The 57,611-nt window shown below is 36.8% G+C and overlaps 4 protein-coding genes across 4 annotated transcripts; 1 reads left to right on the top strand and 3 right to left on the bottom strand.

Annotated features, from left to right (window-relative positions):
- Positions 1-4,363: 4,363 nt before the first annotated feature.
- Positions 4,364-23,990, bottom strand: LOC101551087 (olfactory receptor 5D13-like). The gene is made up of 2 exons (XM_055143738.1): positions 23,857-23,990; positions 4,364-5,339 (listed from the first exon to the last, which is right to left on the bottom strand). Exons 1-2 carry the CDS (start codon positions 23,988-23,990, stop codon positions 4,364-4,366), a joined length of 1,110 nt encoding a protein of 369 aa, XP_054999713.1.
- Positions 23,991-33,096: 9,106 nt separating this feature from the next.
- LOC101550817 (olfactory receptor 4P4-like) lies at positions 33,097-34,029 on the top strand. The gene has a single exon (XM_004621633.2). The coding sequence runs from the start codon at positions 33,097-33,099 to the stop codon at positions 34,027-34,029; it is 933 nt and encodes a 310-aa protein (XP_004621690.2).
- A 4,398-nt stretch (positions 34,030-38,427) lies between these two features.
- Positions 38,428-39,357, bottom strand: LOC101550556 (olfactory receptor 4P4-like). The gene has a single exon (XM_004621632.2). The coding sequence runs from the start codon at positions 39,355-39,357 to the stop codon at positions 38,428-38,430; it is 930 nt and encodes a 309-aa protein (XP_004621689.2).
- A 15,663-nt stretch (positions 39,358-55,020) lies between these two features.
- On the bottom strand, positions 55,021-55,950 carry LOC101550294 (olfactory receptor 4P4). Its single transcript, XM_004621631.2, has one exon. The coding sequence runs from the start codon at positions 55,948-55,950 to the stop codon at positions 55,021-55,023; it is 930 nt and encodes a 309-aa protein (XP_004621688.2).
- Positions 55,951-57,611: the final 1,661 nt, after the last annotated feature.

Genomic DNA, 57,611 nt, shown 5'->3' with positions numbered 1-57,611 from the left:
ATTTATTCAGAAAACTGAATAAATGCATACTTAAATTTTCAGTTTCTATATCAACTTTATTTAGGGACTGGAGTGATAGCACCGTGGGTAGGGCATTTGCCTTGCACATGGTCGACCCGGGTTCGATTTCTCCATCCCTGTCGGAGAGCCCAGGCAAGCTACCGAGAGTATTCCGACTACATGGGAGAGCTTGTCAAGCTACTAGTGGCATATTCTATAAGCTAAAAACAGTAACAAGTCTCACAATGGAGATGTTACTGGTGCCCGTTTGAGCAAATTGATGAGCAACGGGATGATAATGCTACAGACAGTGTATATCAACTTTTTAAAAGTTTTTACATTGAAACATCAAACATGTCATACCATATAATCTTTAAGTATCTTATAACAGGTATCAGCAAACTTTCGTGCAATAAAAAAAGTTATACTGTGCTTCTCTCAGGCTCTATAGATCAGATAACCTCAGTCTGAACCAACACATTTTGTAGAGAGAAAATGAAAGCCATCACTAGAAATACATAAGTTAGTAGGCCTGACTCTATTCAAGTAAAGTTTTATTTATATAGCATTGGAGAGACAGTACAGGAGTAAAGGCTTTGATCTTGTGTGTGATTGACCTTGGTTCAATCCCTTACACCATATATGTTTCTCAGAGGACTTCCATGAGTGATCCCTGAGCACAAAGCCAGGAGTAAACCCTGAGCAATATTGGGTATGCTATCCCAACCCAGCAAATAAAGATAAAGAAAGTAAGTGTAATTTGGGTTGTGCGTAATAAATTGAGAGCATATAATACATAAATATTTTAATTATGTGAGGTTCAAAATTTTTATAGATTTTGGGCAAATACTAGTTTCTTCCATAATGTGGCTTCCAATAATTATTGTCATTAAATATATGAGGAAAAACAAAAAATATTTAAAAATGCAAAATACATTTCTCAGCATCATTACTATGAGCAAGCTTGTTATATTTTCTTTTGCTCTTTATGGATACGTTGACTGCCTTAAAGTGTCCTTTTCAATACATGAGATAAAATAGTAATGCTTAAGATATACTCTAAAAAATAGCATAATAGAAACAAAAACATTTTATTTTTGTACAATGTATAGGAATTTAAAAAGAAAGAAAACAAGAGTCTTTTATGCAAAGATAGTCTATATCATGGCATAGTTAAATGTATAGTGCATGCAGGTAGTTGAACAAGAAATATATGGTTTATGTAGTAGTTTAATAAGAGAAACTTGTGAGACGACAAAAGTTAAACTATGTAAATAATGTAGGCAGGGTCATTGTGAAGTAGTAAACCTGGTAAGAGGTGTCAAAGATATTTACTCATTTTTCTTAATTCTGTGCAATTCATACTTGCGTTGTTTGTTAATAAGGAAAACATCCAATGGATTTCATGGGTTCTAGGGCCACTCCTGGTAGCAGTGTAGACCTAAAATGTGTGTTTGGCCAGGTACCACTTCTAATATAGTGCTTGAGTCTATTGGTAGTTGGGGATCACGAGTATCAGGCCTACAGCTGTAATACTAAATTGTCACTGTCACTGTCACTCCACTGTCATCTGTTGTTCTTTGATTTGCTTGAGTGTGCACCAGTAACGTCTCCATTGTGAGACTTGCTTTAACTTTTTGGCATATCAAATACTCCACGGGTAGCTTGCCAGGCTCTGCCGTGCAGGCGGGATACTCTTAGTAGCTTGCCAGGCTCTCTAAGAGGGATGTAGAAATTGAATCTGGGTCAACAGCATGCAAGGCAAACACCCTACCCACTGTGCTATTGCTCCTGTCCTTATGTAATACTAATTATATAGTCATATTATGATGTAACTGATTGATTAGTATATTGATTAATATAATGTATTAATATATTATATATTTCATATGACCACATTCAATATTCTCAAGTATATGATTTCACAAAAATCACCACTATCTTGCTACAGGAGTACAATTAGGAATTCTGCCTCCCATGGCTCTAAGTTTTCAGTGAATCGAAAGTCATTTCTTTAAATCCACCCTATTCTTTTAGACCATCTTATTTCCATTTGACTCACCCACTCATGGCCAGACTTATGATATTATCAAGCTGTCAAAAGTGTCAATTTCACTCAGTAGTAACAATATATATTTTTTCTATTAAATCTCCCTATATTGTCTTTTCCCTATTAATAAATAATTTCTGAGAGCAAGATGCAATAGAATACAATATATAGAATAAATGCTAAGGTATAACATACTAAGAGAATAAATGCTCAGTAACATTTTCTGGATAAATAAATATGTGAGCATGATATTGTGATGATATGGGAACCATTGTTTGGTCAATTGTTTGCCCCAAAATCTTTAAAATTATTTGAAGGAGAAAGAAAACCAAAATGATATTGTCTGTATGTTTATGATGTGATTTTGGAAACCATCGGTGAATGAACTGATCCTGGAAATTGATTTCTGTCACACCAGGAAGAATAGAGAGAGAGAGAGAGAGAGAGAGATAAAGACAGCGACAGACAGACAGATTGACAGACAGAGAAAGAGAGAGAGAGGGAGAAAGAGAGAGGAAGGAAATACATGTTGAATCAACGGACTAGAGTCAACAATTTTATTCTGTATGCCATAAAATCCCAAATGATGTGATTTGGAGACTTCTCTGTTGGTAAATATGAAGAAATGAAAGGGGAAAGTTGTCATCTGTTTTAGGTGTAGGAACTCTGAAAAACTTTCTTCCTGATTGTTTATTTTTATGATAATTGACTTCTTTGGAGGTATATCCCCTAATAATAAGAGTACACAGAGTAAAACTTGAGTTCTCTTATGCACTAAGAATTTAATTGGCACCAAATTGGGGCTTAAGAACCTCTGACCTGTGATCAGTTTTTGCAGTTTGAGTAACAGCATGGACTTGCAACTGGCTGGTGAAGTAGTGATGGAGGATGCAGAGTCCTATAGGTCTGAGATGTAAACCTATGGAATCTAAATACAGTTTAAAGTAGCATAATTTTGAAACTATTATAATCTTTAGTAGATTTTGAGTTAATTTCCTCACATCAATGTATACCAAAGACAGTTAATTTCAAAGTCTAATATTCTGTAAGATGGAGAAAACATTCACATTTGGAATTCAGGTTAAACTCAATGTGATTTGATTCTCAAATACTAGCATATGAGACATAAAAATGATGTAAAATATGTTAGAGATTTTGGATATATTTTTCTGTGGCTTAACATTCAACATAGTATTAGACAAATAATTCAAAGAAGATGACACACAGATGAACTTACATATAAAGATTAACTGACATAGCATGATCCATGATCTTGAATCTGAAGTTACCAGTTGGTGTCAGAATAAATAAAGAAAAAGTATAACAATCAAAAGGGCATTTTTATGTGTATTATTTGAGTTAATATTTGATTTCAAATAATGCCTGTGTTTTGTATCTTTGTCTATATATTTATTGTTATATTATAGTGTACTAAAAATGCTAGGCAAAAAGTATTGGGAAAATATGCTATAATTAAAATAAAATGAATAAAAAATTCTCAATATTTCTAGTGTACAGCATAATTAGGTTACAAATGATAAGTCCAACTCGGTTTTAAAATAAGAAGCTGACATGCCAAAAATGAATTATAATATGTGCTAGTATATATGATGAAAATATTTTTATTGAAAAAGCTAATGATAATAAATTTTCTGTATTATATTCTGATACTTATCAGAGAACTAAGTGAGATTTTCCTGTGTGGCTATTGGCACTTAGTCTTTGATTTATTCAGTATAAAATATGTAAGGTGGTTCTTTTAGAATTTAACCTAATTTTGTGAAATTTACAATATTACATTCAAACTTTTTACATTTTATGTTTTTATATTAATGAGTAAAATTCTTCATTATAAGAATCATTGTTTATATTTTATATAAAATACATATATATTTTTATTTCAAATATATTTAAGAAAAATTTGACCACATACCACATGGACATAGATATTAATAGAGAAATTTTTGTTACAAATTTTCATTTAGATCTTAGTTTTATAACCATGAGCTTTATCACTACTCATATAAATAATGTTATTTTATTAAATAAAAATAGTTCTATAGAGAACATATTAGGAGAATACAAGAGGGGCAAATGGGAAACATATAGAGCAAAATAAAATATTGCACACACTAAGTTGAAATGTGGATGATTCCAGAACTTGAATGAAAACAAAAATTTTTAAACTTACATTACTAGACATTAAAGTGGACATGTATCAGAATATCACCTAAATAATTGCAATATTCAAGTCAATTTTGATATCTAATAACTATAACAAATATTTTTAGAAAAAGTATTGCATATTTTGCATTATATTTTATCACTGCATAATTTCATACAAAAAAATTTCCTAACTGTTTCTTTCACATCTTTGTTTCTAAGACTGTAGATCAGTGGGTTGAGCATGGGGATAACCACTGTGTAAAAGACGCAGCCCACCTTGACCATCAGCCATGAATTTTTGGAGTTAGGAACACAGTAGAGAAAGAGGAGGGTCCCATGGAAGACAGTAATAGCAGTGAGATGGGAGGCACAAGTGGAGAAGACTTTCTTCCTCCCCCCTGTAGAAGGCATCTTCATGACTGTGATAAAAATGAAAGCATACGATGTAAGAACGATGATCAGGGTGCTTACTTCATTGGAGGTAGCAAGGACATTGAGGAGCAAGTGATTGATGTAGGGGTCAGAATAAGAGACAGAGGTAATGGAAGAATGTTCACAAAGAAAGTTGTTTATGACATTCCTTCCTCTGTATGATGAATTCATTAGAAAGTAGCAGAGAGTGGAGGAACAAACTACACCCCAAGAGTATGATGCACCCACCAACATGGCACAAAGCTTATGGGACATCACAGTTGTGTACTGTAGAGGTTTACAAACGGCCACAAACCGGTCATAGGCCATCACAGCCAGCAAGAACACTTCTGTCACCACAAGGGTACAGTGAAAGAAGAATTGAGTCAGACAATCTGCAAACTTGATGGTTCTGTCTTCCACAACCAAGTTTTCTAGCAGTTTGGGTGTAACGACTGTACAGTAACAGAAATCGACAAAGGATAAGTGGCTGAGGAAATAGTACATTGGAATATGGAGTTTGGGATTGATCTTGATCACCAAGATCATACCCAGGTTCCCTACTACAGTGATGATGTAAATTATTAAGAATAACAGGAACAGAGGTGTCTGGAGAACAGGATATTCTGAAAATCCCAGGAGAATGAAGGTGGCTTCAACACTCTGGTTTTCTGGGATCCTGTACACAACAGAACCAAGTTTATTCAGAAAACTGAAACATAACAACATCCAGAATACATAAGTTTAACATAAGGAAAGATTGGTGAGTAGTGATTTAAAGATATCTGTGTTCAGTGAATATCTTGCCTAAAACTCTATAACCTACTACAATCACAATTGCAAAGTACCAGGGGACTTTCTATAAAAAGATCAATTAAAAAAATTTTGAGGGGCTGGAGCAATAGCACAACGGGTAGGGCGTTTGCCTTGTACGCGGCCTACCCGGGTTTGATTCCCAGCATCCCATATGGTCCCCTGAGCACTGCCAGGGGTAATTCCTGAGTGCAGAGCCAGGAGTAACCCTTGTGCATCTGCAGGTGTGATCCAAAAAGAAAAAAAAATTGAGTAAAGAGCACAGGTAGATCTTATCAACAATATTTATTTTATTTATTTATTTTTTTTTGCTTTTTGGGTCACACCTGGTGATGCACAGGGGTTACTCCTGGCTCTGCACTCAGGAATTACCCCTGGCCGTGCTCAGGGAACCATATGGATGCTGGGATTTGAACCCGGGTCGGCCGTGTGCAAGGCAAACGCCCTACCCTCTGTGCTATCTCTCCAGCCCCGATTATCAACAATATTTAAAATGATCCACCACAGGATTTTCAGAGGCACTTGTTTTACCAGTAACAAACAATCAAAATTTTTGTATCTGTGTGTGGTAAAAATCTTGAATTGAAGATAAGGCATACACTTTTGACAATTTTCGTGCAGCCTCATAGATTTAACTATGATTATTTACACTTGAAAATTAAACATGGAACAAAGTTTAAATCTGTTTTTTAAGAGCTCACATATCTATATCTAAATTTACTTTCCTAAAAGAGCCATAGGCTGTTTCTTTTTTTTTTATATTTTTTGCTCAGAAGCACTCTTTTTAGAATGATAACTTTTAAGTTAATAATAAAATTACAAACAATCACTAATAGAGTGTTCGCCTTTCATGAGGCCAATTCGTGTTTGATTCCTCCACTCCTCATGGAGAGCCCGGCAAGCTACTGATAGTATTGCGCCTGCAGGGCAAAGCCTGGCAAACTACCCATGGCATATTGGATATGCCAAACACAGTAACAATAAGTCTCCCAATGAGAGACATTACTGGTACCTGCTCAAATAAATCAATGAGCAATGGGATTACTTTGACAGTGACAAACAATGCTCTATCAATGTATAAACAGTTTATATATACATATATCATATATAGAGTACAGTATTATAATGATACGTATAAAAAGCATTTATATATAGTATATGAACAGTATTATATATGTGATATTGTTTATGTATTATAAATAAGCTGAATTATTATATGACTAATATTTAATTTGCTGGAGACTAGTACCATTGCACCATTAAATGTTCAACATAGCTACTCTAACTTAATTACAGTGGGGGACAGATTCCTGAGGTATTTATTATGATTTTTAAAAATTATCAATTATTTTTTGTTTTGCTTTGCAGAGTATATTTTAAACAAACACATTTACATATGACTTTCATTTCATATATTGCTTCTTTCTTTATTGCTTCATTCATATTACCTTTGCATGACTCATTTCATGAGGTCATGATTCTTTATTAATTATAACACTATCAATGAGTATGTTCTCACCAATATGGCATTTTCATCCACAGCAACAACAATACCTATTACACTTATTTGTTCTCATTTACAATGCTAGCGTTGTGTTTTCTTCTGCAAAGTTCAATTAAAAAGCGAAGGTATGCTAGTATATAGTGAGTGTTCAATGATCAAAATATCTATTCAATACATAAATATGAATGTAACTTACACTACACAATAAATATATCTCTGAATTTATCTTCATTATTCATAAAGACTGTGGTTCCCCTAAATGGTAAGCACTACGAAGAATAGTTCAAGTTTGTTGAGTGACTTTGAAAGCTACCAAGGGAACCGGCACTCAGATCAGAGGATCAGAATTTTCAGTGGAAACTCGTTCTCCCTTTAAAAAGAAACGAAGGTAGACTACGTACTTCAAGTTTAATGATTAATCTTCTATGTGTACAAAAGAAAACTTCATAGTATACAACAAGGATGATTAGGAGAGTATTCTCCAAGGTAGTAAGACTATGTGGAAATTCTGAATCCTTTTTAACTCCTATCTGATCATTTCTACATCATGTTTGTAAGTTAAAAACTATACTCCATCAAAAAGGAATGCCCTGCCACAGAGGCGGGGTGAGAGGGGATGGGATTGGGAGGTGGGAGGGATACTGGGTTCACTGGTGGTGGAGAATGAACACTGGTAGAGGGAGGGGTGCCTGAACATTGTATGAGGGAAACACAAGTATAAAAATGCGTAAATCTGTTTCTGTACCCCCATGGTGATTCACTAATTAAAAAATTAAAATAAAAAAACCCCCTATACTCCAGAATGCAAAGTGCTTCTTGAGTTTTGACTACAGTCTAGCAAACCAATATTGATCCAAATTTCTTCTCTATAGCTAGTTTAACAAATGTACAGAAAAAAAACTATGCTCTTTCAATTGGTACTTGAAATGGGGATATATTTGGCTCGAGAGAGTAGTCTAATGGATCTGAGAAGTTAATGAATAAATTCCTATAAAACGTCCATATAAAATGAGTCAGAATCAAGTAGAACTCTATGATTCTTGCTGTCATCAAAGAGCTTCACTATTAAAGGAAGTCTTCCACCTGACATATTGAAATTGGATGAAAGCCCCAAAAGAAAGAGTATGTGAATGAGTGAATTTTAGTTTTATGTTAGAGTGAAAATGATCATAAAGTATCTAGATGAACTTGTTAAGTCAGAAGACATTATAAATACACTTTTAGACAGACAAAACCAATAATAATCCTGAAATCTCTTGGGACTGGGAACCCTGAATTACCCTAAAACAATGTCTCTAGGGTAAAACATAATGATCAATACTCTAATTTGTAAATTCCCTGTGTTTCTGTCTAAAAGTCTCAAGTGCATTTTTCTACCATTATACACAATTATTCTCTAAGCTACTTCTTGATTTGTTACTGAAATCTTAATGCACTAATAAGAAGAGGAAGATCAATGCACATACAATATTATAAAAATTATTGGCTTTATTAGTAGTTTTGAATAAGCACCTGTAGTTTCCACTCATTTATGACTTTTTCCCAAAACAATGCAAAGCTACTATGGTTTTGACTCATAAACATAACTGCACCATCAATATATACCTACCCTTTATTTTGATTGCTGTTTTTTAATTCTCTTACTTGGTAGTTTCATGTATTCTTCTATCACAAGTATTATATAACTTTTAGTGTATTCACAAATGCACCCAAAACTTTTGGAATGAAATTTTTATCAATATATGTAGCACTTTTATATTTTTCAAACTGTCTACTTGATTCTGTAGGACTATTGTGGCAATGTCTGAGTAGTCGTGGACTGAGAGGAAAATCATTGGCTTAAGGATAAATATAATTGTTGGAATCTGTTCAAGTACGCTGACCTGCGCTTCCCTTACACAGGCATATCTGTTCTTTCACTCATCTCCTGAAAAATGACATAACTCTGGTATAAATACAGAAGGTCAGGTCAATGTTCACAGTTTTTTATTGAGCTTCAAGGAGTTGATAACTGTGTTCACTTATATGAGATTATAAATTTCTATGAACACCTTTCTTAGATTCCCAGTGACACCTGTCATATTATTTTCTTTTCATATATACCATGTACCCCCAGAATCATGAGTCATTTGAGAAACCATCATTTGTAAAGTACATTTTTATCATCAATGATGTTTTTTCTATAATTATTATGGGGAACATTATGCATAACAGCAAATAGTATAGCATAATTTTTGTCCACAGACATTTTAGCATAATGTGATCAAAAAAAAAGCTGAAAGCATCCAGTTATATTCAAAACCCATAGAATTTATGAAAAAATCAAGATAAATCCGAAGATCTATTTATTATATTGTGAAAGTCACATTCACATACTTATGTATTGAATAGGTGTTTTGGTCACTGAACACTCACTCTATCCTAGTATACCATTTTCTTGTGAATTAGACTTTGTAGAAAATAATTCAGAGACTAAATATCAACATGTTGTAAGATCAGAAACCAAATATTTCCAGTAAACTGAATTAAGTAGGCATGAGGGAGTTAGATAATAGTCATTTGTGTTTTGCAAAATTTCTTGGAACATGGGAATGATTATGATATCCTTCTTAAGTGAGTACAGTAAAATTGAATTTACTTACCTAGCTTCAGAAAAACTTGATTTATTCATTTATGGAAAAGTCTTTGCTAAAATTATTGACTGGTAATTTTTGCTGATCATTTACCTTCTTTGTGAGATAATAGTAAACTTTAAAATATTTTTAGGAAATTATATATTAAGTATATGGGCTGGAGCAATAGCACAGAGGATAGAGCATTTGCCTTGCATGCAGCTGACCAGGGTTCAATTCCTTCACCCCTCTCAGAGAGCCCGGGAAGCTACCCAGAGTCTCCAACCCGCAGCAGAGCCTGGCAAGCTACCCATGGTGCATTCGATATGCCAAAAACAGCAACAATAATTCTCACAATGGAGACATTACTGGTACCCGCTTGAGACAATAGATGAGCAACAGGATGACAGTGATACAGTTGCAGTGATATTAAAATATATATAAAGGAAAATGAATTTGCCTTTAACTGTTTAATAGATAATCACAGAGATGTTCACAGAAGAAGGAAATCTAAAAGTTGAGTCTAACATCACACTGTGTTATATTTCTGTTCAAATAAGGCCTTGGGGATGTTCACTCTGGAGAATATTATTGAAGTAGTGTTGCCCATGATTACAAATAGACCATTAGATGAAACAAGGTCCTCCCTGATCTTTTAATTATCTTGAGCATACACTAATGATCAGGCATAATTTCATCATAAAAGTTAAACCATTAAACTTTTGTTTTCAAATGCCTGTTTCAAAAGCAGAAACATATGAAAGAAAATTCAACCTACTGGGCATGATCTCTAATTTATTAAAAAACTGAACAATTAATTGCATACTATAAATTTCAGTTCCTATATCAACTTTTTAAAAATTTTTACATTAAAAATCAACCACCAACACAGAATTTATAAATATCTTACAAATGGAGCCAGCAATCTTTTGTGCAATAAAAAATTAATAATGTGCTTCTTTCAGGTTATTTAGATCAGAAACCTCAGTCTGAACCACTAAATTTTGTAAGGAGAAAATTAAAACCACCATTAGAAATACATAAATTAATAGACCTGACTATTCACATCAGGTTTTATTTATAAAAAGAAAGTATAGAGCTAAAAAGAGAGAGTACAGAGAAAATGGTCTTGACCATGCGTGTGACTGACCTTGGTTCAATCCCTGACACCGAATATGTTATTCAGAGAACTCTTCTAGGAGTGATCCCTGAGCACAGAGCCTGGAGTAAGACCTGAGCACTACTGGGTATGCTACTTCCACTCAGAAAAGAAATATTAAAAAAGGTAAATATGCTTTGGGTTGTGCATAACATTTTGATAACATACAAAATCATACAAAATATAAGTTTATTAGTATGTAAGATTCAAAATTTTTATAGTGTATTGGGTGAACATTAGTTTATTCTGTAATGTAACTTACAATAACTATTGTGTATTTAAATATGTGAGGAAAAACAATATTTTTATTTTGTTTATTTAAATTTTTATTTTATAAGTAGTTTGCAATATTTGATTACATTTAATATTCAAACACCAATCTCACCATCATGACACCTTCCCACCACCATTTTTTAGAAGTTTACATACTGAACTACAACTCCTACCCCAAAGCAGAACCAAAATAATACATTTTGTATTGTTTGTTATAAAAAAACACCGAAAATGCTACAAAAAAATGTTTCTTAGAGGAAAGACTGTGAAGAAACGTTGTGTTTTACCCAGGGACCATAAGAGATCACTAACATGAAGTTGTAATTAAAGGTTGAGGTTTGTATGCTTTTATAATTATATATATACATATATATGTGTGCGTGTGTGTATGTATTTATATATGTACATATATATGTAAACATAAAAATATTTCCCTCTAAGATTGTTTGCCTCCTACTTTGAACCCCATCAAATAAATGTGTTCTGGTACTCTTGAAGTATGGGTGGTGCATAGTATGAAGTGTTCCGCGGTCACATTTGTAGCCACACAGTGCAGAAATAGCTTCACTTGTGGGTGAGGCTCGGCCTGAGAATGTGGAGAGTGGCTGTGAGCAGGGCAGCCTTTGAGTTCTGGAGTGTTCTGTCTGCTGGGCTGGGCCCCTTGGGGAAGGGAGGGGTCTCACCTACCCCCCTCCAGAGCGCTTCAAATGAAACAACCTAGCGTGGGTTCCGGAGACATGGTTATGGCAAAAGTCATGTTATGCTCCCGTCTGGGAGAGAAGGACATGCGACCGAAACAAAAATTTTATTTTAAAATGTAAATACAATTCTCGATACTATTACTATGTACAAGCTTGCTACATTTTCTTTTGTCCTTTATGATATGTTGAGTGCCTTAAGAATCCTTTTCAGAAGATGTTATAAAATAGTCATGCCTGATATATATTCAAGTAATAACAATATAATAGAAACGAAACTTTTTATAGTAGTATAATGTGTCACTGTCACTGTATCACTGTCATCTTGTTGTTCATAGATTTACTCAAGCAGGCACCAGTAATGTCTCCATTTGTCTTAGCCCTGAGAGTTTAGCAGGCTCTCCTTACTTGTCTTTCCCAACAATTGGAGGCTCTTTCAGGGAAATGAGACCCGTTACTGTTACTGTTTTTGGCATATCGAATATGCCGTGGGGAGCTTGCCAGGCTCTCCAGGCTCTGCTGTGCAAGCGGGATACTCTCGGTAGCTTGCCAGGTTCTCTGAGAGGTATGTATATATATATGTATATATATATATATATATTTCCCTGTATTATTTTATGGAAAATTGGTAGGGAGTGTCTTATCTGAGTATAATGTACAGGAACTTAAAAAGAAAGAAAACAAGAGCTTTGTGTGCAAAGATAGTCTATCATAGTATAGTTGAATGTGTAGTGTAGATTAGTTCAACAAAATGTAGAGTTTATGCAGGATAAAATTTATACCGAGTTAACAAGACAAAATTGAGAGATCAGAAGATTCAAACTACAAAACTGATGTAGGCAGGCGAGTGTGAAGTAGTAAGCCTGGTAATTAAGCTCTATGTCAATGGGACAAGTGAAGCGTACTGAAAAGTTTGTAATTATAAAAAATGTTATTAATGTGAATGAAGTTCATTCAGTTCTAATTTTAGTTCTAATATGATAGTCATTATCATTAAGTTAGTTCCTTTAGTAGTTTAAGTAAATAGAAAGATGTAAATCCCATTACATGTTAACTTGAAAGGGAAAATCTTTGAAAGTGAATTATTCCAAATTATCTTTTGAATGTTACATTGGTTTACATGGTTTTATATGATGTATGGGTATGTGTAATCACACACAATGCAATATCAAACTACTAATACACCTTTATAATCATTTACTGGATTCTTTTTTCTGTTGCCTACTTCCACCACATAATTCTGGGGTAAGAGTCCAAGAGTTTGATTTGGTTTTTATTTTTCTATGCCTTGGCTTTGTTCCTTATTATTTCACATAAGGGAGAGACTATTCATGGGAGTATCAGTGTTTATCCTTTAGACTAAACTTGCTAATGTCACCTTGTCCAGTTCCATCTATGTTGTAGCAAAAAGCAGAATGTTGTTCTTCTTATTACTTGAGTAGTGTCTGAATGGGTGTAAAGGCAACTTCCATTTTTTATTGTAGGAGTTATTTCCATATCATGGCTGGAAAGTAGAGCTGCAACAGTAAGAGGCATATAATTTTCCTCATTAGTAATTTCATATTCAGTGGCTAATATCTAAGAGTAAAATTGCTCAGTCATGCAATAGATCTATCTATCCATTTATCTGTCACTGTCACTGTCATCCGTTGCTCATTGATTTGCTCGAGCGGGCACCAGTAATGTCTCCATTGTGAGACTTGTTTGTTACTCTTTTTGGCATATCAAATATGCCACGGGTAGCTTGCCAGGCTCTGCTGTGCTGGTGAGATACTCTCAGTAGCTTGCTGGGCTCTCTAAGAGAGGTGGAGGAATTAAACCTGGTTCAGCCATGTGCAAGGCAAACGCCCTTCCGCTGTGTTATCGCTCCAGCCAGTCTATCTATCTATCTATCTATCTATCTATCTATCTATCTATCTATCTATCTATCTATCTATCTATCTATCTATCCATCTATCTATCTATTTGTATTTTTTGAGAAATATTCATATTGATTCTACTAATCCTGGACCAATTTGCATTTCATTCCCACCAACACTGACTGTGAGAATCTTTCACGCCACATCCATGTCAACACTTGTGTTTCTGACCCCTTAAATATAGGACATTCTTAAAGGTGTGAGGTAACATCTCATTGTATTGTGACTCCTATTTTCCTTATGATTAGTGATGAAACAATTTTTCATGTTCCTCAATAGGATGATCTACCCTGGTGTCAAGGTTGATTTTGCCATTCAAGCTATTCTGTTCCTATAAACAAATTTTGGTCACATTCAGTATATTTCCTAAGATAACGACATTGGGATTCTTTTCTGTTTGTTTATTTTGAAACATTCTGGTGTAGCTCAAAGGAGGACTCCCTTCTCAGTGCTGACAGGTAACTTCAAGTGGTGTTTAGGGAATTCTGTTCCTGGTCCTTGAACCCAAGCTTCATGCATAAACTTCAGTCTTTTGAACTATCTTCCCGTTTCTCATCTAGATTCTCATAAGAATCTGTATTGATTTTTTTTTATCAATATGGTTTACTGTTTTAATATTTTTTATCAATATTGTTTCTTGTATTGATATTTAAAACAATATTCACTATTCTACAAAAAAGTGATCATTGATGTAAAGAGAGGGGTTCTGCAGGGTGATACCATTTTACTGAAACTCTTCAGTGCCAACCTCAAGAACATCATGTGACAACTGGAATGGGAAGGAATGGGAGTGAAGATAGATGGTCGGCAACTATACCACTTCCACTTCACTGATGACATCATTCTTATAACACCAAACATTAGCCCTTTGGATCCGGCTGCGGAGCGAGCATGATGGAAGAGCCCAAGGGAGCGCCCTTGGACTCCAGGCAGACCACTGAACTAATTCCGGCATGGGACCAGAGACCCCACGGTGCGCTGAAACAGTGGGAACCGGGCATCCCCCAATTCTTTTAACCTGTCTCTCTCTCTCAACTCCTCCCTCCTGAACACAGCGCAGGACTTCTCCATCTTATGAGCACCATAAAAGGGTAAAAGTTTGTAGTGATGTTATTTCTGGTTGTACTTTCCCTGGACTTTATACAGAAACCCAAAACCGCGTGGCCGCTGCTGCGGCCGCGCGACCTAATGTCATCTTAGCATCAGCAATATGTAATGGTTCGCTTTTAATGGGTCGGACTTTTGTGGGAGATCCTAACAAGAATAGTAAGTCTGTTGCTGAAATATTGAAGGCAATCAAAACGGTAGCCATCTCTGTAGACTAAACTAAGCTATATCCCCACGCCAGCTGAGAAGAAATTTTCTTCTTTCTCGGGAAGAAACACGGCGTGTCGTCAACTACAGTGTAATGTCCATTAAGCAAACAGACCTGGTGGCGTGGGAATGGGATATAAGGGGAAAAATTATGTACATGGAACAGTGGGACGCTGGTGGAATCTCGAGCCGGAGCCAATACCAGAGCAAGACCTTCGGTTCCAGAAACTGCTTGCAGACACTCTACTAGTCTATCAACAAAGCCAGAGCCCCACGTCTGCTGATGACGGGAAATAACCATCCTTTTCGTTTTCTTTTTCCCTTGTCAGGCAGTGTGGCGATTACTAAACAGGCGTGAACTCGGTGGCGCGGGGCAAGGGGGAAAAAGAAAAGTTATGTAACAAACAGCGGGACTTAATATCTCTATATTCTTAGTAGTGGAGAACTATCAAATGCCTCCTTGGAAATAGGACTGCTTTTCTTTTTTGGGGGAAACCCCAACAACGGTAGTGAGTTGTGTGTTGAAACATGGAATGTAATCGAGATAAGGCATAAACGAAGTGAAACTTATCAAGTACAAGGGTGGGGACTGGGGAGGTGGGAGGGGGCGGCAGGTATACTGGGGGGGTTGGTGATGGAGGATGGGCACTGGTGAAGGGAAGGGTGTTTGAGAATTGTATAACCGACATAATCCTGAGAACTATGTAACCCTCCACATGGTGATTCAATAAAATTAAAAAAAAAAAAACACCAAACATTAGCCAAATGGCACAAATGCTGGCCAACTTGAACTGCAAGTGTGGAAAGGTCGGACTGCAGCTGAATCTCAACAAAAAGATGTTCATGAAAAATGAACTAGTCCCTGATCTCCATTTGCTCTCACTGGAACAAACATCTCTGAATGCAGCAACTATGTGTACCTGGGTCGTGAAGTCAACATGAGGAACAACTTGGCGCCAGAACTGCACAGGAGGAAGAGAGCAGCGTGGAATGCCTTCAAGAGCATCGAAGAAGTGGATAAGAGGACAAAGAAACTCCAGCTTCAGGCACATTTTTTTTCGACTCCACCGTTCTTCCTCGGAGACCTGGACCCTACTCGAACAGGATAGAATGCTATTCGGGTATCCCAAGGAGGAATGGAAAAAGCTATGTTAGGAGTATCACATTTCACTTAAGTGAGAGAAGGAATCCGGAGTTCCAACCTCCATCGATGGACAAGAATCAGGGACACTGTCTCCTTTGCCAAGGCATTGACAATCAGAGGGGCCGGACACGCAATGCGATTCAGAGATGACCACTGGACTAGCGCTGTTACTGACTGATTCCACGGGATATCAAAAGACCACATGGCTGCCCACCAACAAGATGGTCAGACTTCTTTGTCAAAACCCTGATTGAACGATTTGAGGCTCTTACCATTCCTGGAGCGAGCAGATATCATTCATTGGGCTACACTAGCACTTGACATGGACGAATGGAGACATTACTTGCGTCCGCTCGAGCAAATCGAGGATCAAATCGAGGATTAGCGGGATGACAAGTGATATAAGTGATTGATATTGTTTTTACCATTTTAGTGAGCTGTTTAGGGTTTTCTATGTATGTCTTGCCACCTGCAAATCTTGATAGTTTTAGTTCATTTTTCAAGTTGAATTCCTTTCATTTTCTTTATTTGCCTTATTGTGATGTGTCTTCCAGTGTGAAGTTGAATGATAGTAATGAGAGTGTACATCCCGATTTCTGCCTGATCTTATAAGAAAAGCTTTCAGATTTTTGCTAACCTTTCAGTGTTCAAACAACGAGAAACAGAGCACATGAACAGTTGAATTGTTAAAAAGGAAATTGAAAAGACAATTAAAAATCTCTCTGAAAGCAAACACCAAATCCAGTTGGGTTCACTAGTTAGATTTTCCAAAAATTTAAGGAAGATTTACTCCCAATCATCTTTCTTAACATCTTGTATTGTTTCTTGCATTTTCATTCAAATGTTGTTTTTTAAATTTTTTTTTATTTCATCCTAAAATTGACTTTAGATCTTAGTTGTTTTTAGTTCTTTTAGTAAGGTAAATATTTAGTCTATTAAATATGTATATAACTTGTAATTCCAAGAAATTGTATGCATGTCAATGCATACATAAATATATTAATATGTGTGAAACAAAACATACGTGTGACCATACATATAATAAAAACATAAATATATTAATGTTTTTGTTTTGTTTACATAGTTTGAATGTGAAAAAGAAATCACTGTCACTGTCATCACTGTCACTGTCATCCTGTTGCTCATCGATTTCCTCTAGTGGGCACCAGTAACATCTCCACTGTAAGACTTGGTACTGTTTTTGGCATACCGAATACGCCATGGGTAACTTGTCAGGGTCTGCTGTGAGGGCAGGATACTTTCAGTAGTTTGCTGGGCTCTTTGAGAGGGGCGGAGGAATCGAACCGGGGTTGGCTGCATGCAAGGCAAACGCCCTACCCGCTGTGCTATGGCTCCAGCCCATGTGAAAAAAAAAATGTTGGGTTTAATTTTATCCAATATTACCAAATTGGATAACCTTATATTGTAATATCATTTTCATATTTAGTATATTTTTATTTCATCAAGTTCAGCAGCGGGGGTAAACAATTCTTTTTCAAATAGAAGTAGATTACTAGTCTTTGTACCTTGCAACTGATACTAATAGAATAGCCACTAGATGGCAGGTGAATACCATAATTTAAATCAAGACAGTTCAGTCTCAACATCTAGTCTTAAAGAGGATAGTATTTTGAATGTTTCCATCCCAAGCTCCACCCCCTGCGCCAAAGCAGAACTGAAATAATATATTTTGTGTTGTTTGTTATAAAAAATGCTGAAAATGCTACAGAATAGTTTCCTTAGAGGAAAGAGTGTGAAGATCGTTGTATTTTGTTTGAAATATAGTGGTGGGAAGGTGTTGTGGTGGTGGGATTGGTGTTTGAATATTAAATGTAATCAAATATTGTGAACTACTTTATAAAATTAAAAAATAAAGAAGATAGTAAATCAATAGAACATGCTCATTATTGAATTATTTTGTAAAGACAACTTAAATTAATTTGTTTAATTGATATGTTCTCATACATACTCAGCTGTGCTCAGGACTTACTCCTGACTCTACACAGGGATGACTCCTAGAAGGGGTGGAAGTTGGGAAGGGGGAGGCTTTTTGGTGTTACATGTTATATGGTCCCGGGGACTGAACCCATTAGCCATGTGCAAGCAAGCACCCTATCCACTGTACAATCTTTCCTGCCTGTCAATTCAAATTTTATACCATGATCAAATAATAAATTGATTTGATTATTCACTTCACAGAAATCTTGTGTAGGGATAAGGGAACAAATATTTAAAGGTGGCAAATTATTGGAACCTGTTCAAGCATTAAATCACTTTTATTTATTATTTTTTTACTTTTTAAAAACCAATACTAACTATTGCTCATTATTTGAAAAATTTTAACATATACATACATGGTAATGAAGGACTTATCTATTCTTAGAGCTGTGCATTTTTAACTTGGCCTTTTAAAGGTCTATTATCAAATGTATTTTTATTTTGCTGCAATTTCCCTAAATGACTAGTATTGTGGTTAAAAAGTACTATATAATCACTGGGGTAGGAGAGAGAACCTGGGAGCACTAGTGGAGAAAAGATGACACTGTTAGTAGAATCAATGATGAAACACTATGTCAAAACTCCAGATATAAATAACTTTGCAAATCAGGAAATAAAAATTTGTAAAGAAGATACTCTAATTTTTAACTCAAATTCTAATTTTATATTATTAAAAAGTTATTTTTTTCATTGATGGATTAGGTTCTGAGAAATCTAAAATTATTTTCTGTGGATTTATTTTTTAAAATATTAAAAGTAGGTTGATAGATACTTAAGTTTATAATCGCACACTTTGTTAAATTTACACACATTTATACCACAAAGAATTTTTTCCTAATAAACAACAAGACTCTATGGCAGTCAATTTTAAATCATACATAAAAGTAAAATAAAGCCATAAATTTATCAATATTTTATTAGAAAATATTGGTATACATTCATACAATAAACACTGCATATCAAAAAGAAAAGAGGAAATTTAAAAAAAAAAGATGAATAGATGTTATAAACATACTAATCAAAGTTTTGGTAGAAACGTTCAAATGCTGTATCTATATAGCACTGTAATCCCGTTGTTCATTGATTTGCTTGCGCGGGCACCAGTTACGTCTCCATTGTGAGACTTGTTACTGTTTTTGGCGTATCCAATATGCCACGGGTAGTTTGACAGGTTCTGCTGTGCAGGTGAGATATTCTTGGTAGCTTGCTGGGCTCTCCTAGAGTTTCAAAGAAATTGAACCTGGGTCTGCCATATGCAAGGCAAACATCCTACCCACTGTGCTATCGCTCCAGCCCGCTATATCTATATAGTATTGTAGCACTGCACTGTCGTCCCGTTGTTCATTGATTTGCTCAAGGGAGCACCAGTAACGTCTCCATCGTGAGACTTGTTAAGTTCATTTATTTATATAAAGATAAGAATATATAAAATATTGGTGGTTTAAATGTGAATAACAATTTCAACTAGATGATGTTAACCTTTAAAAAATGAATCAAGTTAACTTCTGAGCTTTATTAATGTCCTCATTCTTGATCACTATGTTGATTTGAGATGTTGCTCCTTTTCCTTAATTCTGGGCAAATTGTGCTTGCCTTGTTTTTTAATAAGGACAACATACAATAGAATTCATGGGGCTAGGTCTATTCCTGGTCCTGTTTAACACAATGATGTGGACCTAAAAATTGTGTTTGCAATACCCATCAGATAAGGGGTTGATATCAATGGTATATAAAGCACTGGTTGAGCTCTACAAGAAGAAAACATCCAACCCCATCAAAAAATGGGGCAAAGAAATGAACAGAAACTTTACCAAGGAAGAAATACGAATGGCCAAAAGGCACATGAAAAAGTGCTCTACATCACTAATCATCAGAGAGATGCAGATCAAAACAACCATGAGATACCACCTCACACCACAGAGACTAGCACACATCCAAAAGAACAAAAGCAACCGCTGTTGGAGAGGATGTGGGGAGAAAGGGACCCTTCTTCACTGCTGGTGGGAATGCCGACTGGTTCAGCCCTTCTGGAAAACAATTTGGACGACTCTCAAAAAATTAGATATTGAATTCCCATTTGACCCAGCAATACCACTGCTGGGAATATATCCCAGAGAGGCAAAAAAGTACAATCGAAACAACATCTGCACATGTATGTTCATCGCAGCACTGTTTACAATAGCCAGAATCTGGAAAAAACCCGAATGCCCCAGAACGGATGACTGGTTGAGGAAACTTTGGTACATCTATACAATGGAATACTATGCAGCTGTTAGAAAAAAGGAGGTCAAGAATTTTGTAGTTAAGTGGATGGGCATGAAAAGTTTCATGCTGAGTGAAATGAGTCAGAAAGAGAGAGACAGACATAGAAAGATTGCACTCATCTATGGTATATAGAATAACAGAGTGGGAGACTAACACCCAAGAACTGTAGAAATAAGTACCAGGAGGTTGACTCCATGGCTTCGAGGCTGGCCTCACGTTCCGGGGAAAGGTCAACTCAGAGAAGCGATCACCAACTACATTGTAGTCGAAGGCCATGTGGGGGAAGGGAGTTGCGGGCTGAATGAGGGCTAGAGACTGAGCACAGCGGCCACTCAACACCTTTATTGCAAACCACAACAGCTAATTAGAGAGAGAAAACAGAAGGGAATGCCTTGCCACAGTGGCAGGGTGGGGTGGGGGGGAGATGGAATTGGGGAGGGTGGGAGGGACACTGGGTTTACGGGTGGTGGAAAATGGGCACTGGTGAAGGGATGGGTTCCCAAACTTTGTATGAGGGAAGTATAAGCACAAAAGTGTATAAATCTGTAACTGTACCCTCACGGTGATTCTCTAATTAAAAAAAAATAATAAAATAAAATAAACTATATTTTCACTGAAAAAAAAATTGTGTTTGGCCAGGTACAATCTGCATTATAGTGCTAGAGTCAGTTGGTACTTTGGGGATCAACAGGATTGGACCTATTGCTGTAATGCAAATGATATAATTATAATATTTATTACATACATAATATATTATATTGAAGATAACAATAACTTGAAATTGATGGCACAAACAATTTTATTGTAGGGGAACGACAAAAGTCAAAGGAAATAGAGCTAGAGCGGATCTACTAAATAGAGCTTACCTAGAAGGGGTGGGTGGGAGGAACATTAGATACAGTGGTGAAAGGAAATGGGTACTGCAGTGGGGGTGGGAGTGGTGTTAGATGATGAATGCTTAAATCTATTGTCAACAGTACTGTAAAGCATAGTACCATGGTACCACAATAAAAATGGGAAGATTTCTTTGTGAAAATTATCAATAAAACCTAGTATATGTAGTATTTTGTGTGTATAGATATAATGTGGTAGCTATTTACTGTAGCACTGTCATTCCATTGCTCATCAATTTGCTCGAACGGGCACCAGTACGTCTCCACTCTGAGACTTTTTGTTACTGTTTTTGGCATACTGAATATGCCACGGGTAGCTTGCCAGGCTCTGTCGTGCAGGTGGGATAGTCTCGGTAGCTTTCTGGGCTCTCTAAGAGGGACGAAGGAATTGAACCAGGTCAGCTGCATGCAAGGCGAATGCCCTACCTGCTATGCTATTGCTCCAGCTATTTATGCATACAAGAAATAATTTTTAGCAAAAAATAATGTCTGTAAAAATTTAAAATATCATTAACCAGAAATAATATAAATTTTTTGGAGAAGCAGAGAATCTCACTTCAAATCAAATGAAAACAATCAGGTAATATTTTCAAACTGCAAACCTTCAACAGAACTCCAATTACAAGACAAATATTTTTTTTTCTTTTTGAGTCACACCCGGCGATGCACAGGGGCTACTCCTGGCTCTGCACTCAGGAATTACCCCTGGCGGTGCTCAGGGGATCATATGGGATGCTGGGAATCGAACCCGGGTCGACCGCACGCAAGGCAGACGCCCTACCCGCTGTGCTATTGCTCCAGCCCCAAGACGAATATTTTTAAGCTCCACACAACCAGCTATAAAACATTGAATATATATTATCTCCTTAGTTATTTATTTATTTTGGTTTAGGTAACATATTTCACTATGGTCCAGGCTTACTTATGCTTTGTGCTGCTACCCCTGGCTCTGTGCTTAAGGATTACTCCTGGCTATGCTCAGGGAACTATATGTGTTTTCAGGGATTGAACCATGGTTTGTTGTGTGTAATTCAAGTACCTAAATCTTTATAATATCTCTTCACTCTGGCTATACTTTAAAAACCAGTAAGATACAATACAACCAAGATAAAGGATGAAAATGTATATAAAATTATTTCAAATACTAACAAACAAATTTGTATGTGAATATGAATGTTTGACAGGACAAAATTCACTCTCCTAGAAATGAAAAAGCAAGTCCAAAAATTTCAGAAGAATAATGTAAGATCAACTTACTATATTAGACATATTTAAGGAAACTATCATGTAAAATTACACATTATTGCATGTTGATATAAATTTAATGCAAATAAATAACATTATCTTTGGCCCAAAATATAACCTTATGATAAAATATTATGGAGATTAACCTTATAATAAATATAAAGAATGAAATTGAATCTTTATCCTGATTTTCCAATGAAGAAGGGTCAATAATAATTTTTTTCTTTTAACTTTTTAAAAAATTATGTGTATTAAAACACCATAATTAATTTCATTAAGTTATTTATAGTACAATTGTTTTGGGCATATAATATTATAACACCACTCCCACTACCAGTATGACCTCCCCTCTACTAATGTCCCTACTTTCCTTCCTACCCCTCAGGATGCCTTTTTAGCAGGCATCTTAAAATATAACAAATTTACTTAATAATGCTTGCTTCAACAAAATTTAAAGAAATGGAATTTAGAATTTTCAGAAAATAAATAAGCAAAGTCATTTTTAAATTTTTGATTGCCATCTGAATAAAGACATTAAAATCACTTAATACAACTTAATATTCATTTACTTAAACTAGGTTTTAACTTGGAATATAAGATATATTGCATCAAGTTTTAATTTTTACTTGTGTAGGCAATAATTTTTAGAATGGTAATGGCTAAGAAAAAGGGGAAATATGATATGTAAGTTAAGAATTCTCTAAAATAAATATAGGGATAATAAACACATAGATCAAAACTTCCCAACAATCCAAAGTTTTGTATAAATATTATCTAGGATCAATTTATAGCTCAGATTATACATTTGCATATATGTACGGGACCCAGGAGCAGAGACCCTCTACCTGCTTCTCCCAGTCTCTGGCGACGCAGGGATCACGCCCATAAACCACCTTCTGCTGGCGCCAGATAATCTCCTCATCAGCCACTATCCAGAACTCATGGCTGCTTTTCCTGGATGGGAACATAAAATGAGGCCCCCATAACCATGCCACTGGATTCTGCGCCAGGCCGTTTTCACTGGGGATGCCCCAGAGGGGGACGAGGGAGAGCTTTCCCTGCCCCAAGGGACCCAGCCCTGGCAGCCAACCTCCACAACCCAAATGCCGCCACATTCCAGGCTGCTTTTCATACTTTCAGGCCAAGCTTCACGTATGACTGAACATTTTCCTAAACCACACGTCTGTGAAAGTGACCGTACGACACATCATAAGACACTCCCTACTCATTTTCCATAATTACCACACCATGTTTGATTAGAGGCAAGACGGCAATGCTACCGCCCGAGTCCCTCACACTCTCCCGAACCCAGCTCACCATCTTGCCTTAGTCAATGTGTGACTCAGTATGCCAGGCATGGAACTCTACAGGTGATCCCTGCAGGAACTCTACGTATGATTCCTGAGGGACATTGCTGGCTGTTTTGCAAGATTTGGACAGAATGGCATCAGCTGGGCACAAAGAAACCGTGGTGGTGGCCACAGCGTCGCCACCGGGCCTGGCCTAGTTGCTGCGCCGTTGGACATGGCGGCAATGAGCACAGTGGCTCATCCACTGTGGGGTGCTGTCAGCCAACCACCAAGTAACTTGGGACTCAGCGCAGGTGTTCGACCTGGCACAGAACCTCTTCCATAGGGTCCTGCTCTGCCAGCTGCATAACAACTTCTGGGCACACTCCATCAACCTCAAGGAGATCAACTTGTGGCTGCAGATATCCCAGGTTCTGCCCCAAGACGCAGGCAGGTGCCTGTTTGTCAGTGTGCAGATCGTTACAACATGCCAGTCGACCAAAAGCTTACATTCGGTAGACTGGGAACACCTATAAAGGGGATTATTAGAGGCCACCCCAAAAGCATCTGTCCCTCTCAGAAAGCCTGGGAACTTACCAAGAGTATCCCATCTCTACGACAGAGCCTAGCAAGCTACCCATGGTGTACTCAACATGCCAAAAACAGTAACAACGACGTTCCTCATTCCCCTGATGCTGAAAGTGCACCCAATACTCCATCAGGCTACACTAGCACACAACAGGAATGAATGGAGACATTACTGGCATCTGTTTGAGCAAATCGATGAACAACGAGATGACAATGAAACTGTGATATATGTACATGTGCATATCCTGTACATATAGGTACATATAATTATATGAATATATATGTAGAGAAATACATATACACATACACAAATAAGTTCACCATACTCTGAATAAAAAGTATCTTAAACTAGGCTTTGTGTGTGTCATGAAAAGGACCTTAGTCCACTAATAGGAATATCTGGATTTATTCAACACTACTAAAACACTTTTACTTTCCTTTGACCATTTGCAGCATTGTTGATTAATTGCATTTATTCTTGGTATAGTGTTCTGGATCTTAGTTAAGGAAAATCATCATATTCATAGGTTTTTTTTATGCCTATTCTTTCTTTTAGGATGTTGCATAAATAACTTGTGTGGTATAAACAGTTTTCACCTAACAGTAAAATCCAGTAGACAGAATGAATAATGAGCATTGTTTAAAAATACTGTAAAATAAATAACAACCCACTAATGCCTCTGCCTAAAACAAAAAGTAGGGCAGATATATTTTAAAATATTAGAACATTCGAGAGCACTCACATGTGGGAGAATTAAGAAAATATGTGAGACAAAAGACAGGATAAGATTCATTCTCCTCAATGACTTGAGAAGATTATTCAATTTGAGTTGATCTCTAGGCTCAATATAAACATGATTCAAGCCTGAGTAAAAGTTAAAAAAGAATACCTCAGAATTTACCAATCTATGCCCTAAAAGAAATGTATATGCTGTTTACAAGGGACTCACTTCACATCTAAAATAAATAAATTTTTAGGCCAGTTAGGTTTAATGTGAAGATGAAAAAAAGATATATACATTGACCACACTGACTACTATACATCAAAATCATAAGTATTGTTATTGTAAACATGTTATCTTAACTACAACACTTAAAATTACTAAAAAATACATTGCTGTAAAAATATATATACTACACATCTAGTGACCCCCAATTAGTATCACTGTAGTAATACTCAATAAAATAGACTTAAAGCATTATATAGGACAGATCATACAACGTTAAATGACAAAACTATTTCAGTAAACTTTAAAAAATTGGATTCATGGGGCTGGAGCAATAGCACAGCGAGTAGGGCGTTTGCCTTGCATGCGGCCAACCCAGGTTCGATTCCCAGCATCCCATATGGTCCCCTGAGCACCGCCAGGGGTAATTCCTGAGTGCAGAGCCAGGAGTAACCCCTGTACATCGCTGGGTGTGACTCAAAAAGAAAAAATTGGAATCATATGAACATTATTTAAATTTATTTGAATATTATTTAAATATTTATGAAGCTAGTGGTAACACAAAAGTGAAAACTCTAAAATTAAAAAAAGAAAAAATTAAAAAAGAAATGAGAGGTGTAGGAATTAGGCCTAATCACTGGAGCATATATCAGACAGGTGTGAGACTCTGAACTCAGTTCATGAAATTATATAGACAGACCCCCCCCAAGTATTCCTGGGTGTAGTCTTGCTGGATTCTTGAGCACCAGCATGAGTGAACTGATGACCCTTAACACAGTTGGATACCAATAGCTTAAAAATTGGTGCAAGCTCTGATCCATCAGGCCTGAACGTTAAGCCAACCATCATCAGGAACGAACCCAAAATGTCTTGAGCAATATTTGGAATGTCCCACATGAAGAAAATAAATAAAAGCAAGTGAAAAATATCAATAATTTATAAATAATCGGTGGGTCAAATAGAAATTATAGGAAACTCAAAAAGACATTTAAAGACAAATGAAAGTAGCACAACATACCAATATTCTCAGATACTATAAAGATATTTTTTGAAGGAAAAATCTATAGCTCTGATAGTTTCAATAAAGTTAAGAAAGAACTGACCCAGAAAGATCACTCAGAGGGCAAGTATACAGGCTCTGTATGGATACAGCCCGTGTTCAGTCCCGGCACTACGGGCACTGCCAACCACCACTAAGGTGTTGAAATGTCTAAATGTGTGAATCTCTAAATCAATGTGTTTATTTGTATTTATTGGAATATGTATTAGAAAAACACTTTCAGAATAGCTCCTGAGCACTGCTAAACATGGCACCAAAACAAAACAGAAGAATACAAATTGAGATGATAATTTAAGTAAAGTAAACCCTATATAAATACAATTACCAACATTTTATTCATTTTCTTGGATATAAGTAACCAAAGGAAACACATTGGAGGAATTCAAAAAAATAACTGCAACTTACAAAACATGCTGGCTTCCAATGAGAAGTGGAGAAGTATGGGAAAGATGGGTTTAGGGAGGAAATATAATAGTGTAATTGCACTATAATGTTATTGGTAAATGCAGTATTCAATACAACAGTGTACTTCAAAGTTTTTATAGTAGGTCTGGAGAGATAGTACATGGATAGGGCAGCTTGCTTTCCATGTATCAAGCCCAGGTTCAATCCTCAGCATCCCATATGACCGACCCACCACGAGTGATCCTTGAGGACAGCCCAATATGATGCCAAAACAAAAAAATAAGTAAACATTTGGAAATAGGTCTGTATAATTTTTAAAATGTCATAGTATTTGAAACCAATGTTAAAGCAGTGACATTTTATTTTAAAAAATACTATGGTTCAACACTCGCATTACACCACACACAAGAGTGAACACAAATGGATCAACTACCAAAATATAAAAGACAAAAATTTTTAATTATTAAGAGAAATTATAAATTGATCCTAGGCATCTCATATGGTCCACTGACCACCTTCAGGAGTAAAACCTGAGTGCAGAGCTAAGAATAAGCCCTGAGAAATTCTAGGGATGTCCCTCAAAAAAGCACAACAAGAAGCTTCTTCAAGCTTTATCAGAGTAATAATAGAAACAGCAGCAACAGTATCAAACTTAGCAGTAGTAGGTAGTAGTAGCAGTAGGATCCTTAAAGAAAGGAAAAGGAATAGGAGCAGGAGGAGATGAAGGATGTGGAGGAGGCAGAGGAAGAGAAGAAAGTGAAGTAAAACAAATATTGGCCAGGATATTTTTTAGAACCTCATGTAGTATTTGTAGAAATGTAAGCTAATATAGCCACCGTAGAAAAGAGTTCCACACAAAAAACCCAAACTGTCTATTCAATATGTATTTACCCTCCTCTATCACTCTTTATAACAAATTGCTTAATATAGGGACAGAATGAAACAGGTACTTCAACACCAGTGTTTCAAAATAGTTAAAAGGTGAAAATATTTTAACTATTATGAATATTTAACTATTATGAATATTTAACTATTATCAATAACTATTATTGTGATCATCAACAGAGAATGAATAAACAAAATGTGGAATAAGTGTACAGAGAGATACTATTTATTCATAAAAGTTAATGTCTGACTCAGAACTTAAAAATGTTAATAGACTTTATAGTATTGTACTAAGTGGAGTGGATCATACAATCAAATGCACTTGCTTCCATTGAATGAAAGGGTTTCATATAGGGATACTCACACAGGTTAGATTAGAGCATGACTAGCTTGAGGAGTAAGAGAATGGAATGCGTTATTGTTTTTTAAATGAATGCACAGCTTCCATATAACGTGATAAAATGTATTTGGAAACGTAGGGGTGATATTGCATAACTTTGTAGATACAATAGAAGTATGCATATAAAGTTGCTAAAATACCATATATACATATATATAAGAAATTCTAAAGGTATCTTATGTTGCTTAAAGCCTGTCTTTCTGAAAGGCTTCTGAGAAATTATAAATTAGAAATAATTATTACAACTAACTTATAAGTATCTTCTATCCTAGGATTGTAAAGTACAAGCAAGTTTTATTTGCTAGATTCTTGACAGAAAAATCAACACCTAAGTATTGAGATGAGAATACAAACTGTTTAAACTTTTAAAAGTGTTTTTATTAGAAAATAGAAGACGTATTTTGGGTATCTAGGATACTCTACAAACTTATTTGTGCTTTTAATATAGCTAAAGCATACTCAGTCCTCTTTCTATATTTCTTTCTGAAGAAAGGGAGTTATGGTGTTTCTGTGCAGGTAAAAAGAATTTTGCCCATGATTACCATTTCAAAGTGAAAGTGTGGGGCTGGATAAATAATAGGGAATTGTATTGTACATTTCCCACTCGGTGGGATCCCAGGCCCCCGATATGATTCTTCAAGTCCTCCAGGAGTGACCACTGAGCACCAGCTCTCAGCACCGCCAGGTGTGGCCCCCAAACAATGAATAAATTAAAAGTTAAAAAGATAAAAAGTTAAATTGAAAGGTGACATGATCTTGCATTTTTATGTACATTAGAAAACATATATCTTGGTTGATATAATTAGTTTTTAAATCTTTGAATAAAGTTTTTCTAAAAAAGTGCCCAGCTTCACCTCAGTCAAATTAACCCAATGGGAATTTTCACTGAGAGATTATATTGGAATAAATTTCTGCAAGATATATACTTCCTAGCAACACCTTCTGGAATTCAGACACAATTCTTATAGCTTTGGCTTTCATTATTTCCCATTTGTTATAGCGATAAACTATGCTACTAAATGTACGACTTAATGAGAGATAAGTGAAAGTGGCCAACCAAAATGGTAAAGATGCCAATTTCTTCTCTGGATATTAAAAAAATTATAAAAATAAGTAATAAATTTTCTTTAGAAATAAGTTAAAACTTATAGAACAGTTCAGGTAAGTCATATCTTTGGGGTTTTCCAGCATTGTATGTTAGTTTATTTATAAATGCTTGAATTATAGTTATAATTCCTTGAATATATTACTAATTTTGAGTTTATATAGTTGTGAATCATGCACGTATTTCTGACATATATCAAGTACATGGAGAGTTTTCTATGTGGAGTTACAATTACTCACAACTAACACTGTCATTAAATCAAGAATAAATATAGTTATAAAATTTGTTATTAATTGTCAATATAATCAGTATTTATATGGGATAGAACAGGGATAGAGAGATAAAACAGTGGACAATGCACTGTTACAGGTTCCAAGCCCAGTCAGGAGAAATTACATGCCTGCAGAGTGAGTATTTAGCCCTGAGCAAAGTAGGGTGTGGCCACAAAAAAAGAAAAGATTTTTTGTGAGTTGACTAATGTTTATCAAAATATTTATTCACGATTTATACATAATGAACTGTTAAAACTATTTTTTATCTACTTGGTAATATAAAGCTTCTCTTATGACCTTTTCAATGAAATTGAAAAATGATAATCTGCACTTTTATATAAAATTTATAAAGAAATTCCAAACAGGACATTGTAAGATTTTTTATGATTTGGGGGAATTTAAGGAGAAATATATAAAAGAGAAAGGTAGTGATTCATCTCACTGAAGGACCGAGATTATGAAAAGGAAAAGTCAGAAATACAAAGTATTTAAATAACTGTTCTGTTTCCTAATAATTTTCCTAACATATCATAGTTTTGAATTTCACATTTCTGTATTTATACATTATTTTTTAATTGTAACTCAGTAAAAGCTGGGATATCTGTCAGATTAAGAAGCGAATGACATCATTTGAACATTTTTCCAAGAGACATTGAAAACTAAGAATAAAGTCCAGTTTATTGAAGGGTGGGGGCCCTCGTAAAGCAACCAGCAGGCTTTCATGGTAAGTCACTTGGAACCTAGACTTACCCTGAAACATACAAGACAGCACTCAAATGCAGTCTTTGTTGTAAAGCAATGAAGTGAGTTAGCTATGGGGGAAGTTACAGGGATATCTTTGAGATAATTATTGAATGATTTTTGCTACCAAATATGATATTGGCAGAAATCAGTCTATTCTAAACAACAATCTCTATATATCATTCTAAAAATGTTTGTGGGCATTCTGTATTTTTATGTCATAATTCACACAATTAATAGTATTGGAGCTACACATTAAAATGAACTTCCAGCATACTCTAGTGTACTTCCAATGTACAGTGAGTAATTTCTCTTCCTGTACTTAATGAGATTCTTAGTCATTTGGTCATCTTTCTATTTCTGTCTTTGTGTCTCTTTCAACTACGGCCCAAAATAAAGCTGTTTGACTTCAAAAAACTTCTAAAAATAGAAATGAAATTCCATTTCATTCTTTCAAACATTTAAAGCATGCTTATTATTAGTAAAACCTAGTAAAAATATGCTTATTATTTAAAGTAACTCAAATATAGTAGTATGGGACCATAATGAAGAAATAGAATTAACATTTCAAAATATGATGAACCCAGATATTTTCAAATTGGTTGATATTTTATCTAATTCATCCAAGTGTTTCCAATTCCTAATTCAATTAGCATGCACTATATTGTTCTAGTTCTAGCAGAGAACTAGACTACTATAATTTCAGTGACATTTGGATTCAAACAGCTTGAAAACTCTGATTTCAGTTCATTCCCTACCTAGCAAAATACCAGGATATAGCTGACAATATTCAAGTCATCAATCACTCATTTGTATTTTCAGGACTAGATTTATTTTCCTAATTTAATAGGAAAATAAGGGCAAAAAGCTTGCATTTTTCTCCAATGTTTAGCATAGATATGAAGGCATAAAATGAGTTTTTCTCTGCTTCGCTTTGTTTTTTGTTATGTCCAGGGGACAGAGATGAGTCTCTGACTCTCATTATCAGCAGATAGGATTCCTCTGAAGAGATAAATCAAGAGCTGGAGAATTTAAAATTGCAAGCTATGAGGACCTAAAGAAAAAATATAAGACTCTGCTTTATTTTCTAAGAGACATACTTTATCAGCTTTATTCAAGGAAAAAAAAAGTGGGACAATAACCAAAAGGTAAAGTTTAACTTCTATCCTGATGTTTTTCGAAGAAATTCAGAATAAAATCAATACCAGCTACTGGCTCCTCTTAACAACAAATCGTGGATAGGGAGTCCCAGAGGATGTCTAGTTTAACTCCTACAATTTATATATGATTCAATTTAAAAGTCTTTTTATAAAGGTACCAACAGATAGTGGCTTATTTCTTTTTAGTAAGCAGTCAAATGTTTTAATGGATATTAACTGTTTGGGTATAATTAACTATTAAAAGTTGATAAATTTTAAAATGATATTCACGTATATAGATTTTTAACTGGCTTTTTATAAAATATTTGAAATAGAGTGCATAGTAATTTCAAATGATAGGACTGAGGTGGTACATCAGATAAGATTCTTGCCTTAACGAAGCTGATTGGGATTGAATCCCTGATACCACAGATGGTCCCCTTACCCTGCCTGGAGTGATCTATGAGAGCACAGCCAGTAGTAATGGTGTGAGGTCCAGGGAAGCCCAAAACTCAATAATGATGATAATATCTTCAAATTATTAAGAGGCACAGATGATAGTATTTGAGTCACATTTTCTTTTCTTTATTTTTTAATATATTGAAACATTCCAGGACCAGAGAAAAATGTTCAGTAGTATGGAGCACATACTTCACACACAGGAATCAAATACTGACATTAGGTGTCTCCCAGCCCTGCCAGCAGTGACATGAGCACAAAGCCCAGAGTAGCCCCTGAGCACTGCAGGATGTCGCCCTCCCATAAAAATTTTAATAAAAGATTTTCTTTTCACAAAATTTTTCCATCCCAATAAAATGAATTAGATGCCCCATGTGATTATAGTTTTTAAATAATTTTGGGTTTTGTCTTAAATATCTAAGTATTTTTAAAACAAAGCCATGTATTGACTTTTTTATTTTGCTCAACATTTGCAGTCATCCCTATAATTTTCTGCTTTCAAAGTGTGAAAAAATGGAATTGCAAGGTCTCCTTTTCAAATGTGAATTTATCTCTGATAAAAAAAAAGTCTCACGAAGACCCAGTGAATTGAACGAAGAAAGATTTTAGGTTACCTGAGGGGGGGGGAATTATATATATTTATATATGTATATATATATATATATATATGCACGGTCATCCCATTGTTCATCGATTTGCTCAAGTGGACACCAGTAATGTCTCCATTGTGAGACTTGTTACTGTTTTTAGCATATCGAATACGTCATGGGTAGCTTGCCAGGCTCTGCTGTGCGGGTAGGATATTCTCAGTAGCTTTCGGAGCCTTTTGAGAGGGATGAAGGAATTGAACCCATGTCAGCTGCATACAAGGCAAATAGCCTACCTTCTGTGCTATCACTCCAGTCCGTATGTATATATATATATATATACACCTATATACATATGTATATATTTATATATGTATAGATGTATATAGGTACATACACCTATATACATAGAAATATATATTTAACTTACCTGTGAGAAAAATATATATTAAGTATATATATGTATAGCGTTAGTGTAGTGTATTTTACAATGTTGATCTTCATCTCTAGTAAAAGCAAGATGTTTACCAGTAATTAATATTTTAAAGAAGTATGTTGGGGGAGGGAGGGAGACAGACTATTAGAAAGTTCTCCTAAAATTGTTGAGAACTGAGTTAAAATGTTATTCTTTGACCTTTGAATCTTTTATATTACCACCTGCCCCATGTCATGGAGTGCAAGACAAAAGAAAAAAGATCTCCAGCATAATATCATAATTTAACCTAATTTCAGGGGGCTACCAACTGCGCTGGATCATGGAAAATTTGAATAATGTCACAGAATTCATTCTCTTAGGGCTGTCTCAGAAAATGGAAATAGAAGTCCTCTGCTTTTTACTCTTCGTAGTGTGCTACCTGGCCATTTTGGTTGGAAACTTGCTCGTCATGGTCTCCATCACCTGCAGCCAGCTAATTCACCAGCCTATGTATTTCTTCCTGAGTTACCTGTCCCTCTCAGACCTTTGCTACACATCCACGGTGACTCCCAAGTTAATCATTGACCTCCTGGCAGAAAAGAAGACAATTTCCTATAACGGCTGCATGACACAACTCTTCACCATGCACTTCTTTGGGGGCATTGAAGTCTTCATCCTCACGGGGATGGCCTATGACCGCTACGTGGCCATCTGCAAGCCCTTGCACTACACGGTCATCATGAGCAGGCCCAGGTGTGAGGCCATGCTTGCTGCGTCCTGTGTTGGTGGCTTCCTGCATTCCTTTGGTCAGTTTCTCCTGGCCGTCTTTCTACCCTACTGTGGCCCCAATGAAATCGATCACTACTTCTGCGATGTCTACCCTTTGCTAAAACTGGCTTGCACGGACACGAGGAAAATTGGACTCCTGGTCATTGCTAATTCTGGCCTCATGGGCCTGGTCACTTTCGTGGTCCTGTTAATATCTTACGCTGTGATCTTATACACCGTCAGGTCCTACTCTGCGGAAAATCGCCGCAAAGCTCTGTCCACCTGCACTTCGCACGTCACCGTGGTCGTCCTCTTTTTCGCTCCGTTACTTTTCATTTATATTAGACCTGCGACGACTCTGCCAGAAGACAAAGTGTTTGCTCTTTTTTACACCATCATTGCTCCCATGCTCAACCCTCTGATATATACACTAAGAAACACGGAGATGAAAAATGCTATAAAGAAGCTATGGTGCCGGATCCTAGGAATAAAGGTAGTCAGTTGAAAGATATCGCTGATTTTTTCCGCTACAGACCTTTTTGAATGAAGACTTCTCTACCCAGAAATAATTTAAATATACAATATATGTCTAGGACAGTGGAATTAAGTAAAATGTATAGGACTAGGTATTAACAGATTTTACAATACCCAGTCCTCCTCACTGTGTGTTTGCTCCTCTGACTTTCTTATTTTAATCTACTCAGCCTCAATATTTTCCCTTGTCTTTCTATGGAATTGAAATGTTTAGCAAGAGATTTCAAAAGATGAACCTAGAGCAAATCAACATTGTGGGTCCACCTAGCACCTTGCTTTGTGACCACATTCATTGGTGCCATGTTCAATCTCTAAACAATGATTAAAAGAACTTTTAATATATTATTTGCAACACTTTCAGGAATATATGTTATGTACCAGAAAAAAAAATTCTTGAAAAACTCACCTTCTATTCTGCATTTTTGTCATGAAAGCATTCTGTACCTTCTTAGGTGATAATCACAGCCCCACTTGACAATATGCTCTTTGTTCTACTTTCTTTCTCAGTACTTCTTATATATAAATAAACTATGATCACTTTGATCTTGCCTCTTTAGAGCATATTGGTCAAGGCCAAGGGTCGTGGACCAAGGATTGCTTAATGACAATCAGAACTATGCACATGTCTAACAACATACACATACGTATATATGCATATATACATTTTAATGTGATATGAAAATGAAAATAGTAACACTCATACAAGTGATGGGCTAATATACTCTTATCCTTGTGCTCAATAAAAATGGTCTGTTGTTATTGCTCAATCCCCTGATATGCATTAATGAATACTCACATTTTCTTATCAATAGTAAAAAAAGATAAAAATGGAGGAAGCAAGTAATATCTTAAGCTCAATATACTACATGTTTTAACACTGTAAAAAATGTTTAAAGGAAATATTTTTCTGCAGCAATTTAAAGTCACCCATATTATGTTTTAGACTGGGTCAGGGCTGCCAACTATCCATCAGAAATTGCAAGGAACAACTCTGATTAGTTAAGACTGCAGAAGGTCTCAAAGGTTTTTACAAAATAAACTAACACAAAATACTGGCCTACAAGTATCTTATCAGATTGGTTTTCAATGCATAATGAGTACAATGAATTACCATTGATTGGGGCTCCTATAAATCACATATTTGGAGCGCTGAGGATAGTGTTTGGACAATATTAAAGTGTGTTAAGGAGCTAAGCCTGATTTTCTGCTTAGAAGTAATGCTTAACTGCTCTCAGGGATAATATGTCGTGCAAAATAAGCATCAAAACAGGGTCAGTGACATACAAGACAAACTCTTTAACCTCTACATTATCTTTCAGATACTTTCAGGGTTTCTTAAATGTATGAATAAAATAGAAAAAAATGGCATAGTACTGTGACTTTAAAACTGAGCCAATAGGGGCCGGAGCGATAGCACAGCGGGTAGGGCGTTTGCCTTGCACGCGGCCGACCCGGGTTCGATCCCCGGCATCCCATATGGTCCCCCAAGCACTGCCAGGAGTAATTCCTGAGTGCAAAGTCAGGACTTACCCCTGAGCATCGCTGGGTGTGACCCAAAAAGCAAAAAATAAATAAATAAATAAATAAATAAATAAATAAATAAAATAAAACTGAGCCAACAAAACTGAAAATTTTTATGTCCTAGAGATTTGAAAATGTCTAATATGTCTTTTAGTTGTTTATGATATTATGACAGTTACTCCAAAACTCTTGAGTGGAGGTTTAATAGTGATTTTGTCTGAGATCATCATTATAGCAGAAAGTTGCAAGACATTTTTCAGCATACAATAAGCAAAGTCTATACTAGAGGCTTAACACAGCCTATAAATTTGTCTTTGTTTCAGGATATTTATTCTCCAGTTACAAGAAATTATATTATTGAAAACTAAAATTTTACAAAATAATCAAAATGCTTCTTTTTAATTTTTAGTTTTGGATGACATTTTTAAACAGGGACTATTAAAACATTCAATGTAAAGGACTTTAAAAAAAGTACCAATCATGAATTAGAGTAATTTCTAAGAAGACTCCACTTTTGCACAGAATCACCTTATTATAACAGTTCTTTTACACTTAAGTAATTTCTCTCTCCAGGTATGTAATTAATATTATCATAACATTTTAGGGGGGAAGGTTAGATTCCTTGAAATTTAGCAAATGACTTTACTAAGTCTTCTATTCAGACCAACTACTTTTCATTGTCTTTGACCAATATATTTATAGTATCGATAGAAAAATTGACCTTGAAAATAAAAAAATCAGTACAAATAACTGTTCCTGAAAATAGAAGTTGTGCCCAATAAAAGATAACTGAGTATAGCACTGTAGCACTGTCATTCATCGATTTGTTCAAGCAGGCACCAGTAATGTCTCCATTGTGAAACTTGTTATTGTTTTTGGCATATCAAATATGCCACGGGGAGCTTGCCAAGCTCTGCTGTGTGGGAGGGATACTCTAAGTAGCTTGCCAGGCTCTCTGAGAGAGGCAGAGGAATCAAACCCAGGTCGGCCGTGTGCAAGGCAAACACCCTACCCACTGTGCTACCACTCCAGTCTGATAGCCTGCAAATAAATTGTTAATTTTGTTTTTTTGGGGGGCCATACCAAATGTTGTTTAGGGCTTATTTCTGGCTCTATGCTCAGGGATCACTTCTGGTGGGGCTTGGGGGACCACATGCAGTTCTGGGAATCAAACCTCTGTTGGATGCTTACAAGGCTTACCATCCACTATACTATTTTTCTGGAAAATAATTTTGATGACTACAAATTTATTTGGTCACTTATTACCAAACTATAAATACTTAGAACACTTCATTCTGTGGTGAACTAATGGTAACAAAATGATGTCTTGTTTATTCAGCATATTTGGCACAGTAAACTAAATCAATAGTTTTATGCCTATTGATCCACAATACCTCTTACTAAATGTTCACTATGAGGAACTTAGTCTAATTTTGCTGTTACAAATAGAACTTCTTACATCCATTTCTAATTTGTGGTTTTGGATTAGATGCTATTTTTTTTTGTTTATATCTATCTGGAGTATCATTGGAGCGATAGCACAGTGGGTAGGGTTTTTGCCTTGCATGCGGCCAACCGGGGTTCAATTCCTCCGCCCCTCTCAGAGAGCCCGTCAAGTACCAAGAGTATCCCACCCAGGGGCCGGAGCGATAGCACAGCGGGTAGGGTGTTTGCCTTGCACGCGACCGACCCAGGTTCGATCCCCGGCATCCCATATGGTCCCCCAAGCACCGCCAGGAGTAATTCCTGAGTGCAAAGCCAGGAGTAACCCCTGAGCATCACTGGGTGTGACCTAAAAAGCAAAAAAAAAAAAAAAAAAAAAAAGAGTATCCCACCCACACAGCAGGGCCTGGCAAGCTACCCGTGGCGTATTCGATATACCAAAAACAGTAACAACAAGTCTCACAATGAAGACGTTACTGGTGCCCGATCAAGCAAATTGATGAACAACCGAATGACAGTGCTTCAGTGCTATTCCTGTCTTACATATAGCTAGTGACTTAGCAAATTTAAAAACTTTTAAGCATTTTACCACTTCTTAATTTTACAAGTTTATAATAAACTCCACTTTATAAATTCAATAAAGTTGTCTCACAGACCTTTTGTCTTTCTCATTTATTAATACAAAAAAAATACCAGTTCAGGGTACGCACCAACAAATCATTACAGTTACTGATTGACATAAATTCTTTCAGTCTGAAAGCATTGTTTGATTATACTTGATCAATTATGTATTCACAAGTGTACATAAACATGCAAAATTTATAAGAGAGTTGTAGCTTGGAAGAAAATGATCACATGGTGAATTGGGAGACAGGAAAAGGCTTTATTACCAAATATCTGGCAGAATTAGAACAATGAGATGATTTTGGAAAAAAATGGAAATTTACTACAATAGTCAATGAGCAGGGAAACTGGAGAACAAAATAATATAGCACATGTATAGCAGAAAAATAATGAATTCATATGCATCCTTTAGTTCTTAGATGAGCAATATGGTTGTAGTTAATAGACATTTGAGAGTTCAATTATGGAACAATTTCATCATGGAGAATGAAAGGTGATCTCTGGGTTGCAACATATTGATAATATCCAAAGAAAAAATAATCAAATGACCATGAAAGAGAACTTGGACAAAAAATGATTACTCTGTAATTAGGGGAGACTTGGTGTAAAACAAACCAACATATGAAGACAGTGCTTCATAGTAAACTATAATGTCATAAAGCTGATTTCAGTGTTCACATATACTTTTGGTTAGAGCAAAGCTCATGATGTGAAATGCTTATGATGGAATAACTATTGCTTGAGTAAATTTAGTAATGTCAAAGGTGCAATTTCAGATGATTTACCTTCTGACCAAAAACATTTTCTTGCACCACACTTTCTGCATAGCTTTCTTCATCTCCATGTTTCTGAGTGTGTAAATCAGGGGGTTGAACATGGGGGCAATGATGGTATAGAAAAGGGCAAACACTTTATCCTCTGGAAAAGTTACAGCTGGCCTAATGTAAATGAAGAGGACAGGTACAAAGAACAGAACCACAACTGTAACATGAGAACTGCAAGTGGAAAGGGCTTTGCTTCGACTTTCCGCAGGGTACGCCCTGATTGTGTATAAAATCAGAATGTAAGAGAGCATTAAAACCACGAAGACCACCAGACCCATCATGCCTGAATTAGCAACTACTAAGATCCCAACTCTGTATGTATCCATGCAAGCCAGTTTCAGTAAAGGATAGGCATCACAGAAATAGTGGTCTATTTCATTAGGGCCACAGAAAGGTAGGTGGACAATGAGGAGACACTGAGCAAAGGAATGAAAAAATGCCCCCGCACAGCAAGAGATGACCATAGCATAACACTTCTGCCTGTTCATAATGACAGTGTAGTGTAGGGGCTTACAGATGGCCACGTAGTGGTCATAGGCCATCACTGTTAGGATAAAAACCTCAATCCCCCCAAAGAAGTGCATGGCAAAAAGCTGTGCCATACAGCCAGTGTAAGAAATTGTGTTACTTTCTGCCAGCAAATCGGTAACTAGCTTGGGTGTCACTGTTGAGGTGTAACACAAATCTGAGAGAGCAAGGTAATTAAGAAAGAAGTACATAGGTTGATCAATTAGCTGGCTACAGGTGATAGAAATCATTATAATCACATTTCCCAACCAAATAACTATGTAACAGAATGAGAATAGGAGAAAACACACATTTTTGATTTTCTTATTCTGGGAAAGTCCCAATAGAACAAACTCGGTGACATTATTCTTATTTTCCATGATCTACTGCAGTTAGGAATCAAATGATGTGTCTGAAGAAAGAAAATAAGAAGTCAGCATGAGAAACCCTGAAACATCCATAGAGTGAATGTGGAAGAAATGAATCACATATTTAATAAACTTTCTAAATTATGATTTTAAGATAATTGATTCTGTCCGGATAGGTTTATTATAATCTAAAAGATCAAGTTATTTCCCAGAGTGGAAGTAAGTAATCTCATAGGTACAGATGTTCAAAGCTAACAAATATGTTGTTAGTCATCTTACATCTACAAATAAAAAGCTTAGGGGAATGCTTTTGTTTTAATGGAGTAGTTTGCTGCTTTATAGTTTGACACAATCGGGTTCAACATGAAGTGAGTGAGGTGTGCAGTGCAATCACTGAATAGAGCTCTCCATTTCAACTTTTGACAGTTCCTAATTTAGAATTTTCACTGACTTAAAACTGCATTAAAATATTGAGTTACCCACAGTTGTGTAATTCTAGAAAGTAATCAACAAAACAGTACCAAGATAAGCCTAAATGCTGATATGTTTTGACTTACAATCTCTTTCTCTCTCTCTATAGAAAAATATATATACTTATTACATTCTATATTATATAGAGAGTAGAGAATGTAAGTATATATTATAGAGAAAGAAAGGATGTACTAGTTACATTGATATACTTACTATATAGTTAAATGTTAGTATATATAATTATATATATGTAAGTGTATACACAGAATATCAGGATGGAGAGATAAGACAGTGCATAAGGCACATGTCTGGCATGCAGCTGACCCAGGTTCAATTTCCTGCATCATATGTGGTCCTAAGCATAACCAGGAGTGACATATTAGCACAAAGGCAGGAGTAAAGTCAGTATACCGCCAAATTACCTTTTGTGTTCTCTATATAACTAACACTATTTCAGCTATGACAATGGTCATTAAATGCATATGTGAACGACCCTCACATACATAGTGATAGCATAGAGAAGAAGCAAAATAATTTGGAATCCATCTAATCTAGAATTCAGCTGCCCTGACAAATTTCTCCCTTTTTAATATTACATTTTACTATTGGTGTTCCATGCGATCCAGCTAAAAAATCAGGCACATTTCATGTAATAATCATAATTATGTACTCTTTTACTTTGTCTTTTTTCTTGGCATTATTATGAATATATTAAATAACAGTACATTTGAAAATCCTGGAAGCATTCCATAGCATTTTGCATAAAACAAACCAGTTATCCTAACAAGAGCTAAGTTAGATTTTATTATTGCTTTTGCTAAAGAAATACAGAGATCTTTACAATTTGGCTAAATACTAATAAATATAACATTTTAAAGAAAATTGTAATTATCTTCATCTTATTTGGATGCTGAAATTATTATTGAAACATTTTTATTGCTAAAAAACATATTAGCTACCTCCTATTCTTTCTTTTTACAACCAAATTGTCTTATCTAAGAAATAAATATTGAGGTGAATTTACCCCCTATAATAACAAATTTTCTTCAGAACACTAGAGTCAAGCCTTGGCTCAACTAACTAACTTATTTCTCTCTGTTTATTCTCTCTGCTTAGTCTTCTCATAAAATTTGATAATCAGATTTTCAAATACTAAAATTTTGTAAATTATAATTTTAAAAAATTCTGAATTACTCACTTATGAATTCCAAAATTCTGAATCACTTATATTATTGAGCATCAAAGGAAGCAAGAAAAGATGAATAAATATCTGTTCTATGTATTCCCTTATTGTTTTTTAATCCAGGCCCCTTTTTCTTTGAATTTTTATTATCTCCCAAAAGTTCAAATCACTGACTTGATTTCAATGACCTTTTTTTCTACTTTCCCTAACAGTTTTCACATGTGACATTAAGGCATTATTTTCTTTATGAATTTTACAAGAAAGATATGGGTCTTATTTTCATATTTCGTAAAGAGTATAATAGGCATTTTTTGAGTACGTTGAAGTATTAGAACATTATCATGTATAGCATTATAAACTTAGAGGAGGGAAATACATGCTTTTCCATTTTAATTTATGCATATATTGATAAATATAAGTATAGTTTTCCACTAAGTTTTTCTATGTGAAAGTAACATGTATTTAATGTAGTCAATAATAAATGTTTAGCAATATGTACTTTTAATTTATTTACTCACCAGGTGATTATCTCACTAGATACTTTCCTTTATCTCAGAGTGAAAGGTGACATTCAGTTCATTGGATTCAGTAGAGCACTGACTTCATTTCTAAGGACCAGTAATTTTTCACCAGCACTCAGCCCATGTGAATCCTCTTTCTGAATTTTTTCAGTTTTCTCTCTATATTGGAAAGCATCCTGGTTTGATTTTTAAAACTTAAAGAAAATGAAGTCATCAATGTCTTTTATGTTGAAACATTCTCGTGTTTGTTTTTTACCCCAAAGTTGTATATCCATCGTGGCTTTCCAGTTAGAAAAGTACGTATGTTTCCTATTGGGTTTCCAAGTAGCATTTAAAGCATGCTGGACCAATCATAACCACATCTCCATCTTTCTTTTTTCTAGGGGATGAGACATTTCCCAAAAGAAAACTTGGCCAATGTAGAGAAGAAATTGGTTTAATTCCTCATAAGTCTTTGAGAAAATCATTATGCTACTGTTGACATTCCCTTAATCTCAGAGGACTTTTATCCCAGACTTCATGCCCACCTTTATTTAATGTGAATAGGTCATGAAGCAGGTGATGCTCTTGAAACAAATACTGAGGGACTATAAATAAAACTGGAACAAAACAAAAATTAGAAGAACCAAAGAAGCCTAAGAAATTGATTTTGAAATCTGTGGTAGAGCTGAGTGAATATTTGTAAAGTGAGTGAAGTACTTCCTGCAGCCTAGTCCAATTCTGAACTGTCCTTCGTGTCCAATACCTAAACATAAATGAAAAAAACAAACAAATTCATTTATGATGGTCATGATAAAATGACTTTTAAGACTGCACATTCTGAGGGTCAGAAATCATGATGTAATGTGTGTATGTGCATGTGTGTGTGTTTGTGTGTGTGTCTGTGTGCATTTGTGTGTGTGTGTTTAGCAACATCCCTTCCCCTCCAGCCTCTACACCATGTACCTCCCAATAAGAGAAACCCTTTCAATCTTGACCCCAGCAGAGGAGACAATCCCACTAATTTCTATTCATTCTTGTTTCTATAACGGCAGCAACAACAAATAAACGTTAACTAGAATCTGAGCACTGGCATCTCATATCTCTGCAGAAGAAAGAGAAGAAAAAAATCAGCCCCAACAGTGAGTGGCAACAGTGGAAACACCATGTTAACAGGCCACGTTCTCAGAGCAGAACTGCATGCAGCTGTAGTCACAGAGCAGGATCACAAACACGTCTCTCACATCTCTCTCTCTATCTTTCTCTCTCTATTGAATCACCAAGAGACAAACAGATATAAAGCTGTACACGAGCAGGTTTCAGTCGAACAACACTCCAACACCAATCCTTCCACCAGTGTACATTTCCCACCACCAAAGACCACAGTTTCCCTCCCACCACGCCACTGCCACCTCTTCCCACCCCAGCCAACCCAGCCTGCCTCTATGGCAGGCACTTTTCTTACTTCTCTCACACTGTCTGCTTTGGGGCATTGTACTTTGCAAAACAGATACTGAGAGGCCAGCATGTGTGGTACTTTACCCACTTTCAGCACATATCTCCAATCCAGAGTGATCACTTCTAGCCTCGTTATCAAGTGATACCTTCTCTATTTCAGCTTCCCTCTTCCACAGCACTTAAGGCAGGCTTCCAACTGTGCACATGTCTTCCTGACCTTCATTTCTACTGTCGTTGGTTATTAGTCTCATATTGTTTGCTTTATATCTCACAAATGAGAGCAATCGTTCTATGTCTGTCCCTTTCTTTCTGACTCATTTCATTCAGTATGATACTGTCCCTATCCATTCATTTATAAGCTAATTTCATGACTTCATTTTTTCTTCATTTTCCCTTACAGCTGCATGGTATTCCATTGTGTAGATGTACCATAGTTTCTTTAACCAGTCATCTGTTCTCGGGTACTCAGATTGTTTCAAGACTCTGGCTTTTGCATTGGTGGGAATGCCAAATGTTTTAACCATATGGAAAACAATTTGGGCATTTCTCAAAAGTCTAGAAATTTAGCTTTCATATGATACCTCTATACCATGGCAGTTTTTTTGCTTATTTATTTCCACTCTGAGAGAAACCTGAGGTTCTTTCTTGGATACATTTTAGCTTTTTCTCTCTTTTCACATTTTTGTAAGCAAGTTCCATTCAATAAAAACTATCTTGCCCCACAAATATAAAGAAAAAGGAGAGGAAGAGGAAAAGTAAGGGAAATAGGAGGAAGAGGAGGAGGAGGATGAAGAGGAGTTGGAGGAGGGAGAAGAAGAAAAAGGAGGAGGAGGAGTAGGAGGAGGGAGAGAATAAAGAGCAAGGGTTTTCTTTTTTTAATTTTTAAAAATTTTATTGAATCACTGTGAGATAGTTACAAGCTTTCATGTTTGGGTTACAAGGGTTTTCTTTTAAAAAATGTTTTTAGTGGCTAAAAGGAGTACAGTAGGTACGATGCTTGCCTTACTCCCAGTGAACATTTAGCTCAACTTTTATATCTGGCACCCTATATGGTCCTCAGAGCCCCATGAGGAGTAATCCCTGAGCACAGATGCAGGAGTAATACCGCAGCACTTCTAAGTGTGGTTCAAAACTACCCAAAAATGTTTTATAATGTAATCAACTGAAAGATAAATACAGTTAGGCAGCAGGTAGTTAAGTTAGCTAGAAAAATGATCATAATGAATGTAAAGCTTTAATTGCATTTAAATCTAGATTATTCATAGAGTGACTTAGGAGCCCTCATAGTTGGGTGAATATTGAAACAAAAATTTGATAAGGAGATGAACGTGTCTTAAATAATGCATAAGCAATAGCACAGCAGGTAGGGCATTTGTCTTGCATGTAGCTGACCCGAGTTCGGTTCCTCTGCCTCTCTCAGAGAGCCCAGCAAGCTACCGAGAGTATCTCGCGCACATGGCAGAGCCTGGCAAGCTACCCATGGAGTATTTGATATGCCAAACACAGTAACAACAACTCTCATAATGAAGATGTTACTGGTGCCTGCTCGAGCAAATCGATGACAGTGATACAGTGATACAGTGAATGTTTATTATTAATAAACATGATATAGTGACCAATTTAATATAAGCAATGAATTGGTTTAATTAGAAAATTCTTAATTAGTCATTTGGTTATCCACTTTGCATAGATCAAGAAATAACTAGAGGTACTAATAATCCAGGGAAGCCCAGGATAAAAATTGTGAAAGTGAGATTTTTGGACATACCTATAACTAAATTTTTAAATATTTTAACCATAAATTAGGTGTACTGCAGAGGAAATTTTGAATTGTGGTAGACATTGCTGAAGCGATAGCACAGCAGGTAGGGCATTTGCCTTGCACACTGCAGACCCAGGTTCTATTCTTCTGCTCCTCTCAGAGAGCCCTGCAAGCTACGGAGAGTATCTTGCCTGCACTGCAAAGCCTGGCAAGATACCCGTGGCGCATTCGATATGCCAAAAACAGTAACAACAAGTCTCACAATGGAGAGGCTACCGGTGCCCACTAGAGCAAATAGATAAGCAACAGGATGACAGTGACAGTGACTGTAGACATTATTTATTTCTGGTTTCAATATTCTTTCCTCAGCAATACAAGTTCTTAATTAGAAATGGTAGGAGGCCATGTTAGGAAGGAGGGATAAAAATAGTCATCAAGGGTTAGGTATAACAAAGTTATTTTAGGTTTCTACCACCACTAAATTATCAAATGTTTATAGTTATTATGACTGTGGAGCCCCAATCCCCAAATTTAATGAGATAAATATCCAATTTATTAATCTCATAGACTCTGAACCAAGACGTTAGGAATAATGAGGTGGCTTCTTGATGCTAGAGTCTCATCTGGTACTTATCATCTAAAATTATCTGAACTATCTTGACTTATGCATCTGACAGCTGATGTTGGTTGATGGTCCAGTGTAAAAAACTAAAGAGCACCGAGGGGGCGCGTGCACTCGCGGGCTCTCTAGGCGGCTGTGTCTCACCGCCCGCGTCCGGTGCCCCGGAACCGCTGTGTGTGCCGTCAGTCGAGGGCAGGCGACGGAAGGAAGAAGGAAGAAGGCCAAACTGGTTGCTCGATCCGTTTATTTCATTCTCTCCCTCTGCTTCTCTCCCGCTCTCCTAGGTCTCTCCCCGTGGATCTGCCCCGTGGATCTGGCTCGTGGTTCTGGCCCCCCAACCCACTCTCACAGCCTCGTTAAATCTCCACAGCATCAGGGGGTTGGGGCATACACGTAGGTGTGGTCACCATCAATAGGGTAAGGTTCCATTCCCTTAGGGGATGCTTCTCCTAGGACTTAATTCTCTTTCAGCAGGAGGATCCACCCAAGGGCAGAGTCCCATGAATGTGTTTCTCTTCTCCTCAGCCAGCAAACATATATGAATTCATAATATTAATTATTTTGTATGGACACAATAAGAGATGCATTAAAGCTTATAGAATTGCTCTCCTGGGGCCATCTCAATCTCAGACTACAGTGCTCAGGCCAGATCAGTCTTTCCTATCCCTGGCAGGGTCCCAGTCTCATAATTACTATTGGATCATGACAGCATTTGTCTATGATCAAGCTCTTAACTTATAGTTAAGAATTAGGCACTTTGGCCAGGCCCATCTCGATGCCAGGGTAGCACACAACTCACCGCTTGCCCTGGATCCTTCCTGTCCCACGTCGGGGACCCTACTTTGGGGTGCTAGGAACTGAGGGCAACTGAGGCTTAAGTGGAGAAAGCAGAGGCCCTGGAGGGAATATTCGAGGCCAATTAATTCCCAAGTTATAAAAACATAATATTGTCTTCTTGTGTCTATACAAAACAGTCATAGCTTTAAAGTAAATAATTCAAAAGGTACAAGAAGAGGAGAAAGGCAATATTAACTTATATAATATAAATTCAGTATCCTAGGAAGGTCTGACCTTGCAAATTAGCAGTCAGATTAAGGGAAAGCCGAGGATTAACTGTTTTGGGGAAGAGAACATGGAGAAGTGATTATAGCTAAACAAAGGGATGGGAGAGATTCGGGAACACCTTGATGGGTGAGACTGGGGTAAGCCTAAACTCTGGGGAAAACCGGGACAAGCTACTTGTGGCAAGGAGGGAAAGGACAAAGTAATGTCATCCTACAGTCCAGAACTCAGCCAAATTTGTTTAACAGAAAATTGAATTCTACATTTTGTTTCTATGTAGAGTGGTTCGTTTTCTTGACAATTTGAAAGCTGATTCCAAGACTAAACACTCCAACAATACCAAGAGAAATTTCATGACTTTAATGTGTCATCTTGGAAATCTAAGTAAATTCACTTAGGCTGTGTTATGCTCATTGAAGCAGTAAAAAGAAAAATATTCAAGTTTAAGGGGCAGGATCATAGAATCATCCATATTTGGAATAAAATACATGTGATGCTGGAAGAAGAACAAGTAAAATGGGCAATAATGCGAGGTCATACCATTTGTCCTGCCAACATGGAGTTCCCAACATGTATTATTTCTCACCATTCTTAAACCTGTGGGAGAAAGTCAATTTCATGAGAAACCTTGCATCATGGAGGACATAGAATCTCTTTACAGAAATAGACACTAATTCTATTAATTCATTATTTAATTAATTATTTTAAGGAGAGAAGAATTACTAATTATTTATTTCCCATGTTTAAAAATGTGTTTTATTAAAGCACTCTGATTTATAGTTTTTCATAGTCAAGTTTTAGACATATTATATTGCAACACCAATCTCACCACTAGTATCAACTTCCTCCATCAACATTCCAAGATTTAAAACTAAACTCTTCAAGAAACTATAGTTGTTAGAATACAAGAGTGAATATCTTTTTCTGTGCTCATTTGTTATAAAATTATTTTTTCATCTTCTCACTCAACCAAACCATTTTGTTAAGTGTGTGTTTGATCTCTAACTTTCTCCATTCTCAAAGCCACAGTTAAAGTTTTGTCTTATTGGCAATCTTCTATTTTCAATTTTCATATACATTTTAATATACTATGTATTAATAGTGGGCTCAAAAATAAAATAAATTTTACTTAGCAACTCAGAACAAAGATCTTGATATCAAAATATATGCTCAATAATAGTTTATGCAAATATAACTTAAAAGAGAATTATTCAATGACAACATTATAATTTTTAATAATTTTGATGATTACAATAAAATGTGAACAGCTCAAAATAGCATAGATAAAAATACTTAATTATTTAAATTATTACTATTGCAGTTACACAGATGGCAAAGACAGCCAGCAAATAAATAGAAATAAGGTAAATCAAAGTCCCATATTTTAAGATACTTCATTTGAGTTTTAAGCACTCTTCCCAGTGTCAGTGATTAGTTTAATTCTTGGTTAGTTTCATTTTGAGAAATTGGAGGGGACATGATAATCATAGTATTGGTTATGGAAAAGAGTTTGTGTGTTCTGTAGATATTTTTCTAACTTTTCCGGTAATCCATGATCATTTTCCTAAATATGTTCTCTGTTAACTTTTTGTCACAAATTTTAACAGTGTTTTCTACTGTTTGAAATTTATGAAGCAACTAAACATAATTTCTCTGTAACCGTATCTTTCCATAAGCTCCTACTTTGACACAACTATAATAATTGCAACAATGCTTAACAGAAAACTAAAATTGAAGGAGAAAATATTCAACTTTTGTTCAAAAGTATTTGCTCATGCAGCAAAAATTCCTGGATAAACTAAGAAGTGATTTTGTTAAATTTATCACTTTCACTGTCACTGTCATCCCATCGCTCATCGAGTTATTTGAGCGGGCACCATTAACGTCTCTCATTGAGAGACTTATTGTTACTGTCTTTGGCATATCCAATACACCACGGGTAGCTTGCCAGGCTCTCCGAGAGAGGCAGAGGAATCGAACACGGGTTGGCTGCGTGAAAGGCCAATGCCCTAACACGGTGCTATTGCTCCAGCCCCGTTAAATTTATAATTTATCAAAATATCCTATCACAATCCTTGTTTACAATGATGGTGTCAAAAGCCAAGGAGTCCCTCCCCTTCCCAAAATTGAAGCCAAAGCCAAAGCTTCGAAGGTCAAAATTCAGTGCCAAAAGGAATCCACATGATGACCACCAATTACCTGTAAGCCATAACACCTGAAAAGAGAGAGAGCGAGTAAAAGGGTATGTACCTACCGTAGAAGCGGGAAGGGGACGGGGCATGGGGTGAGGGTGGCAGGAGGGATACTGGGAACATTGGTGGTGGAGAATGGGCACTGGTGAAGGTATGGGTACATGATCATTGTATGACTGAAACCTAATCATGAAAGTTTGTACATCATTAACTGCATCTCAAGGTGATTCATTAAAAAAAAAAGTAACATTTTTTTAAAAAAGGTGTCCACAGCTACAAAAAAAAAAAAAATCGGAACTTCACTCACCTCCTGAAAACCCTAAAAGCTTCGACTGAGTAAACAGCCCAAATTTCCTCAGAAGAGGAAAAGTGAAGGATTTGTGATTGTTTTACACTTTGTATTCCCTTGTATTGTTTTATCTATTCTCTTGCTTAATATAAATAGTGGGAAGTGAAGTTCATTTTAATTTGTATTTTCTTATTTTTAACTTTTATAATCATTATTGAGTTTTATATTGTTCTATCATTTAATACATTTCCTATATTTTATTAGTGTAGTTACTGTACATGATAAAACATGAAAGTTTATTAATAATGGCCCTTTTGAAGTAATCAACTACACTCCCCAAATTATATAACAATAAAACAGTTTAAGCTGACCTCTCCACCTTTATTCATTTATCACTACATGTGTTCTACATATTATTTCTTATATCCTGGATACATTCTGAAAAGACAGATCATGTAAACTGTATAAAAATAAAAAGAAAAAGAAAGGTCGCTCAGGCGGCGAGGCAGGTGAAGGAAGAAGGCCAAACTGGTTGCTCGATCGGTTTATTTCATGTCCATCTCCATTCTCCTCTGATTCTCCTCCTGCTTCTTTCTCCCCCATCCTACTTCATTCTCTCTCTCTCTGCCTCTCTCCCGGCTCTCGGTCTCTCTCTCGATCTGTGGATCTGGCCCCCGTGGATCTGGCCCCCGTGGATCTGGCTCCCATGGATCTGGCCCCGGTCGATCTGGCGCCGTGGATCTGGCCCCCAACCCACTCTTACAGCCTAGTTAAATCTCCACCGCATGAGGGGGTTGGGGCATACACATAGGTGTGGTCAGCAATAGGGTAATGTTCCTTTCCCTCAGGGGATGCTTCTCTGTATAAAAATAAAAAGAAAAGGAAAGGGCGAGCGGGCGGCGAGGCAGGTGAAGGGACGGACGGAGGCCAAACTGGTTGCTCGATCGGTTTATTTCATGTCCATCTCCATTCTCCTCTGATTCTCCTCCTGCTTCTTTCTCCCCCATCCTACTTCATTCTCTCTCTCTCTCTCTCTGCCTCTCTCCCGGCTCTCGGTCTCTCTCTCAATCTGTGGATCTGGCCCCCGTGGATCTGGCCCCCGTGGATCTGGCTCCCATGGATCTGGCCCCGGTGGATCTGGCGCCGTGGATCTGGCTCTGGCGGATCTGCCCCCAACCCACTCTTACAGCCTAGTTAAATCTCCACAGCATCAGGGGGTTGGGGCATACACATAGGTGTGGTCAGCAATAGGGTAAGGTTCTTTTCCCTCAGGGGATGCTTCTCCTAGGACTTAATTCTCTTTCAGCAGGAGGATCCACCCAAGGGCAGAGTCCCATGAATGTGTTTCTCTTCTCCTCAGCCAGCAAGCATATAAGAATTCATAATATTAATTATTTTGTATGGACACAATAAGAGATGCATTAAAGCTTATAGAATTGCTCTCCTGGGGCCATCTCAATCTCAGACTACAGTGCTCAGGCCAGATCAGTCTTTCCTAGCCCTGGCAGGGTCCCAGTCTCATAATTACTATTGGATCATGACAGTATTTGTCTATGATCAAGCTCTTAACTTATAGTTAAGAATTAGGCACTTTGGCCAGGCCCATCTCGATGCCAGGGTAGCACATAACTCACCGCTTGCCCTGGATCCTTCCCGTCCCACGTCGGGGACCCTACTTTGGGGTGCTAGGAACTGAGGGCAACTGAGGCTTAAGTGGAGAGAGCAGATGCCCAGAAGGGAATATCGAGGCCAATTAAGTCTTAAGTTATAAGAACATAATATTGTCTTCTTGTGTCTATACAAAAAAGACATAGCTTTAAAGTAAATTATTCAAAAGGCATAAAGAGGAGAGAAAGGCAATGTTATAATATTCAGTGTCCTAGGAAGTTCTGACCTTACCAATTAACAGAGTTTGATTAAGGAAAGAGCAGATAAACTGGTAGAATTGGTTACAGATAAACAAAGGAATGGGAGTGACTCGGGAGCACTTTGATGGGTGTGACTGATAAACCTAAGCTCCTAGTGGCAAGGGGGAAAGGACAAACCAATGATATCCAACACTTCTCCTAGGACTAAATTCTCTTTCAGCAGGAGGATCCACCCAAGGGCAGAGTCCCATGAATGTGTTTCTCTTCTCCTCAGCCAGCAAACATATAAGAATTCATAATATTAATCATTTTGTATGGACACAATAAGAGATGCATTAAAGCTTATAGAATTGCTCTCCTGGGGCCATCTCAATCTCAGACTACAGTGCTCAGGCCAGATCAGTCTTTCCTATCCCTGGCAGGGTCCCAGTCTCATAATTACTATTGGATCATGACAGCATTTGTCTATGATCAAGCTCTTAACTTATAGTTAAGAATTAGGCACTTTGGCCAGGCCCATCTCGATGCCAGGGTAGCACATAACTCACCGCTTGCCCTGGATCCTTCCCGTCCCATGTCGGGGACCCTACTTTGGGGTGCTAGGAACTGAGGGCAACTGAGGCTTAAGTGGAGAAAGCAGATGCCCAGGAGGGAATATCGAGGCCAATTAAGTCTTAAGTTATAAAAAGCATAATATTGTCTTCTTGTGTCTATACAAAAAAGACATAGCTTTAAAGTAAATTATTCAAAAGGCATAAAGAGGAGAGAAAGGCAATGTTATAATATTCAGTGTCCTAGGAAGTTCTGACCTTACCAATTAACAGAGTTTGATTAAGGGAAGAGCAGATAAACTGGTAGAATTGGTTACAGATAAACAAAAGAATGGGAGTGACTCGGGAGCACTTTGATGGGTGTGACTGATAAACCTAAGCTCCTAGTGGCAAAGGGGAAAGGACAAACCAATGATATCCAACAGTAAACAATTTAATTCTACTTCTTCAACTTTTGTCAACTTATTTGTCATTTCATGTGTTCTACATATCATTGCTATATGTTATTGTTATATTTTAAATAAGCACTATTGTTTTGTGTTTATCCAACATGTATACCATTCACATAATTCCTTTGTTTGTTTTTTTGGTTTTTGGACCACACCTGGTGTTACTCAGAGATTACTCCTGGCCCAGCACTCAGGAATTACTCCTGGCAGTACTCAGGAAATCATTCTGGCTTTCAGACTTCTTTATGCCACCTTCAATACCATGCTTTCTTTCTTCATCAGACTAAAACATATTTCTGCGCATTTTTTTAGTGGCTTTCCTCTTATGAATAAATTTTTAAATTCTGAGTATGTGCAAGGTAGATATTTTGGAAATAATTTTGTTCTCCATAAAATTAACTATAATGATTTAAATTGTTCATTGGTATTAATGCTTTTTATAGCACTTCCTCAGAAAATTCTTCTTGTGACCATAATCTAAAGATGTTTCTTCTATTTTAGAAATTATTAATAATTATCACCGTAGATATTTGTGCTATTAACCTCAGGAATCTGATAAATGCTATTTTTTTTACTTCACTCAAATTTGATGGGGGGATGTTGAGAGCTTTGGGGACACTACACCAGGCAATCTTGAGGGCTTACTCCTGACTGCACTCAGGTGTCACTTCTGGCAGGGCTTGGAGAAATGCCGGAGGTGCTGAGGATAGAGCCCAGGTCACTACCTGCAAGGCAAGCTCCTTTCCTGCTGTACTATCACTTTAGATCCTCCAAACAATCATTCCTAACATATAATTTCTTAGGCTGGAGAGATAGTTCCTCAGGTCAGTCACTTGCTTGCCTTGCATGCTGCTAACCTGGGTTCAGCACAACATATGGACATATGGTAACTTTAGCACTGCCAGGCATAATCCCTGAGCACAGATCCAAGAGTAAGCCTTGAGCACCACTGGATGGCACTCAAAAGACAAATTAAAGACATAAATACTCTTTTTCCCATTAATTTTATAATTAAAACATTATTTCAGTTTCTTTCACTATTAATTTATTTGTCAAATATATTTGGGCTGGAGCCATAGCACAGCAGTAGGGTGTTTGCCTTGCACGTAGTCAACCTGGGTTCGATTCCTTGCCCCTCTCTGAGAGCCCAGCAAGCTACCGAGAGTATCTCGCCCAAACAGCAGACCCTGGCAAACTACCCGTGGCACATCTGACATGCCAAACACAGTAACAACAAATCTCACAATGGAGACTGTATGAAAATAAAAAGAAAAGGCGTGGGCGACGGAAGGGACGCCTCACCGCACCGAGCCAGGCACAGGACCTAGGGCAGCAGCTGTCTCTCCCGCCACCCGAGTTTGGTAGCCTCCGGACACTTCCCCCACCCCGGGGAGGTTAATGGCAAAGAGGTGGCAGGCGAAGGAAGGAACAGAGCCATGATGGTTGGTCTCTCTTGCAGTTTATTCCAGTCTTCCCTCTATACACTCTCCATCCTCTCTACACCTTTACGCGCCCCCCCACCTTCTCTCCAAACCCCTTTTATTGATCATGGCCCTTCCAAAGGGCGCAATACATTGACGTCACCAAAAGCACCAAAAGATCTTACAGGAAGAACATTGAGGCAACATAATTCTCTTGTATCTGCAGGCCACTAATCTAGCCCCCCCCCCCCCAAAAGAAGATACAAAACCAAAACAGAAGCCCTCTTTGGGCTGAAAGCACTTTGGGATTTACATCCCAAAGACCAGGCTGGGCTGCAGCAAGAAGTCTACATGTCAATTACAAACTAGACAGCACCTGAAATTTACATCCCAAAGACTAGGCTGGGCCAGAGCCTGGAATATACATTAGCACCTAAGATCTGCGGGTCAAAGATCAGCTAGGTTTCTGTGACAAAAGGTTTCTGTGACAAAACTCCAGAAGGCAGCTGGAAAAGGGGAAATATTCCAACAGGAGACGTTACTGGTGCCTGTTCGAGGAAAATCAATGAACAACGAATGACAGTGCCAGGGACAATCAAATATATTTAACAAAATGACTTCTTAGTTTATCCAGGAATTTTTGCTGCATGATCAAATACTTTTGAACAAAAGTTAAATATTTTCTTCTTCAGTTTTAGTTTTCTGGTAAGCATTGTTGCAGTTTTTATAGTTGTGTCGAAGTAGGAGCTTATGGAAAATTTCACTTTCCATTTATGTAACTGTTCACATGTATGTGTATGTGGGTTTAAGTACATGTGTCAGTTCAGTGTTATTATGACCCATAACACAACTATTTTTATCTATGCACTGTTTTTCATTGGAACCCCGAGGTACATTATTTTCCTTACTAGGAACTAAAGAATATCCCAGTTCTTTATCATGATGATAAACTTCACATTCAAGTTAATGGACTCGTAATAATTTTCTAAAGTAGGTTTTCTGAATGCTTATCTATTATAAGCTGATGATTTATTTCTGGAAGTTCTTCTGAGTTTCTTTGTGTAAATATGAGGTTTCTTCTTTTTAAGAATGAAATATTAGTCTGATTAAACAATTTCTAATACAACATTCTAGAAACTTAATGTTTTATACATTTATAAACTTTATTATGTTTTTATTCCATTCACATATCATTTTTTCAAATGGATAACTTCCATTTAATATATTTCACTTTATGCCAGTAATATATTATTAAAGTAGAATCGCCAGAGTATCTTAAAATTAAAAACATCACAATATCAATCATATTCAGGAAACAGTAGACATATCTTCTCCATAAGACTTGCTCCAAAATGTCCAATTCAGTGCTACTGATATTAGCACTAACTTGGAAGCCAGTTGACTGTTTATAATAATGCATAGATAAAGAAATATACGATACTCTAAGATAAAACATCAAAGTAATGAGAAAATGCATACTACTCACAAAAGTAACAGAAGAGTGACACTAAAAATAAGATTTATTTCCTCAAACTGTAGACATATATAAAATGAATTCATTTCAGAGATAAATGTAGTAACTGCCTTTGGAAGAAAGTTATTTTTAATAGAAATAAGAAGAACTTCATTTATAACTGATAAATTCTAGCTGTTGCTGATTGGAAAATATTACTCTTTGTGCTCTCCATGTAATTTTCTGTATTGTTATTTCCAATAATGTTGCATGTAATTTTCTGTATTGTCATTTCCAATAAGACTTTCAAAAAGAAATTGATACACGCGCCAATATTCTTTCACACCTAGAAGTCTTCATGGGGCACTGCACAAATGCAGAAAAGTTGCAGAATTCAGTGTTCTTCTGAGAGTGTCTGGCGACACCACACTTTCCTCATGGCAGTCTTCATCTCCATGTTCCTCAGTGTGTAGATAAGAGGATTGAACATGGGGGCAATGATGGTGTAAAACAGAGCAAACACTTTATCTTCTGGGAACGTTGTGGCTGGTCGAATGTAAATGAATAAGGCGGGTGCAAAAAATAGGACTACAACCGTTATATGAGAACTGCAAGTAGAAAGCGCTTTTCTGCGGCTCTCCACAGAATACCCCCTGATGCTGTACAGTATAAAGAAATAAGACAACATCAAGACAACAAAAGTCACAAGAGCAATTAGGCCTGAGTTAGCAATGACTAAGAGACCTGTGAGACGAGTGTTGGAACAAGCCAATTTCAGCAAGGGATACACGTCACAAAAGTAGTGATCCAGCTCATTGGGGCCACAGAACGGTAAGAAAATGGTGAGAAGAAACTGACTCACAGAGTGTAAAAAGCCCCCAGTGCAGCAGGCCGTGACGATTATATTACATCTCTGCCTGCTCATGATGACCGTGTAGTGTAGGGGCTTGCAGATGGCCACATAACGGTCATAAGCCATCCCCGTGAGGATAAAGATCTCGATGCCTCCAAATAAATGTGTGGTAAAGAGCTGTGTCATGCAGTTTCTATAGGAAATGGTCTTCCTTTCTGCCAGCAGATCCGTTATGAGTTTGGGTGTCACAGTGGATGTGTAGCAAAGGTCAGAGAGGGAAAGGTAATTTAGAAAGAAATACATGGGCTGGTCAATTAGCTGACTGCATGTAATGGAAATCATGATGAGCAAGTTTCCTATCCAAATGGCAATATAGCACAATAAAAACAATACAAAGCAGATACGTTCAATGTTTTTGTTTTGAGAAAGACCCAAGAGAATGAATACAGTCACATTATTGCTTTTCTCCATGTCCATTGTATTGAGAACACGCAAATCATCTGCAATGATACAATTCACAGTCCGTATTAGGTGGGAAAGATGATGGTCATATTCTGCTAAAGGTGCTGAGTAGGTTTAATTGACTTTACCAAGTGTTTCAGAGAATATGAATTAGGCAATCAATTGAAACGGTCATCTTATAAGACTTTGTGTGACTTATAAGACTTATATAAGACTTATAAGACTGCTGGCCCTCGGGGTTTTTCTGCACAATTGCCCCCTTCACCCCCCGCCCCCGCCCCCCACCCCTTAGCCAAGAGCCAGCCTGGTCCCTGGGCCTGGAAGCAAAGGCTGCAGGACGGGAGGGGATCCCCAGGCTGGAGGGTTTGGAGGTCCCTCCCCTTGGATCGTGGGGCGGGGCTGGCGGTGAGCTCCGGGCTGGGTCCCACTTGCCGGAAGCTGCTGGACTCATTAGCAGGAGGACAATTGGAGGACCCAGGTCTCATCTGCAGATGCTTCCTGCTGTGGCTGCAAGCACCCCTACGTGCTCCCCATCACCGCCCAGCAGTGGAGGCTGCTGGGGACCAGGCCAGAGAACCCCAGCACTGCGGGGCCCGAGCAGCTGTCACCCTTGTCACCCCCCAGTGTCTGGCCGGTGGCACCCCCAGGCTTCCTGCATATACTTGGGAGGCCCCCACCCCCATTCCCCACCCCACCGTTACGAGACAGAAAGAAAAACCTGGCTGCAGATCCGAGCCAGCCCTGGGGCGGGACAGACGGGCCCCCAGGTCCGTGGGGCGCCCCCAAGCTCCATCCACTCTTGCCCACAGCCCACGAACCCCCCGGAAGGCCACACTCATTCCAATCCAGAATATTTTTAATGAATGTCGCTACCCAAAGTCTAGCATACATTGCAATGTTTTCCCACAAAATCTAATACTCTTATTTTGTTAGTAATAAAAATCAAGTATGTCTCATATCTAATTTTTAATTATGTGCAGATAGCATGATAAACTTTATTTGTGCAAAATAATGTACAAGCCAATTTTTAATTATGTAGCATATAACTAAATTAAGTATACCAATAAGTCAGTATTTAAAAATTAGAGATTCTCTAATTTTTTTAGAGAATTGTTTTAGATTGATACAAATATTTGAAAATATTTTGATGCCATTTGTTTTGTTTCCAGTGGCTTAATGACATGTTTCTGCTGAGACTTTAAACCACAAAGATTTCTAACTCTGTGGGTAATTCAATACAAACAGGAAACTAACTTCCCAAGTTGGGAGGTTATGTTCATTAAAAGTCTAAGTAGACTGAAACTTTAAAGTTTAATATCAAGTACACTATATTTGACAAATTCAACTATCTACTTGTGTTTATATATTTATATTGTTTTCCAGTAATATAATTTTGCTCAAAAACAGGTTATCTAGTGGACAGAAAGAATTAATTAAGATCAACTAACTTATCTGGGATAACAAGTTGAAATATATCTAGACTTTTGCATTATACTAGAATATGTTTTTATTTTAGATGCAAATAATTTATTCTATTGGAATATAAGTGAAATAGAAAACCTACCTTCACTTAAAAATACAATTTTTATGACATCTTTTAAAATAATGGAATAGAATGTCAAATTATTTTGTAAGTTCTAGAGATATTAATTAATTTTATTATTATTTAT

The sequence above is a fragment of the Sorex araneus genome, chromosome 6 (genome assembly GCF_027595985.1).
Source record: "Sorex araneus isolate mSorAra2 chromosome 6, mSorAra2.pri, whole genome shotgun sequence".
Lineage (NCBI taxonomy): Eukaryota > Metazoa > Chordata > Mammalia > Eulipotyphla > Soricidae > Sorex > Sorex araneus.
Note: the sequence above shows the minus strand (reverse complement) of the source record. Positions and strands in the feature narration are given on the sequence as shown.

Coding starts and splice junctions, on each gene's coding strand:
- LOC101550817 (XM_004621633.2), top strand. CDS start 33,097: ATGGAAAATTTGAATAATGTCACAGAATTCATTCTCTTAGGGCTGTCT.
- LOC101550294 (XM_004621631.2), bottom strand. CDS start 55,950: ATGGAGAAAAGCAATAATGTGACTGTATTCATTCTCTTGGGTCTTTCT.
- LOC101551087 (XM_055143738.1), bottom strand. CDS start 23,990: ATGTCCAACGGCGCAGCAACTAGGCCAGGCCCGGTGGCGACGCTGTGG. Junction 5,340..23,856: donor ATGTCCCTCAGGAATCATAC/GTAGAGTTCCTG, acceptor GTTATGTTTCAG/TTTTCTGAATAAACTTGGTT.
- LOC101550556 (XM_004621632.2), bottom strand. CDS start 39,357: ATGGAAAATAAGAATAATGTCACCGAGTTTGTTCTATTGGGACTTTCC.